General features: G+C 48.8%; 2 protein-coding genes across 5 annotated transcripts; one reads left to right on the top strand and one right to left on the bottom strand.

The window, feature by feature from the left end:
• Window positions 1-14065: 14065 nt before the first annotated feature.
• Window positions 14066-56334, bottom strand: LOC122920817 (solute carrier family 66 member 2-like). 3 transcript variants are annotated; one of them, XM_044270567.1, is made up of 6 exons: window positions 56279-56334; window positions 56126-56191; window positions 27242-27375; window positions 23547-23763; window positions 14497-14718; window positions 14066-14457 (listed from the first exon to the last, which is right to left on the bottom strand). In XM_044270567.1, exons 1-5 carry the CDS (start codon window positions 56317-56319, stop codon window positions 14544-14546), a joined length of 633 nt encoding a protein of 210 aa, XP_044126502.1. In that variant the 5' UTR covers window positions 56320-56334; the 3' UTR covers window positions 14066-14457; window positions 14497-14543. The 3 variants fall into 3 exon arrangements, with proteins under 3 accessions (XP_044126502.1, XP_044126500.1, XP_044126501.1); XM_044270565.1 differs by lacking the exon at window positions 56279-56334 and adding an exon at window positions 28335-28553 and having other exon boundaries at window positions 56126-56270; XM_044270566.1 differs by lacking the exons at window positions 56126-56191; window positions 56279-56334 and adding exons at window positions 28335-28553; window positions 38960-39186.
• A 3995-nt stretch (window positions 56335-60329) lies between these two features.
• On the top strand, window positions 60330-62963 carry LOC122920816 (heat shock factor-binding protein 1-like). Of its 2 annotated transcripts, none has more exons than XM_044270564.1 (4): window positions 60330-60485; window positions 61274-61340; window positions 62449-62543; window positions 62777-62963. In XM_044270564.1, exons 1-4 carry the CDS (start codon window positions 60441-60443, stop codon window positions 62789-62791), a joined length of 222 nt encoding a protein of 73 aa, XP_044126499.1. In that variant the 5' UTR covers window positions 60330-60440; the 3' UTR covers window positions 62792-62963. The 2 variants fall into 2 exon arrangements, with proteins under 2 accessions (XP_044126499.1, XP_044126498.1); XM_044270563.1 differs by having other exon boundaries at window positions 62774-62963.
• Window positions 62964-72089: the final 9126 nt, after the last annotated feature.

The raw sequence follows: 72089 nt of genomic DNA, 5'->3' as shown, positions 1-72089 counted from the left end.
TGCTCTTGTGCAAACTGTAAACGTGCAGCAATGTTTTTTTGGATAGCAGTGGCTTCCTCTGTGGTATCCTCCCATGAAATCCATTCTTGTTTAGTGTTTTACGTATCGTAGATTCGCTAACAGGGATGTCAGCATATGCCAGAGACTTCTGTAAGTCTTTAGCTGACACTCTAGGGTTCTTCTTCACCTCATTGAGCAGTCTGCGCTGTGCTCTTGCAGTCATCTTTACAGGACGGCCGCTCCTAGGGAGAGTAGCAGCAGTGCCGAACTTTCTCCATTTATAGACAGTTTGTCTTACCGTGGACTGATGAACAGCAAGGCTTTTGGAGATACTTTTATAACCCTTTCCAGCTTTATGCAAGTCAACAATTCTTAATCGTAGGTCTTCTGAGAGCTCTTTTGTGCGAGGCATCATTCACATCAGGCAATGCTCCTTGTGAACAGCAAACCCAGAACTGGTGTGTGTTTTATAGGGCGGCTGCAACCAACACCTCCAATCTCATCTCATTGATGGGACTCCAGTTGGCCGACACCTCACTCCAATTAGCTCTTGGAGAGGTCATTAGTCTAGGGGTTCACATACTTTTTCCACCTGCCCTGTGAATGTTTACATGGTGCGTTCAATAAAAACATGGTAACATTTAACTCTTTGTGTGTTATTAGTTAAGCAGACTGTGATTGTCTATTGTTGTGACTTAGATGAAGATCAGATCACATTTTATCACCAATTTGTGCAGAAATCCATATAATTCCAAAGGGTTCACATACTTTTTCTTGCAACTGAGTTGGACTGAGGCTGCAGCCCTGTCTGACTCCTCGGCTCTGCCGGAAATAAGCCGCTCTCCTCCCATTTACCTTCCCGCTGCATCTGTTCTCAGTGTAGGAGCTTCTAATAACATCATATGTTTTTCCTCCTATTTCGCTTTCAAAAAGTTTCAGGAATAGGCCCGGGTGCCACACTGAGTCAAAGGCCTTCTTAAAGTCCACAAAGCAGGCATAGATCTTTCTGTGCTTTGTATTGCGGACGTGGCTCTCGATGAGGCTCTGCAGAGTGTAGATCTGGCCCGTGGTGCGGTGGTTTGGCATGAGGCCCGCTTGGCTTCTGCTGAGGATGTTGTGCTGGTGAGGAGGCTGAGGGTCCTCTTATTCAGGATACTGCTGAGGAGTTTCCCAGGTTGCTGCTGACGCATATCCCATATAGTTGGCCGGGTCGTACCTGTCTCCGCTCTTGTGTATGGGGGTGATGATGCCCTGGTTCCAGCTCTGGGGGAAGTAGCCGGCACTCAGCACAACATTGTAGTTTTACTAATGCGGCCTGGATACCTGGCGGGCTGTGTTTGATCATTTCTGGATTTTTTTCTCTTTATCACGGAGACCCTCTCTGTTATCTCCTGCAGCGTGATCGGTGTGTCCAGAGGGTTTTGGAAATCTTAGATTTTTTCCTCCATATCCTTCAGCTTTTTCGTGATTTCTTTTTGTTCTGGGCTTTGGTCCTCCCTCGAGATGGTTTTGTAAAGATCCTTGAAGTACTGGAGCCAGATGTTGTCGTTCTGGATGTGGAGGTTGGTCTCCTCTCTTTGCTGGTCTGATCTGCTCACGGAGCTCCTCTTTATACCAGACTAGTATTCCTCCGGAGCTCCGGCCCAGCTTGACGCTTTTGTTTTTCAGAGCAGGGACAGAGATCTCCCTGTATCCGGTGGGCATCAGAGATTCATTCTCTGCCCTGGTCCATGTTTCCAGGAGGATCTGTATGTCAATAGTTTTCAGTCTTTGGGTAAAGTCTGGATCGTGCGTCTTACATCCGAAGGCTGAAGCGCTCAGGCCCTGAATGTTCCAGCTGCCGATAATAAGAGATGTCATTGTGATGAGCCGCCCTGGTGGCACATCTATCTGTCTATCTATCTATCTACAGTGCCTTGGAAAAGTATTTGTCCCCTTACAGATTTATTTTCTTTTTGCACATTTGTCACACTTCAGATTATCAAAGATAGATAACCAGAGTAAGTGCAAAAAGGTTTTAAATGATGACCTGGGTCCAACCCAACCTGGCCCTGTGAAAAAATAATTGCCTCCCATGAATTAACAACTGTGGTTAATCACAGTTTTTGGAAATCTGAGTTCAATTTCACCAGCCGCACCCAGGCCCGATTACTGCCAAGACGTCATGCCCCGGTCTGAAGAACTTCAAGAGGAGGAAGAAAGTCAGTGCCATCGATCAGTCTGGGGAGGTTAGACGGCCATGTCTGAGGCTTTGGGAATCCAGCGAACCCCGGTGAGAAATGTTATCCACAAATGGAGAAAACATGGATCAGTAGTGACCCAGGAGTGGCCGGCCGACCAGAATTACTCCAAGAGCGCATCGACGACTCATCCAGGAGGTCATGGAAGATCCCAGAACAACGTCTGCAGCGGAGCCGGCCTCACTCGCCCCAGTAAGGTCAGTGCTCATGATACAACAAGAAGAAAGAGACTGGGCAGAAATGGCGTCCATGGGAGCGTTCCAAGGGGAAAACCACTGCTGACCAAAAAGAACACAAAGGCCCGGCTCACATTTGCCAAAAAACATCTTGATAATCCCCAAGCCTTCTGGGAAAATATTCTGTGGACTGACGGGACAAATGGGGAACTTTTTGGAAGGTGTGCGTCCCATTACATCTGGTGTAAAACTAACACAGCATTTCAGAAAAAGAACATCATACCGACAGTCAAACATGGTGGGGGCAGTGTGATGGCTGCTTTGCTGCTTCAGGACCTGCTGGAATTAACGGAACCATGAATTCTGCTCTGAAGGAGAAAGTCCAGACATCAGTTTGTGACCTTAATGTAAAAAAAAAAAATCAGACATCATGTAGTACATGACAGTCTCTTTCTGAGAAAGCTAGAACCAGCCCTGTATCTCACATGGATCCAGAGATCTCTCCATTCAAGGGGAGTGTCCTTTCTGCTGCAGCTAAGGAGGCACGTCCATGCTCTCTCCCTATCACAGCTCAGGACGAATCTGAGCATGTGCAGCCTTCTCAATGAGCCGGACAAAGAAATTAGAGGGAGGGGGGGGGGGGGGGGGAAACCAGCAGGTGGCGCTATACCGTTTATTTATTGAATAGCTCAGTGGCTAAGTGACATTTTTAATTACATGCAATTACAAAAGTATTCAGATCAGGAGGTGGTTTGAAAATATTGAATATTTTTCATGGGACAACCCCTTTAAGCTGGAGCGTACTTGGGTTCTGCAGCAGGACAATGATCTGAAGCACGCCAGCAAGTCCACCTCTGAATGGCTGCGCAAAAACAAAATGAAGGTTTGGGAGTGGCCTAGTCAATCAGATTTTTTAAAGACTTTGCTTTCGAAACGTTGCTATTTTTTTCGGTGTTAATAAACACAAAATTGGATTCGAGACTGGGAGTGCTGCGGTTTTTCATCAATTTTTTGGGGCTACCAAGGGGGCCCTCAGGTCGGGGCCTGGCACTGCGAGCACCACCGCCATTTTACACAGAAATCGACTAACAAGCGGTGCTGTCCTGTTTTCACTTTGACGGGATGCTCTTTAACAGACCATTCATGGTCGCGGAAACCCTCCAATGTGGCTGCATTAAAACAATTCTGCGAAGAGTGCGCCAAGAGAAAAGAGGCTGGATGTTATACACTGTGGTAATGGTAGACTGCACGGCTAGAGGATGGATGTTATACACCTGTGGTAATAGCAGACTGTATAGCTAGAGGCTGGACTTTTTTATTAAAATATAAATAAATAACTTACATAATGGAAAACTTATCCAAACATAGCAATAAACCAAACAAGTGACATAACACAGAGTCTAGCAAAAATACTATTCCCTTACCCGACCAGTCTCCCACCCCAAAACCCCCTATTTTACATATTTACATATTAAAATGCTTTCATGCTCATCTAAAATCCATTTATACAAAACATATATACAAACATATATACAAATGTAATAATTATATGCCAGCCGTATATAAAAAACAAATATACAAAACACAAACAGAAACCTTAACTTAAATACTAACTATTAAACCCTTCACCAACCCCCACTGCAAACAGACAAACTGATCACCCTCAAAGTTCAAAGGGAAAAGAAAACCCCGAGCTCTGTCAGTCCGTAAGTTCATCCCCAGTTGGACTGGGGTCGACCAGTTTGTATCACACACAATTTTTTTTTATTTTTTTTTTTATTTTTTTATATATTGACCTTTTATTTAATTTTTTTTTATTATTTTTTTTTTTAAATATATATATATATATATATATACACATCCCCCCCTTATATACACATATATACATATATCCCCCTCCTCCCCCCACATCCCCCTCCCAACCTAACTAAGCCCCACTACACCTCTACTAATATAATACAACATAACATAATATAATATGATATAATACAGTACAAATTTACTACTTTCCAAAATCTACAATACCGAACACTTCCCACAACTTGTCGGCTATGGTTCAGTAGCCCGTAAGCCTTTTCATCCTATTCTTATACAAAACAAAACAAAAACTCTAACTGTGTCTTCTAGATCAGCCCACCACCAGGACAAGGAGTATTACTCAGTCAGGGAACCCCAAAACAAAAGCCCCTCCACAGGCGAGAGGCCTTGGGGTCCCCCCACTTTTCATACTCCAGAGAGCGCACCTTCACCAGGTCACCCATAATGTTCCTATGTACCGTTTCCACTGGGAGGATTTTACGACTCGTCGAAACTAGACACCGTGCACACCAGATGTGATGCCTAACCACTGCACTAACTAAAAAAAAAGTGCGACGGTCCCTGCCACCAAGGTCTTTGAATGCGCCATAGGCCCATTCCGCATAAGACAAGGTGGCCAGCCTGGGCCAACCGATGGAAGACCCCACCTTTTTGTACACCTCTATATTAAAGGGACAGTGAAGCAGGAAGTGGTCCATGCTTTCTAGCACGCCCCCACACTCCTCCCGGGGACAACCCCTTTCCTCGGAGTTCCTGCACTTCATATTATCCCTTACATATAGCTTTCCATGAAAGCAGCGCCAAGTCACATCCCAAACCTTCTTAGGGATCCTTTCTAAATTAAGCAAAAGTAGCCCACCCTCCAGATCCTGACTTGGGCAATCCTTCAAGGCCAGCGGCGCCTGGAAGAAAGAAGACAGGACCCCCCTGTCAAGGGAACCCCTCGACATGGTCTCTATCTCAGTCCTTCTCAGGCCCCACCGCCTTATGATCTTCAGAACCGGAGCAACGTAAGACGGGAGATGTCCATGTGACGCACGCAGGTCTTTCACACGCCCTCCTGTCTCCCATTCCTGGAAGAAGGGCCGGAACCATTCTCTACAGGAAATTACCCACAAAGGAGCCCTCTCTTTCCAGAGGTTTGCAATGTTTATTTTCAAGAAGGTATTTGTTAAAAATACCACTGGGTTGACCATATCCAACCCGCCTAGTCTCCTTGTGCGGTAAGTCACCTCTCTCATGATTAGGTTCAGCCTATTTCCCCATAACATCTGGAAAAAGAGGCTGTAGACCGTTGCCCAGAGAGAGCCTGGCAAGACACAAACACTGCTCAGATATAAAAGCACAGGAATCAGGTAAGCTTTGCACAAGTGAACCCTTTCCCTGAGGGATAAAGACCACCCCTTCCAGCGGTCCACCCTTTGGGCGACATCTTTCAGTCTACCCTCCCAATTTTGTTGATGATAATCCTCATCTTGGCCAAAGTTGATGCCTAAGATCTTTACTGATTTCTGGGGTTCTGGAAGAGTGCCCTGGAGATCGAAGACAGGATCCCCTTCCCCCAGCCAGAGAGTCTCACATTTGTCCCGGTTAATCTGGGACCCGGAAACTTCCGAATAGCGATTCACCTCCGACATCACCCATCCCACCTCCTCTTCCGAAGAGGTAAAAATAGAGACATCATCAGCGTACGCTACCACCTTCAGAGATGGCCCCCCCACCGCCAGTTCCATCCTCACCCCCGCCAACGGTCCGCGATCTACCCTTCTGATGAAAGGATCGATTGCAAACACGTACAGCAGAGGGCTTAAAGGACATCCCTGGCGGACACCGGAAGCCACCTCAAAAGGACGACCCAGCCAACCATTAACCAACGGGAAACTCTCGGCCCCTTTGTACAAGGTTTTTAGCCAATCTACAAACCTCCCGGGTAGACCATACCACAAGAGGACAGACCACAGGTATTCGTGATTCACTCAGTCAAAAGCCTTAGCCTGATCCAGGGATAACAAAAGCCCCTTCCAAAGACCCGCCCTGCCCCGTTCCACGGCCTCCCGGACACTGAGAACGGCGCTAAAAGCGCTCCGCCCGGGAACTGAACAATGCTGGGACCCCGAAAGGAGCTTCGGCGCAAATTTCGCCAGTCTGCAGAAGAGTATTTTTGCCAAAATCTTTCTGTCCACATTGAGAAGCGATATGGGTCTCCAATTCTCAATGCGGGATGGATCCCTACCCTTTGTCAGAAGAATCAGGACGGACTTTCCCATTGACCTTGGCAGACTGCCCGAGGAAAGACACTCGTTATACACCTCAGTCAAGAGAGGAACTAATTGTTCCCTAAAAGTCTTATACCACTCGGATGTTAAGCCATCCGGACCTGGCGATTTTTTGGGCCTGAGCCCATCAATGGCCAGTCTCACTTCCTCTTCCCTGATAGGTTCTGTCAAAATATCAAGAGAGGGGTCCATTCCCGCCCCGGGAATCGCCCCAGCCAAGAAAGCTGAAAGACTGTCCCGATTCAGTTCTTTCCTACCAAAGAGGTGAGAGTAGAAGGACCTGACGACCTCCAGGATCCCTGATTTGGACCTATTCAGGGAGCCTGTACTGTCAACCAGGCCCATCACTAGTTTACTTCTTACTGCCATCTTACAGTTCCCGTAAGGGTCGGGCGAGCGGTATTTCCCGAAATCCCTCTCGGCAACCAAAGAGGCGTACCTATCATACTGACACCTCTTGAGCAAGGATTTTACACGAGAGATATCCTCGCGGCTATCTCCCGTCGACACAAGTCTTTCAAGTTTCTTCCTCAGTTCCTGGTACAGACGGTATCTGTCCCAGCTCCTGAGGTTAGAGAGCTTTCGGAAAAACCTCGCCGTCCTTTTTTTAAACATCTCCCACCACTCCGACTTACTGTTGCACATGTCCACCAAAGGTTCCTGGCTCTGAAGGAAATCCTCAAAGGATTGTCTTACCATCGCTTCTTCCAGGAGAGACGAATTCAACTTCCATATTCCTTTTCCCATGCGGGGAGTCTCTGTAACATTCAGAGAGAAACTAATTAAACAGTGATCGGAGAATTCCACTTCCTCAGCTTGTAAAGCCGAAAAAACAGCCTCCTCCTTCAAATAAAACCTATCTATTCTAGACCTACGATTTCCCTTATTAAAGGTGAAATCCACGTGATCCGGTTTGTGCCGTAAATGAGCATCCACCAGACGAGCTTCCTCAACTATTCTACTCAAGACGACGCCATCAGTATCCAGCCCACCTCTGGGGACCCCCCTATCACAGACTCTAGTCACATTGTTAAAGTCTCCTCCAAAGATCACTTGTCGGCTGGTAAAAAGAAAAGGCTTAATCCTCATAAGAAGACATTTACGGTCCCACCTACTTTGTGGTCCATAGATGTTGATTAATCTTAATTCTTGTCTTCCCATGAGGACATCTAGAATCAGGCACCTTCCCATTTCCAACTCGATAATCCTCCTGCATTCTACTCTTTCGGCGGTTTTAAAAAGGACCGCCACCCCGCTACGTGGCTCGGCCGCAAGAGACCAGAATGACGGACCGAGCCGCCATTCCTGCTTGGCTTTCGCCAGCAACTCAACACTTGTTAACCAGGTCTCTTGCAAAAATAAAATATCAGCATCAATACGGCTGAAAAAATCAAAGGCCATAAAACGGGCCACGTCTGACTTAATGCTAGCAACATTAATACTTGCCAGCGTCAACAGGGTGAGTTCCGCCATCATACATGATCGAGTTGGATAGCTTTCTTTTTCCCCCCTCCACCACCACTCTCCTCATCATTATCTCCTGATCCTTCATTTTCCTTTTGCCTTTTCAGACACACTGATACATCCATACCGTTCTGTTTGCCCACGGAATCAGGCTTAGCCCCCCCTCCAGAAGAAGGAGGGCAGGGCCCGGCAACCTGCGAGGAGGCCTTTGCGCCCTCCGGTACCACATCCTCCTCCTCCCCAACTGGAGTTGGGGGATCCTCGTCAAGGACCTGATACCGGTTGGAGAGATCCACAGGAGGGGCCCCGACTAATTCTTCCTCTGGCATCTGGTCAAGGGTGAGTGGGACAGATGAATCCCACTCCAGAGAGGGCTTGCGACCCTCTCCTTTCTTTTTCCTCCTGCTCCGTTTGTTCCTCCTATCCCCCAACCACCTCCTGTAATCCTCGTCCATGCTTTCGCCGTACGAGGATGCGGATGTAGCAGAGGGGTTGGCTTCCTCAGGCTGAACCCCAGGTCCTCCCTCCTCATCGCTGTACCCTGGGTCGCTACAACCTGGATCCCCAACTAAAAGGCCTGCCGGAGAATCAACTAAGGGACCAGCTGCCGCCTGCTCCCTATCCCTACGGCGTTTTTCTTGCCGTTTAATCCTGGAAGGCCTTAAGTTCTTAACTGTACCCTGTCTGCTTCTTCCAGTGCTGGTATCACCGGCACTCGTCCCTTCACCAACCGGCCCAGTCCCGGCAGCAGGCCCTTCTTCAACAACAGACCCAGCTTCATGGCTAGCATCCGCTTGAGTCCGGGCCCGGCCCTGAGCCTTGTTGGAAAAGGCAAGCGGACAACGACTGAAGGGATGACCCAGGTCCCCACACAGGTTACACCGAATCCGCCTACAGGATGCGGCAAGATGGCCAATGTCACCACACTTTGCACACTTGCGAACATCGCATTGTGCGCTAAAGTGAGTGGGACTACCACACCTATAGCAGACCTTCGGCTGTCCCTGATAGAAAACCATAATTCTATCTCGACCCAAGAAAGCAGAGGAGGGGATATGAGCAACTGAGTTGCCCTGTGCCCTCAGCTTTACGCTGAAGGTCCAGGCACCTGACCAGATGCCGTGATCATCCAAAACTTTGGCGGGGAATTGTCCAACCTCGCCATAACGACTGAGCCATGTCATAATGTCCACGCTAGAAAGTGATTCGTTACAGGTTAATACCGTCACTTTCTTGACCATCGTCTGGCGGGTTATAGCCTGGACAGAAAATCCCCGCCAGGCCGGGGTGTTCTTTGCCAGTTCATATTTAGACCAGAAGAGCTCAAGCCCCTCTGGTCTAACAAAACTAACATCGAAACTCTTGGTGCCGTAGGGATGGATTAGGGCAAAGATGTCATTTGCCACAAAGCCCATCCCCAGGAGAAGTTCCACAACGTCTTTCCTAGAAGGCGTTGCTTCTTCACTCCTCCAAGAGAGACGGGCCACATTCCTACGGCTCCCCCCGGATGTAGGGAGAGACCAAACGGTCTCTCCCGCTCTTTCCTCTCGGAAGGTTCTCAGACCATGTCTCTCTGTCCAAAAAGACAGTTTAACCGGTTCACCCTCCACCTGCATGGAAGTCTCTTTCCCCTTCCTCAGAGCCTCCAAGAGGCGCCGTTGCAAGTTACCATTACCTGATTCCTTGGGCAAAGAGTCACCTGCAGCCACACTAGCATATGATCTCCTATTTGGACTTGCACAATCCCCTGCTTCCCTTGCAACCTGCCTCCTCCCGTCAGCCTCTTCCTCCTCGACTTCCGTATCTGCTGCATAAGCAGCTACCAATTCCTCATTCATACTCTCACCAGTTATATCTTCATTTGCCTCACCATTCATTTCCCTATTTACATCCTTATTTGTAACAACGTCCTCATTCATGCTCTCATTCATACTCTCATTCATACTCTCATTTGCGTCTCTTCCTAAGTTACCACTCGCAACATCATTTACCATACTTACAATCCCATCGCTCTTCACTCCCCTCAGACTGGTCGGGTTCCCTAGAGGAGTACTGGCGTCATTGGGGGCAGGGTCTGAAGGGCCCCCCATTTCAGGAACTGCGGAGGACTTCCTATCCCCCACACCCCTCACCCTCTCTGCAGCCCGCACAGTCCCTGAAGATTCTGCAACCTCCACAGACTTTAATGGTTTATTTGCTGGTTTCTTTATAAACCTTCCAGATTTTGCTCTGGCCCTTTCAACTGTCTTTTTCTGAGCCTTGTCCGCAGCCATTCCATCTTTCACCTTGTCCGCAACACTGTCAGGGGTTTTAACCCTGTCTGCCCCTGTGTTCTCCTTTCCACTGCAGGAAAGGGGGACACCTGCTGCCACCATCTCAGATTCATTCTCCCGTGCTGTTTGGCCCGATTCCACTACAGGAACCGCGCTGGGCTCAGCAATGGGTTCAGAAGGCACAAAACGTAACACTTCTTCCTTTATGATCTTCTTTTTCTTTTCTCTTACCACCTCATCTTCTGGGACCTCCTCGTCACCGAAATACAATTTGCCCACTGGGGATTCCAGCTGTCTGATCTCCACCATTAGTCTCCCCCCAGACCTGCCTTCATCCCCAGAGGATGACATAACTGGTTCAGAGGGGTCCCCTTGGCCACCCGGTAATGAGTCCACCTCTGACTCCACCAACTCCTTCACCTTCCTCTGGCTTCCAGACCGCAGCCCTGACGGACTGGAGCCAGACATGCTTTCAAAGCGACAGTCATTCTTGAATTTCTCCATAAACGGCCCTCCATTTTTCACTATGGAGGCCCTCTTTTCCTCCAAAGTCGCGATCTCCTCCTCCAGCTTCTCCAGCCTGGAGGAGAGGACCGCTCTCTTACTTTTTGGTAACATGGCCTGAGCTTTCACATTCCTCTGTTCCAATTTAAATTGTTTTAATTTCTTCTTTACTTCCTCAAGCTGATTTAGGAAATACGCCACCCTTGATGAGTACAATGAGGGGGTTTCAGTGGGGCTCATGACCCCCCAATTAAACAGTCTCCTGGCCTCTGCGGCTTGTACACCAGAGGAGATACCAGGAGAACCAGAAACACCAGCAACCACACCAGGAGCTACGTCACTGCTAGTTACACCCGAAGCACCCCCTCTGGGCTGAGGCACAGAATCACTACTCCCAGCCTCACATACCTCACCCTTTGGGGTTCCAGGCTCCATTCCTGCAGCTTTCCTTGGTCCAGAGACTTCACAGGCTGCTTGTTCAGCAACCTGACCCGCCGGCTCTGCTCTCTGTTCACCCGCTGCCTGCTCAGCAGCCGGCCTTTCTTTCCCATCCAGCTTTCCTGGGTGCAGAGTTATCTGCTCTGAAGAGGAGCTCAGAGAGGATCCCAGGCTTGTTTTCCTCCCAGGACATCTCCTGACCACACCCGGTGCATTGCTGGAGTCACACAGGGATTCCTGCAGTGGATCTCTGCTGCTCCTGGTTGCTGCTCCTCTCCTGCCCGCAGTCTGAGCGGGGCTGTCATCTGCTCCCTGCGGCTTTGCAGCCGCACGCTGCGGGGTTCTCTGAGGCTTACCACCGGCCGCCGGTGTCACCTTGCCGCTGTTTCTCGATGCTGGAGAATCAGGAGGTAAGTCTCCAGTTTCAGGAGGTCTTCCTGCCGCACGCGGGGTTCCACTATGGCTGCCGGCACGTGTAGATAAACGGCGGCAGTCAGGGGCTCGAGGATCCATGCCTGGAGAACACGCCACCCCCTGGGGAAAGGGCAGCGTATCCCCCAGCACACAATGTCAGGCTCCTGCTCCTCTCACAGTGCAGCACAGAGGAAGAAACACAGCTCCTCCCACAGGATGTGATACACTGTGGTAATGGTAGACTGCATGGCTAGAGGCTGGATGTTATACACTGTGCTAATGGTAGACTGCATAGCTAGAGGCTGGATGTTATACACCTGTGGTAATGGTAGACTGCATGGCTAGAGGCTGGATGTTATACACCTGTGGTAATGGTAGACTGCATGGCTAGAGGCTGGATGTTATACACTGTGGTAATGGTAGACTGCATGGCTAGAGGCTGGATGTTATACACCTGTGGTAATGGTAGACTGCATGGCTAGAGGCTGGATATTATACACCTGTGCTAATGGCAGACTGTATGGCTAGAGGCTGGATGTTATACAATGTGGTAATGGTAGACTGCACGGCTAGAGGCTGGATGTGATACACTGTGGTAATGGTAGACTGCATGGCTAGAGGCTGGATGTTATACACTGTGGTAATGGTAGACTGCACGGCTAGAGGATGGATGTTATACACCTGTGGTAATGGTAGACTGCATGGCCGGGCGGAATGTTATACACTGTGGTAATGGCACTGAAGGACACACCTGAAGTCAATGATGAAGTGGGGCGGATAGTGAACTCCATGTTGTACAGTCATGTGAAAAAATTAGGACACCCTTTGAAAGCATGTGGTTTTTTGTAACATTTTTAATAAAAGGTTATTTCATCTCCGTTTCAACAATACAGAGAGATTAAAGTAATCCGACTAAACAAAGAAAACTGAAGAAAAGTCTTTTCAAGATCTTCTGTAAATGTCATTCTACAAAAATGCCTATTCTAACTGAGGAAAAAGATAGGACACCCTTGCCCCTAATAGCGAGTGTTACCTCCTTTGGCTGAAATAACTGCAGTGAGACGGTTCTTGTAGCCATCTACCAGTCTTCGACATCGGTCTGAGGAAATTTTACCCCACTCCTCAATGCAGAACTTTTTCAGCTGTGAGATGTTTGAGGGGTTTCTTGCACGTACAGCCCTTTTCAAGTCACCCCACAGCATCTCAATGGGATTCAAATCTGGACTTTGACTTGGCCATTCCAGGACTCTCCATTTCTTCTTTTTCAGCCAATCTTTGGTTGATTTACTAGTATGTTTTGGGTCATTGTCATGTTGCATGGTCCAGTTCCGCTTCAGCTTTAATTTTCTAACTGATGGTCTCACATGTTCTTCAAGCACCTTCTGATACACAGTAGAATTCATCGTGGATTCTATGATGGTGAGCTGACCAGGTCCTGCTGCAGCAAAGCAGCCCCAAACCATGACACTTCCACCTCCATGCTTCACAGTTGGTATGAGGTTCTTTTCTTGGAATGCTGTGTTTGGTTTACGCCAAACATGTCCTCTGCTGTTGTGTCCAAATAATTCAATTTTGGACTCATCTGTCCAAAGAACATTATTCCAGAAGTCCTGGTCTTTGTCAACTTTATCTCTGGCAAATGTCAGTCTGGCCTCGATGTTTCTCTTGGAAAGCAAAGGTTTCCTCCTTGCACACCTCCCATGCAAGTTAAACTTGTACAGTCTCTTTCTGATTGTAGAGGCATGTACTTCTACATCAACAGTAGCCAGAGCCTGCTGTAGTTCTCGAGATGACACTTTAGGGTTTTTGGAGACCTCTTTTAGCATCTTGCGGTCTGCTCTTGGGGTGAACTTGCTGGGGCGACCAGTCCTGGGCATGTTGGCAGTTGTTTTGAAAGCCCTCCACTTGTAGACTATCTTCCGGACAGTGGAATGGCTGATTTCAAAATCTTTTGAGATCTTTTTAAATCCCTTCCCAGACTCATAGGCTGCTACAATCTTTTTTCTGAAGTCCTCTGACAGCTCTTTTGCTCTCACCATGGTGCTCACTCTCACTTCAACAGTCAGGAGCACACCAAACTAAATGTCTGAGGTTTAAATACGGCAAGCCTCATTCAACATGCAGAGTAACGATCTACTAATTATGTGCACCTGGTGTGATATACCTGTGTGAGATCTGAGCCAATTTAAGAGGGAATACATGTGAGGGTGTCCTATCTTTTTCCTCAGTTAGAATAGGCATTTTTGTAGAATGACATTTACAGAAGATCTTGAAAAGACTTTTCTTCAGTTTTCTTTGTTTAGTTGGATTACTTTAATCTCTCTGTATTGTTGAAACGGAGATGAAATAACCTTTTATTAAAAATGTTACAAAAAACCACATGCTTTCAAAGGGTGTCCTAATTTTTTCACATGACTGTATATGTACCTTATATATTATGTAACAGACGCGACGCCCTCCTATAGAGATACAATGTGTAGATCTTTATTCAGCAGCTGCACATTATATAAATACTGCAGAGCGGCGTGCGGCGTTGAGCTTCTACATTCATAGATCGGCAGGTGATGATCCCCTGAAGTGACTGCAGTGACGGAGTCCAGTCCGCCCCTGTGGGGTAGGCAGTGGCTCTGCAGAGGAGCGCCCCCTGCTGAATACAGCCCTGTCAAATCTGAGACCCTGCCAGAGGGAGTTCAGGGATCACCAGGGTTAGTGTGTGACGGGGCCGGGGTCCGTCAGGTAGTTATTAGGGGCCCAGTTATCCTTTTCCTCTGGGGCCCCTGTTCCTACCTGTTATAACCTCCAGATCCCGAGGAGTCCCATCATTGTAGATAAGTCGTCTGGGCGCTCGGTATATCTGTAACACTCACACATTATTTCTCTTTGGGCTCCGTCCCTGTGGCCCCAAGCCAGGTACCCTGCCGCCTGGTGATTGGCAGCTCCTCAGCCAAACTTGATGTGAGTCTGTGGATTGTAGAACCAGACCTGGAGGAGGATGAGCGCGTCCAGGCAGATCTGCAGGGCTCCGCACAGCCAGAACTGAGCGGGCGTGGCCTTGATGATGAAGTACAAGGTCTTGAAGCAGTCGCCCGCAGTCCACAGCACGACCATCGGGACACTGATGAGACAAGACACAGGAGGCATGAGGCACGCGGCTCGCCCTGAGCGCTAATAAGGGAGGCACGGACCATTTCACCCTCTAAGTGCCCGACACCTAATACACCAATTTATTGCCTGTCAGAGCCAAGGCTGTCCATGTGCGGGCCCCAGGGCCACAGCTCATACAGAATGTAACGGTCACAGCTCAGCGGCAGCTACGGAGGACGAGGAAAGGAAAATCTGGGAAATCCTCAACCCCTCGAAGGCAGCAATACTGGGGACGTCACCACGGATTCATCTCCCCATCCATGGCCACCAGCACTGCAGAAGTCCGTTACCTGCAAAGGAGGTGAAGAACTGTTCATCCTGAGCCTCCTGTTTCATGAATGAAAAGCAAGAACTGCACTGATGACTACACTCTCACACATAGGAGGGATTAGTACCTGTGCTCATCCTGGGCTTCCGACTTCATGAACAGAGTGATCCCTCACTGTGCATGACGGGTGCACCCCAGATCTGTCACTGTGCATGATGGGTGCACCCCAGATCTGTCACTGTGCATGATGGGTGCACCCCAGATCTCTCACTGTGCATGACGGGTGCTCCCCAGATCTCTCACTGTGCATGACGGGTGCACCCCAGATCTTTCACTGTGCATGACGGGTGCACCCCAGATCTCTCACTGTGCATGACGGGTGCACCCCAGATCTGTCACTGTGCATGAAGGGTGCACCCCAGATCTATCACTGTGCATGATGGGTGCACCCCAGATCTGTCACTGTGCATGATGGGTGCACCCCAGATCTCTCACTGTGCATGACGGGTGCACCCCAGATCTCTCACTGTGCATGAAGGGTGCACCCCAGATCTATCACTGTGCATGATGGGTGCACCCCAGATCTGTCACTGTGCATGATGGGTGCACCCCAGATCTCTCACTGTGCATGACGGGTGCACCCCAGATCTCTCACTGTGCATGACGGGTGCACCCCGGATCTCTCACTGTGCATGACGGGTGCACCCCAGATCTCTCACTGTGCATGACGGGTGCACCCCAGATCTCTCACTGTGCATGATGGGTGCACCCCAGATCTGTCACTGTGCATGATGGGTGCACCCCAGATCTCTCACTGTGCATGACGGGTGCACCCCGGATCTCTCACTGTGCAAGACGGGTGCACCCCAGATCTCTCACTGTGCATGATGGGTGCACCCCAGATCTCTCACTGTGCATGACGGGTGCACCCCGGATCTCTCACTGTGCATGACGGGTGCACCCCAGATCTCTCACTGTGCATGACGGGTGCACCCCAGATCTCTCACTGTGCATGACGGGTGCACCCCGGATCTCTCACTGTGCATGACGGGTGCACCCCAGATCTCTCACTGTGCAAGACGGGTGCACCCCAGATCTCTCACTGTGCAAGACGGGTGCACCCCAGATCTCTCACTGTGCATGACGGGTGCACCCCGGATCTCTCACTGTGCATGACGGGTGCACCCTGGATCTCTCACTGTGCATGACGGGTGCACCCCGGATCTCTCACTGTGGTTGACGGGTGCACCCCAGATCTGTCACTGTGCATGACGGGTGCACCCCAGATCTGTCACTGTGCATGACGGGTGCACCCCGGATCTCTCACTGTGCATGACGGGTGCACCCCGGATCTCTCACTGTGCATGACGGGTGCACCCCAGATCTCTCACTGTGCATGACGGGTGCACCCCAGATCTCTCACTGTGCATGATGGGTGCACCCCAGATCTGTCACTGTGCATGATGGGTGCACCCCAGATCTCTCACTGTGCATGACGGGTGCACCCCAGATCTGTCACTGTGCATGACGGGTGCACCCCGGATCTCTCACTGTGCATGACGGGTGCACCCCGGATCTCTCACTGTGCATGACGGGTGCACCCCAGATCTCTCACTGTGCATGACGGGTGCACCCCAGATCTCTCACTGTGCATGACGGGTGCACCCCGGATCTCTCACTGTGCATGACGGGTGCACCCCAGATCTCTCACTGTGCAAGACGGGTGCACCCCAGATCTCTCACTGTGCATGACGGGTGCACCCTGGATCTCTCACTGTGCATGACGGGTGCACCCTGGATCTCTCACTGTGCATGACGGGTGCACCCCAGATCTCTCACTGTGGTTGACGGGTGCACCCCAGATCTGTCACTGTGCATGACGGGTGCACCCCAGATCTGTCACTGTGCATGAAGGGTGCACCCCAGATCTCTCACTGTGCATGACGGGTGCACCCCAGATCTCTCACTGTGCATGACGGGTGCACCCCAGATCTCTCACTGTGCATGATGGGTGCACCCCAGATCTCTCACTGTGCATGACGGGTGCACCCCGGATCTCTCACTGTGCATGACGGGTGCACCCCAGATCTCTCACTGTGCATGACGGGTGCACCCCAGATCTCTCACTGTGCATGATGGGTGCACCCCAGATCTCTCACTGTGCATGAAGGGTGCACCCCAGATCTCTCACTGTGCATGACGGGTGCACCCCAGATCTCTCACTGTGCATGACGGGTGCACCCCAGATCTCTCACTGTGCATGATGGGTGCACCCTAGATCTCTCACTGTGCATGACGGGTGCACCCCAGATCTCTCACTGTGCATGACGGGTGCACCCTGGATCTCTCACTGTGCATGACGGGTGCACCCTGGATCTCTCACTGTGCATGACGGGTGCACCCCAGATCTCTCACTGTGGTTGACGGGTGCACCCCAGATCTGTCACTGTGCATGACGGGTGCACCCCAGATCTCTCACTGTGCATGAAGGGTGCACCCCAGATCTCTCACTGTGCATGACGGGTGCACCCCAGATCTCTCACTGTGCATGACGGGTGCACCCCAGATCTCTCACTGTGCAAGACGGGTGCACCCCAGATCTGTCACTGTGCATGACGGGTGCACCCCAGATCTTTCACTGTGCATGACGGGTGCACCCCAGATCTCTCACTGTGCATGACGGGTGCACCCCAGATCTGTCACTGTGCATGAAGGGTGCACCCCAGATCTATCACTGTGCATGATGGGTGCACCCCAGATCTGTCACTGTGCATGATGGGTGCACCCCAGATCTCTCACTGTGCATGACGGGTGCACCCCAGATCTCTCACTGTGCATGAAGGGTGCACCCCAGATCTATCACTGTGCATGATGGGTGCACCCCAGATCTGTCACTGTGCATGATGGGTGCACCCCAGATCTCTCACTGTGCATGACGGGTGCACCCCAGATCTCTCACTGTGCATGACGGGTGCACCCCGGATCTCTCACTGTGCATGACGGGTGCACCCCAGATCTCTCACTGTGCATGACGGGTGCACCCCAGATCTCTCACTGTGCATGATGGGTGCACCCCAGATCTGTCACTGTGCATGATGGGTGCACCCCAGATCTCTCACTGTGCATGACGGGTGCACCCCGGATCTCTCACTGTGCAAGACGGGTGCACCCCAGATCTCTCACTGTGCATGATGGGTGCACCCCAGATCTCTCACTGTGCATGACGGGTGCACCCCGGATCTCTCACTGTGCATGACGGGTGCACCCCAGATCTCTCACTGTGCATGACGGGTGCACCCCAGATCTCTCACTGTGCATGACGGGTGCACCCCGGATCTCTCACTGTGCATGACGGGTGCACCCCAGATCTCTCACTGTGCAAGACGGGTGCACCCCAGATCTCTCACTGTGCAAGACGGGTGCACCCCAGATCTCTCACTGTGCATGACGGGTGTACCCCGGATCTCTCACTGTGCATGACGGGTGCACCCTGGATCTCTCACTGTGCATGACGGGTGCACCCCGGATCTCTCACTGTGGTTGACGGGTGCACCCCAGATCTGTCACTGTGCATGACGGGTGCACCCCAGATCTGTCACTGTGCATGACGGGTGCACCCCGGATCTCTCACTGTGCATGACGGGTGCACCCCGGATCTCTCACTGTGCATGACGGGTGCACCCCAGATCTCTCACTGTGCATGACGGGTGCACCCCAGATCTCTCACTGTGCATGACGGGTGCACCCCGGATCTCTCACTGTGCATGACGGGTGCACCCCAGATCTCTCACTGTGCAAGACGGGTGCACCCCAGATCTCTCACTGTGCATGACGGGTGCACCCTGGATCTCTCACTGTGCATGACGGGTGCACCCTGGATCTCTCACTGTGCATGACGGGTGCACCCCAGATCTCTCACTGTGGTTGACGGGTGCACCCCAGATCTGTCACTGTGCATGACGGGTGCACCCCAGATCTGTCACTGTGCATGAAGGGTGCACCCCAGATCTCTCACTGTGCATGACGGGTGCACCCCAGATCTCTCACTGTGCATGACGGGTGCACCCCGGATCTCTCACTGTGCATGATGGGTGCACCCCAGATCTCTCACTGTGCATGACGGGTGCACCCCGGATCTCTCACTGTGCATGACGGGTGCACCCCAGATCTCTCACTGTGCATGACGGGTGCACCCCAGATCTCTCACTGTGCATGATGGGTGCACCCCAGATCTCTCACTGTGCATGAAGGGTGCACCCCAGATCTCTCACTGTGCATGACGGGTGCACCCCAGATCTCTCACTGTGCATGACGGGTGCACCCCAGATCTCTCACTGTGCATGATGGGTGCACCCCAGATCTCTCACTGTGCATGACGGGTGCACCCCAGATCTCTCACTGTGCATGACGGGTGCACCCTGGATCTCTCACTGTGCATGACGGGTGCACCCTGGATCTCTCACTGTGCATGACGGGTGCACCCCAGATCTCTCACTGTGGTTGACGGGTGCACCCCAGATCTGTCACTGTGCATGACGGGTGCACCCCAGATCTCTCACTGTGCATGAAGGGTGCACCCCAGATCTCTCACTGTGCATGACGGGTGCACCCCAGATCTCTCACTGTGCATGACGGGTGCACCCCAGATCTCTCACTGTGCAAGACGGGTGCACCCCAGATCTGTCACTGTGCATGACGGGTGCACCCTGGATCTGTCACTGTGCATGACGGGTGCACCCTGGATCTCTCACTGTGCATGACGGGTGCACCCCAGATCTCTCACTGTGCAAGACGGGTGCACCCCAGATCTGTCACTGTGCATGAAGGGTGCATCCCAGATCTCTCACTGTGCATGACGGGTGCACCCCAGATCTGTCACTGTGCATGAAGGGTGCATCCCAGATCTCTCACTGTGGATGACGGGTGCACCCCAGATCTCTCACTGTGCATGAAGGGTGCACCCCAGATCTCTCACTGTGCATGAAGGGTGCACCCCAGATCTCTCACTGTGCATGACGGGTGCACCCTGGATCTCTCACTGTGCATGAAGGGTGCATCCCGGATCTCTCACTGTGCATGACGGGTGCACCCCGGATCTCTCACTGTGCATGACGGGTGCACCCCAGATCTCTCACTGTGCATGAAGGGTGCATCCCGGATCTCTCACTGTGCATGACGGGTGCACCCCAGATCTCTCACTGTGCATGAAGGGTGCATCCCGGATCTCTCACTGTGCATGACGGGTGCACCCCGGATCTCTCACTGTGCATGAAGGGTGCACCCCGGATCTCTCACTGTGCATGACGGGTGCACCCCAGATCTCTCACTGTGGATGACGGGTGCACCCCGGATCTCTCACTGTGCATGACGGGTGCACCCCAGATCTCTCACTGTGCATGAAGGGTGCACCCCAGATCTCTCACTGTGCATGACGGGTGCACCCTGGATCTCTCACTGTGCATGAAGGGTGCACCCTGGATCTCTCACTGTGCATGACGGGTGGACCCCAGATCTCTCACTGTGCATGACGGGTGCACCCCAGATCTGTCACTGTGCATGAAGGGTGCACCCCAGATCTCTCACTGTGGATGACGGGTGCACCCCAGATCTCTCACTGTGCATGACGGGTGCTCCCCAATACATAAAGCATCCATCCTCATCACTGCAGGCGCCTCCCTATTAATGGCCCTCTCCCTCCATGTCCCAGAACTAATCCAACCTGTCTCCTGTCACTTGTAGTGCTGCTTCATTTATTATCCCAGCTCGTCATATATCACATGTATACTGGGAAGGGTCCATTATATATGACTTATCACAATACCTTATACGTAATCTGTCCTCCTGCTGTGGCCCCAGACAACGGCTATGATCACAGGGGCCCAAGTTATATGAACATGGGGGCCTCTACTGGCCGACTGCAGTAATGACAGGAAGCATCCTTTCACTTCACATTTCTAAAGAGTCATCAGACGATAATACATCTCAGTGATGTCACCGCTGATCTCTAGTGATGGGTAGGCGGCATTCTCAGTGATGTCACCGCTGATCTCTAGTGAATTGATAGGCGGCATTCTCAGTGATGTCACCGCTGATCTCTAGTGGATGGATAGGCGGCATTCTCAGTGATGTCACCGCTGATCTCTAGTGATGGATAGGCGGCATTCTCAGTGATGTCACCGCTGATCTCTAGTGAATGGATAGGGGGCATTCTCAGTGATGTCACCGCTGATCTCTAGTGGATGGATAGGCGGCATTCTCAGTGATGTCACCGCTGATCTCTAGTGATGGATAGGCGGCATTCTCAGTGATGTCACCGCTGATCTCTAGTGAATGGATAGGCAGCATTCTCAGTGATGTCACCGCTGATCTCTAGTGAATAGATAGGCGGCATTCTCAGTGATGTCACCGCTGATCTCTAGTGAATGGATAGGCTGCGTTCTCAGTGATGTCACCGCTGATCTCTAGTGAATGGATAGGTGGCATTCTCAGCGATGTCACTGCTGATCTCTAATGATGATAGGCGGCATTCTCAGTGATGTCACCGCTGATCTCTAATGATGATAGGCGGCATTCTCAGTGATGTCACCGCTGATCTCTAGTGAATGGATAGGCTGCATTCTCAGTGATGTCACCGCTGATCTCTAGTGAATGGATAGGCTGCATTCTCAGTGATGGCACCGCTGATCTCTAGTGAATGGATAGGCTGCATTCTCAGTGATGTCACCGCTGATCTCTAGTGAATGGATAGGCGGCATTCTCAGCGATGTCACCGCTGATCTCTAATGATGATAGGCGGCATTCTCAGTGATGTGACGGTTTCAGAAATGTATTTGAGGTTAAAGGAGGTTTCCAAGTCTCACCTTTGACAGAGTTTAATTACCCGTGTGGTACATGGTGCCTCCTCCAGGATAAACGCTGCCATCCGCCTGCAGCCAGCGCGGTATAAACGCTGCCATCCGCCTGCAGCCAGCGCTGGATAAACGCTGCCATCCACCTGCAGCCAGCGCGGGATAAACGCTGCCATCCGCCTGCAGCCAGCGCGGGATAAACGCTGCCATCCGCCTGCAGCCAGCGCGGGATAAACGCTGCCATCCGCCTGCAGCCAGCGCGGGATAAACGCTGCCATCCGCCTGCAGCCAGCGCTGGATAAACGCTGCCATCCGCCTGCAGCCAGCGCGGGATAAACGCTGCCATCCGCCTGCAGCCAGCGCGGGATAAACGCTGCCATCCGCCTGCAGCCAGCGCGGGATAAACGCTGCCATCCGCCTGCAGCCAGCGCGGGATAAACGCTGCCATCCGCCTGCAGCCAGCTCGGGATAAACGCTGCCATCCACCTGCAGCCAGCGCGGGATAAACGCTGCCATCCGCCTGCAGCCAGCGCGGGATAAACGCTGCCATCCGCCTGCAGCCAGCGCGGGATAAACGCTGCCATCCGCCTGCAGCCAGCGCGGGATAAACGCTGCCATACGCCTGCAGCCAACGCGGGGTAAACGCTGCCATCCGCCTGCAGCCAGCGCTGGATAAACGCTGCCATCCGCCTGCAGCCAGCGCGGGATAAACGCTGCCATACGCCTGCAGCCAACGCGGGGTAAACGCTGCCATCCGCCTGCAGCCAGCGCTGGATAAACGCTGCCATCCGCCTGCAGCCAGCGCGGGATAAACGCTGCCATACGCCTGCAGCCAACGCGGGGTAAACGCTGCCATCCGCCTGCAGCCAGCTCGGGATAAACGCTGCCATCCGCCTGCAGCCAGCTCGGGATAAACGCTGCCATCCGCCTGCAGCCAGCGCGGGATAAACGCTGCCATCCGCCTGCAGCCAGAGCTGGATAAACGCTGCCATCCGCCTGCAGCCAGCGCTGGATAAACGCTGCCATCCGCCTGCGCCTCCTGCACAATAGACGGCGGCTGCTGTATGACTTCATGCACTCGCCTGCCTAATAGCCCCCAATGGGGGGTCCCTGAGAAGAGCCATTTACTGAGGACACATTGTCATTTTATCAGTGATGTCATCAGCAGGGGGCGGGGCTGTGACTACCTCTCAGACAGGATATACAGGCAGGTTGTCAGCAGTAATAGATGAATAGATGTTCCTGTAGTATAAGCAGGGGTGCACCTAGCCTTTCTGCGCCCCGACTCCCCAATGCCAATTTCTTAACCTAACCCCCTCCCTTCAGCTCATGGCCCTTCGGTTGCCCCCCTCTTGCCCTTACCTGGTGCTGCCTGAGGCGATCGCCTCACCCGGCCTCATTGGTGGTGCACCCCTGAGTATAAGGTGTCATTATATCAGTGATGTCATCAGCAGGGGCGGGGCTGTGACTACCTCTCAGACAGGATACACAGGCAGGTTGTCAGCAGTAATAGACAAGGGCTTTGGTTCTTCGGATGGAGAACCCATTTTCTGACTATTGGTGTACCATGGATCGTCATGCAGTGGCTCCCCCTAGTGGCCACATTTCCATAGAAAACACAGGAGGGAGACTGTGCTGCCGTGTCCATGGTGGAGGGCCATTCTCAGACAGGCGGCTTCTTACCTCATGCCTCGCGTGGACTTGTTCCTGAGGTTCTGCAGCAGCTGAGGGAGTCCTAACGTTGCCTCAGTGAGGAGGGCCACTAACCCCAGGGCCTCCACAAAGATGGGGACATCCAGGAGGCTGTACGTGAGGAGGGCACCAAGGACGGTCAGCGACAGGCAGAACTGCAGATAATCCTCAAAGCGGCTCCACTCCCAGAAGTCCGCCAGCTTGAAGTCTGCAAAGAAAAGTGTGAGAGTCAGATATGGACGGCCCCCGAGCTGCCGCCGCCGCCCCCCCCCCCCCCGCCAACCATTACACTGAGGAGCCCCGCAGATCTGCCCTGAGTCTCCCACACTCTGATCTTTACCAAGTGGTTGTGAAGGGATCACTAATCTGATTCAAGGGCCCCGTCAGAAAACTGCCCCTCCCCCGCCGAGCAGTGAGACACCAAACAGGAGCCTCAGCCATGTGGCCCCAGAGAATAACATCCAGGGCCACGCTCTCTGTCTGATATATGTATACATGAAATGACCTGGACATCAGACTGTGTTGTAACTGCCCTTCAGTCGCAGCCCCCTGTGAGGAGAAGAATGGCACGTATACATAGGAGCAGTATTATAGCAGTTATATACCTGTACATAGGAGCAGTATTATAGCAGTTATATTCTTGTACATCGGAGCAGTATTATAGCAGTTATATTCTTGTACATAGGAGCAGTATTATAGTAGTTATATTCTTGTACATAGGAGGCAGTATTATAGTAGTTATATTCTTGTACATAGGAGGCAGTATTATAGCAGTTATATTCTTGTACATAGGAGCAGTATTATAGTAGTTATATTCTTGTACATAGGAGCAGTATTATAGTAGTTATATTCTTGTACATAGGAGCAGTATTATAGCAGTTATATTCTTGTACATAGGAGGCAGTATTATAGTAGTTATATTCTTGTACATAGGGGCAGTATTATAGTAGTTATATTCTTGTACATAGGAGCAGTATTATAGTAGTTATATTCTTGTACATGGGAGGCAGTATTATAGTAGTTATATTCTTGTACATAGGAGCAGTATTATAGTAGTTATATTCTTGTACATAGGAGGCAGTATTATAGTAGTTATATTCTTGTACATAGGAGGCAGTATTATAGCAGTTATATTCTTGTACATAGGAGCAGTATTATAGTAGTTATATTCTTGTACATAGGAGCAGTATTATAGTAGTTATATTCTTGTACATAGGAGCAGTATTATAGCAGTTATATTCTTGTACATAGGAGGCAGTATTATAGTAGTTATATTCTTGTACATAGGGGCAGTATTATAGTAGTTATATTCTTGTACATAGGAGCAGTATTATAGTAGTTATATTCTTGTACATAGGAGGCAGTATTATAGTAGTTATATTCTTGTACATAGGGGCAGTATTATAGTAGTTATATTCTTGTACATAGGAGCAGTATTATAGTAGTTATATTCTTGTACATAGGAGGCAGTATTATAGTAGTTATATTCTTGTACATAGGAGCAGTATTATAGTAGATATATTCTTGTACATAGGAGGCAGTATTATAGTAGTTATATTCTTGTACATAGGAGCAGTATTATAGTAGTTATATTCTTGTACATAGGAGCAGTATTATAGTAGTTATATTCCTGTACATAGGAGGCAGTATTATAGTAGTTATATTCTTGTACATGGGAGGCAGTAATATAGCAGTTATATTCTTGTACATAGGAGCAGTATTATAGTAGTTATATTCTTGTACATAGGAGCAGTATTATAGTAGTTATATTCTTGTACATAGAAGGCAGTATTATAGTAGTTATATTCTTGTACATAGGAGGCAGTATTATAGCAGTTATATTCTTGTACATAGGAGCAGTATTATAGTAGTTATATTCTTGTACATAGGAGCAGTATTATAGTAGTTATATTCTTGTACATAGGAGCAGTATTATAGTAGTTATATTCTTGTACATAGGAGGCAGTATTATAGTAGTTATATCCTTGTACATAGGAGCAGTATTATAGTAGTTGTATTCTTGTACATAGGAGCAGTATTATAGTAGTTATATTCTTGTACATAGGAGGCAGTATTATAGTAGTTATATTCTTGTACATAGGAGGCAGTATTATAGTAGTTATATTCTTGTATATAGGAGGCAGTATTATAGTAGTTATATTCTTGAACATAGGAGGCAGTATTATAGTAGTTATATTCTTGTACATAGGAGCAGTATTATAGTAGTTATATTCCTGTACATAGGAGCAGTATTATAGCAGTTATATTCCTGTACATAGGAGCAGTATTATAGTAGGTATATTACTGTACATAGGAGGCAGTATTATAGTAGTTATATTCTTGTACATAGGAGCAGTATTATAGTAGTTATATTCTTGTACATAGGAGCAGTATTATAGTAGTTATATTCTTGTACATAGGAGCAGTATTATAGTAGTTATATTCTTGTACATAGGAGCAGTATTATAGTAGTTATATTCTTGTATATAGGAGGCAGTATTATAGTAGTTATATTCCTGTACATAGGAGGTAGTATTATAGTAGTTATATTCTTGTACATAGGAGCAGTATTATAGTAGTTATATTCTTGTACATAGGAGGCAGTATTATAGTAGTTATATTCTTGTACATAGGAGCAGTACTATAGTAGTTATATTCTTGTATATAGGAGGCAGTATTATAGTAGTTATATTCCTGTACATAGGAGGCAGTATTATAGCAGTTATATTCTTGTACATAGGAGCAGTATTATAGTAGTTATATTCTTGTACATAGGAGGCAGTATTATAGCAGTTATATTACAGTTCTGATCTTCTTGCTCTGACAAGTTGCAGATGCCGCCATTTTTGTCCCTTGCTGTGTAGTTGGAGCAGTATTTATAGGATACCTGGAGCGGTGTAGTAATGTACATGAAATATGAAAGCTATGAGAAAGCTGACAGCTCTTTGCTGCTCTCCAGTGAATACGATTACACCAGAAGATTTATGGAGGAGGTAAATACTTCCAGTATCTATTTCTCATCAGAGTAACCTGAGCAGAAGATGAATTATTGTGGCATGACGTGCGTGTACGGCGAGCAGTAACTCCTGTAACCGGTTATTTCATCAAATTAGGAAATCACTTAGCATGACTTTAAATGTCATCAGACCATCCTGGTTTATGAACAGAATTCCAGACACACAGTGAGGACTGACATTTAGGCAGAGTGGTAGGGGGAATTGGAGATGTGAGGAGAGCCTAACTGAATATTGCTCTTGGGCGCCGCTGATCACCTTCCTACACATATTCATTACATACACGCTGATTATTCGGAGGATTCTGCGCAGTAATCCGGCCTTATTATAAGGATCCCGCCAGCTCTGCCGGACACATGTGGGGACGTCAGCGATGGGAGAGTCCCCTCATATCAGAATGTTATAATTTAACTGCTATAGACGGACGGAGATCAGACCCTAGACTGCCTCGTGACTACAGTCCTCCAGTGCCGGGCGTCCTCTTCTATAATGAGCATTTACTACTCTCCCAGTACAACTCCTGATATACTAGACCAGGCGGTCCGCAAAGTCCAGACCAGTGAACTACAACTCTTAGCATGCACGCTTGCTTAGCTGTTCTCGGAAATCTTGCTGGGAGTTGTAGTTTGGCAACAGCTGCAGTGTCATCCGCAGCCTAGGACATACACTTACCGGTGAAGGCGCGATACTTGGTTGACACGCGGTTCACGGTCTGCACAGCGCAGCAGAGATGCAGCATCCATAACATGGTGACGATCATCAAGAGGCTCTGCAGGAGGAGAGGGAACTCGAAGAACTTCCCAAACCTGTGAGAGACAAGAGCACGTGATCACAAGGGACCGCCATCGTATCGCCACAGCCCGAGCAATACGACCCACTGCCCTTATACGTGTGATGGATACCAGTCAGAACGTCAGGGGTCTCCACCGCCATCTCCACCACTCTGACTGGTGCGGACCATCATATGGAAATGAGGGGAGCCCAATTCCAGCCCCCGAGCTCCTTCAAGGGCAGGTTTGTAAGTGATCTGGATCATGGTGACTTCTTACTGTATGGGGGGGGGGGGGGGGGGGGCTAATGCCGCCTGCTGATCTTTGGGGCATGTTTAGATGAAGAAGATAATTAGTAGCAAAGGAGTTTTCATCTGGATACATTATTGATACAAGGAGTGACATGTTATTGCAACATTAATGATACATTGTAGCGGCTCTGCCGCCTGCGCAGTCATCGCTGTGACCTTGGCCTCGTTACACTAGGTTGAGACGTTATCTGCAGCTCGTTCGAGCCCCGGAGATCAGACGCGCTCATTAATAGTCGCCCATTAATTCTGCGCACATTTCATGGGCTAACGTGAAAGCTGAATGAAAGCGGACAATTACTGGGATGAGATTTAATTGCAGCCCTGAAACAAGGAGAACTCATCTGAGCTGATTATTAATGGAAATCCCCCCGAGTCGTCCGGTCTCAGAACGACAAGGCAGACAGGACTGTGGGGCTCAGTCTGCGGTAATTAGAGGAGCAGTGACACCGGCGCAGAGTCAAATCAATCCCGACCCCCCGGGGTCAGCACTGTCATGGGGACAGTTCTATTGTGGCTGAATACAGGAGTAATCCGCCCCCCCCCCCCCCCCGGACTCCTTATACACAAGGAGTCTGGGATGGATTGCAAGTGTCATGTGACCTTTTTAGTTCATCCAATTGGTTCAAGGGCCACAAAGAGCTGAACGACCTGCAGAGCAGAAATCAGCAGCAGCTCTGCTCTCACCTAAAAAATATCCGGAGGATATTGGCAACCAGCAGAACAAAGCAGACCCAGGTGGAGAACCCCTCCGCATTAGACGTCCTCTTAATCTCCTGATACTGGGGGATGTATGGGAGCACACCGCCAACCACCATGACAGCGGACGACACCCAGGACAGGACCGGCCACGTTTCCACAGAATCCTCCGAAAAATCCATCTGTGCCGCCAATCACAATGTAAACCTGGAAATACAACATGCAGGATGATAACAAAGATTCCATAGGGAATGTCCATAGCAGTACAGATAAGTAACGTACACAGTGACTGCACCGGCAGAATAGTGAGCGCAGCTCTGGAGTATAATACAGGATGTAACTCAGGATCAGTACAGGATAAGTAATGTATGTGCACAGTGACTGCACCGGCAGAATAGTGAGTGCAGCTCTGGAGTATAATACAGGATGTAACTCAGGATCAGTACAGGATAAGTAATGTATGTACACAGTGACTGCACCAGCAGAATAGTGAGTGCAGCTCTGGAGTACAATACAGGATGTAACTCAGGATCAGTACAGGATAAGTAATGTATGTACACAGTGACTGCATCGGCAGAATAGTGAGTGCAGCTCTGGAGTATAATACAGGATGTAACTCAGGATCAGTACAGGATAAGTAATGTATGTACACAGTGACTGCACCAGCAGAATAGTGAGTGCAGCTCTGGAGTATAATACAGGATGTAACTCAGGATCAGTACAGGATAAGTAATGTATGTACACAGTGACTGCATCGGCAGAATAGTGAGTGCAGCTCTGGAGTATAATACAGGATGTAACTCAGGATCAGTACAGGATAAGTAATGTATGTACACAGTGACTGCACCAGCAGAATAGTGAGTGCAGCTCTGGAGTATAATACAGGATGTAACTCAGGATCAGTACAGGATAAGTAATGTATGTACACAGTGACTGCATCGGCAGAATAGTGAGTGCAGCTCTGGAGTATAATACAGGATGTAACTCAGGATCAGTACAGGATAAGTAATGTATGTACACAGTGACTGCACCAGCAGAATAGTGAGTGCAGCTCTGGAGTATAATACAGGATGTAACGCAGGATCAGTACAGGATAAGTAATGTATGTACACAGTGACTGCACCAGCAGAATAGTGAGTGCAGCTCTGGAGTATAATACAGGATGTAACTTAGGATCAGTACAGGATTAGTAATGTATGTACACAGTGACTGCACCGGCAGAAGAGTGAGTGCAGCTCTGGGGTATAATACAGGATGTAACTCAGGATCAGTCCAGGATAAGTAATGTATGTACACAGTGACTGCACCGGCAGAATAGTGAGTGCAGCTCTGGAGTATAATACAGGATGTAACTTAGGATCAGTACAGGATTAGTAATGTATGTACACAGTGACTGCACCGGCAGAATAGTGAGTGCAGCTCTGGAGTATAATACAGGATGTAACTTAGGATCAGTACAGGATAAGTAATGTATGTACACAGTGACTGCACCGGCAGAATAGTGAGTGCAGCTCTGGAGTATAATACAGGATGTAACTCAGGATCAGTACAGGATAAGTAATGTATGTACACAGTGACTGCACCAGCAGAATAGTGAGTGCAGCTCTGGAGTATAATACAGGATGTAACTCAGGATCAGTACAGGATAAGTAATGTATGTACACAGTGACTGCACCAGCAGAATAGTGAGTGCAGCTCTGGAGTATATTACAGGATGTAACTCAGGATCAGTACAGGATAAGTAATGTATGTACACAGTGACTGCACCAGCAGAATAGTGAGTGCAGCTCTGGAGTATAATACAGGATGTAACTCAGGATCAGTACAGGATAAGTAATGTATGTACACAGTGACTGCACCAGCAGAATAGTGAGTGCAGCTCTGGAGTATAATACAGGATGTAACTCAGGATCAGTACAGGATAAGTAATGTATGTACACAGTGACTGCACCAGCAGAATAGTGAGTGCAGCTCCGGAGTATAATACAGGATGTAACTCAGGATCAGTACAGGATAAGTAATGTATGTACACAGTGACTCCACCAGCAGAATAGTGAGTGCAGCTCTGGAGTATAATACAGGATGTAACTCAGGATCAGTACAGGATAAGTAATGTATGTACACAGTGACTGCACCAGCAGAATAGTGAGCGCAGCTCTGGAGTATAATACAGGATGTAACTCAGGATCAGGACAGGATCAGTAATGTATGTACACAGTGACTGCACCAGCAGAATAGTGAGTGCAGCTCTGGAGTATAATACAGGATGTAACTCAGGATCAGTACAGGATAAGTAATGTATGTACACAGTGACTGCAGCAGCAGAATAGTGAGTGCAGCTCCGGAGTATAATACAGGATGTAACTCAGGATCAGTACAGGATAAGTAATGTATGTACACAGTGACTCCACCAGCAGAATAGTGAGTGCAGCTCTGGAGTATAATACAGGATGTAACTCAGGATCAGTACAGGATAAGTAATGTATGTACACAGTGACTGCACCAGCAGAATAGTGAGTGCAGCTCTGGAGTATAATACAGGATGTAACTCAGGATCAGGACAGGATCAGTAATGTATGTACACAGTGACTGCACCAGCAGAATAGTGAGTGCAGCTCTGGAGTATAATACAGGATGTAACTCAGGATCAGTACAGGATAAGTAATGTATGTACACAGTGACTGCACCAGCAGAATAGTGAGTGCAGCTCTGGAGTATAATACAGGAGGTAACTCAGGATCAGGACAGGATAAGTAATGTATGTACACAGTGACTGCACCAGCAGAATAGTGAGTGCAGCTCTGGAGTATAATACAGGATGTAACTCAGGATCAGTACAGGATAAGTAATGTATGTACACAGTGACTGCACCAGCAGAATAGTGAGTGCAGCTCTGGAGTATAATACAGGACGTAACTCAGGATCAGTACAGGATAAGTAATGTATGTACACAGTGACTGCACCAGCAGAATAGTGAGTGCAGCTCTGCAGTATAATACAGGATGTAACTCAGGATCAGTACAGGATAAGTAATGTATGTACACAGTGTCTGCACCAGCAGAATAGTGAGTGCAGCTCTGGAGTATAATACAGGATGTAACTCAGGATCAGTACAGGATAAGTAATGTATGTAAACAGTGACTGCACCAGCAGAATAGTGAGTGCAGCTCTGGAGTGTAATACAGGATGTAACTCAGGATCAGTACAGGATAAGTAATGTATGTGCACAGTGACTGCAGCAGCAGAATAGTGAGTGCAGCTCTGGAGTATATAACAGGATGTAACTCAGGATCAGTACAGGATAAGTAATGTATGTACACAGTGTCTGCACCAGCAGAATAGTGAGTGCAGCTCTGGAGTATAATACAGGATGTAACTCAGGATCAGTACAGGATAAGTAATGTATGTAAACAGTGACTGCACCAGCAGAATAGTGAGTGCAGCTCTGGAGTATAATACAGGATGTAACTCAGGATCAGTACAGGATAAGTAATGTATGTACACAGTGACTGCCCCAGCAGAATAGTGAGTGCAGCTCTGGAGTATAATGCAGGATGTAACTCAGGATCAGTACAGGATAAGTAATGTATGTACACAGTGACTGCACCAGCAGAATAGTGAGTGCAGCTCTGGAGTATAATACAGGATGTAACTCAGGATCAGTACAGGATAAGTAATGTACACAGTTACTGCACTAGCAGAATAGTGAGTGCAGCTCTGGAGTATAATGCAGGATGTAACTCAGGATCAGTACAGGATCAGTAATGTATGTAGCCATGTTGGTGGTGCCGTCGTTGTGTCTCCACTGACTTGGTAAATAATCCATCAAACGTCTGGACTCACAATCCCGGATTGGGTTTTTCCATTCACCTTTCAGGCAGTGCATCCAATCACATCAAACTGAAATCAGTCAAATGTGAACACGGCCAGTCTGCATGTGATATCTTCCAGAGCAGAATTACCAGCTATCACATGAACTCAGCTCCTCTCTGTACCTACTGCTAATGTAACGAATCCTGAGCTGTGAATATAAGGGCGGCCATGGGGAGGTGCCTCTCCTGCACTGGGCTTTATGAATGTCAATCATAGAGTAATGGTTGCTATACAATGCGCTCCATAGCAACCTGATATCATATCCATCCGATGCTCCTGCCAGTGCAGGACATATGGATATGCTGGCGGAGATCCAGTATAGACATGGAATGGAGGAAGGAGCGCGGCTCAGTGAGGCGCGAGGCTCCCAGTACGAGCAGTCAGACAGGATATACCTTCAGGACAGTAAATATTTAGCAGGAGCAGAAAGTCAATATTAGGCTCACTGCCCTGGAGTCATATAGAGTAAGGCGCCATCGCCGTGCAGGGGGGCTGCATACCGTCATATGACCAGGATATCAGCATAAAGCCACCCCCCGACATCACCGTAGTGTCCCATGTGCCTCATGCAGTGACCCTATATATATACCATGATGAGCTTCCCAGTCCCACACACAGTCTACACTAAATTGACTTGCTGATGTTCTCCTCCTCCGCGGGTGGGCTTGGCGGGGGGCTGACAGGGCGTAGTACCCCTCCATCAGACTGGGAAATGGCTCATCCGTTTATCTCACATCTGTGCCAGTAGCTGTGCCCTCTGATGATGTCACACCCACACCAATGATGTCACCCGTCCTGAAAGACCACACCCCCAATTCCTATATTATGAGACAATTGTCACCTGTTGAGAAAATCAGGAACCGGCTGAACTCGCCACAATTATCTCTCATATGGGAACTCCGCCTGCGGATGGAGGGTGCGCTCCCCGTGACATTGGGGAGCTGTTATAACAGGGTGTGTCTGCAATGGGCGGCCTCCCCGCAGGGCCCTCTATATATAGCGTCCCAGGTGTAGGAAATGTCGAGTGGTATGTTGCGGCCTAAAATGTCTCTTATTGTGTGTCACGGTGCTCCTACCTGGACACGGCTGGACCCCAGGCTTTGGCTCCGAAGCAATAAATAGGGGGAATAATGGAGGGATTTGAAAGAATAACTTGAGCCCAGACCTTGAGATGAAGTTAAATGACAGCTTTACTTGAATAAACGTTTCTCCAAACAGTTTCAGGCTTTGTCTTGGTTCCAGCAGGCTGTAGCATTGAACTGGCAGGCAAACTCAACTCTGCTATATCTCTGTTTCTCTCACTCTGTTGTACTGACAGGCTGGCTGTATAACTCAGCTTCTTCTGTAGGCTGCACTTATTCTCTGTAGTCTGACTCTAGGTTATGCCAGGTAACTTTCCTCGTGGCTCCTGAGGCTTTAAGCTGTGGCCTCCATGGGCAGCAGAGCTTAAGGTGCTTTGGCTGGCATGGGCATGTCCGGCAGAGACGTGCCCCTGCACACCCTTCCACCTGTCTAGGGAAGACCTAAACTAAAACTAACTGGTCCCCTGGTAGGACTAGTCCACTTCTCTCCAGAGGGGGGTTAAAATGGAATGGAAAGCTCCATTCTACCTAAGTACAGCTCTGTCGTGTTTGCTGCCACCTGCTGGTGAACCAGGCACATTACATGAACATAACAGCTGCAAACAGATTAGGAATGCACGGCGTGGACGACCTAGACAACAATACATAAGATGACGTTTTGTCAGACCATTAGAGATAGTAGCAGGGTGCAGTAGTGGTAACACCACTCTGGGGTGTTACATGTCCAGCTCTGGACATCAGTGTATGTATAGGATGAACCTACATGAATTCACAATGTTACAGTTACTGGAAACAGTCAGCAAGCTTGTGGACAGGCCTAACTGAGCTGCCGGAGTGCAGGAAGGCAGGAACATCAGATGACAATAAAGTACCTGGATAATAGTAGGGAATGCTGGGAGATTTCAGCTCTGGAGCTTCAGGATAGTGAGTGCAGCTGTAGCTGTCAGGACGCCTGATCGGAGGCCTGTGAGATTGTATGGGGAGCAGCAGATGACACGCAGACAGACAAGCTGTGACAGGAGGGAAGGGACGCGGCTTCCTGAGGGCGATCACACGAGCAGCCGAATCTCAGCCGACACCGGAGCTGACAGTGCCAGACTGGGGGCCACACTCACTATAGTACCCTGTATACATACTGCAGACTGGGGGCCACACTCACTATAGTACCCTGTATATATACTGCAGACTGGGGGCCACACTCACTATAGTACCCTGTATACATACTGCAGACTGGGGGCCACACTCACTATAGTACCCTGTATACATACTGCAGACTGGGGGCCACACTCACTATAGTACCCTGTATATATACTGCAGACTGGGGGCCACACTCACTATAGTACCCTGTATACATACTGCAGACTGGGGGCCACACTCACTATAGTACCCTGTATACATACTGCAGACTGGGGGCCACACTCACTATAGTACCCTGTATATATACTGCAGACTGGGGGCCACACTCACTATAGTACCCTGTATACATACTGCAGACTGGGGGCCACACTCACTATAGTACCCTGTATATATACTGCAGACTGGGGGCCACACTCACTATAGTACCCTGTATACATACTGCAGACTGGGGGCCACACTCACTATAGTACCCTGTATACATACTGCAGACTGGGGGCCACACTCACTATAGTACCCTGTATATATACTGCAGACTGGGGGCCACACTCACTATAGTACCCTGTATACATACTGCAGACTGGGGGCCACACTCACTATAGTACCCTGTATATATACTGCAGACTGGGGGCCACACTCACTGTAGTACCCTGTATACAGACTCCAGACTGGGGCCACACTCACTATAGTACCCTGTATATATACTGCAGACTGGGGGCCACACTCACTATAGTACCCTGTATGCAGACTCCAGACTGGGGGCCACACTCACTATAGTACCCTGTATACAGACACCAGACTGGGGGCCACACTCACTATAGTACCCTGTATATATACTGCAGACTGGGGGCCACACTCACTATAGTACCCTGTATACATACTGCAGACTGGGGGCCACACTCACTATAGTACCCTGTATATATACTGCAGACTGGGGGCCACACTCACTATAGTACCCTGTATACATACTGCAGACTGGGGGCCACACTCACTATAGTACCCTGTATATATACTGCAGACTGGGGGCCACACTCACTATAGTACCCTGTATGCAGACTCCAGACTGGGGGCCACACTCACTATAGTACCCTGTATACAGACTCCAGACTGGGGGCCACACTCACTATAGTACCCTGTATACAGACTCCAATCTGGGGGCCACACTCACTATAGTACCCTGTATGCAGACTCCAGACTGGGGGCCACACTCACTATAGTACCCTGTATACAGACACCAGACTGGGGGCCACACTCACTACAGTAACCTGTATATATACTGCAGACTGGGGGCCACACTCACTCTAGCACCCTGTATACAGATACTTGATGCATGCAGGACTGAGAAGAAACCTCTTCATAAAACATTCACAGGAAGCGCGGCAGTGAGATAACCGCGAGCACAGACCGTCCCTGAAGAGGAAGTATTGCGTACAGACAGCGCAGCGCCTGACGTGACGCCAGCACCCACCACACCATCCCAAGGCCGGAGTGACAGCGGGCAAACAGCCCTGCAGACGATCCTTCCTGTGTTCACTGTGTACTTCAATCTATTGCTCCCTGTTATCAGCCATTTCAGGGGAGAGGATGACTGTAGGACAGGAGAATACAGTCTATTGCCCCCTGTTATCAGCCTTTTTAGGGGAGAGGATGACTGTAGGACAGAAGAATACAGTCTATTGCCCCTGTTATCAGCCATTTCAGGGGAGAGGATGACTGTAGGACAGAAGAATACAGTCTATTGCTCCTGTTATCAGCCATTTCAGAGGAGAGGATGACTGTAGGACAGGAGAATACAGTCTATTGCCTCCTGTTATCAGCCATTTCAGGGGAGAGGATGACTGTAGACAGGAGAATACAATCTATTGCCCCCTGTTATCAGCCATTTCAGGGGGGAGGATGACTGTAGGACAGGAGAATACAGTCTATTGCCCTCTGTTATCAGCCATTTCAGGGGAGAGGATGACTGTAGGACAGGAGAATACAGTCTATTGCCCCTGTTATCAGCCATTTCAGGGGAGAGGATGACTGTAGGACAGGAGAATACAATCTATTGCCCCTGTTATCAGCCATTTCAGGGGAGAGGATGACTGTAGGACAGGAGAATACAGTCTATTGCTCCCTGTTATCAGCCATTTCAGGGGAGATGACTGTAGGACAGGAGAATACAGTCTATTGCTCCCTGTTATCAGCCATTTCAGGGGAGAGGATGACTGTAGGACAGGAGAATACAGTCTATTGCCCCCTGTTATCAGCCATTTCAGGGGAGAGGATGACTGTAGGACAGGAGAATACAGTCTATTGCCCCCTGTTATCAGCCATTTCAGGGGAGAGGATGACTGTAGGACAGGAGAATACAGTCTATTGCCCCCTGTTATCAGCCATTTCAGGGGAGAGGATGACTGTAGCACAGGAGAATACAGTCTATTGCCCCCTGTTATCAGCCATTTCAGGGGAGAGGATGACTGTAGGACAGGAGAATACAGTCTATTGCCCCCTGTTATCAGCCATTTCAGGGGAGAGGATGACTGTAGGACAGGAGAATACAGTCTATTGCCCCCTGTTATCAGCCTTTCAGGGGAGAGGATGACTGTAGGACAGGAGAATACAGTCTATTGCCCCCTGTTTTCAGCCATTTCAGGGGAGAGGATGACTGTAGGACAGGAGAATACAGTCTATTGCCCCCTGTTATCAGCCATTTCAGGGGAGAGGATGACTGTAGGACAGGAGAATACAGTCTATTGCTCCCTGTTATCAGCCATTTCAGGGGAGAGGATGACTGTAGGACAGGAGAATACAGTCTATTGCCCCCCTATTATCAGCCATTTCAGAGGGGGGATGACTGTAGGACAGGAGAATACAGTCTATTGCCCCCTGTTATCAGCCATTTCAGAGGAGGGGATGACTGTAGGACAGGAGAATACAGTCTATTGCCCCCAGTTATCAGCCATTTCAGAGGAGAGGATGACTGTAGGACAGGAGAATACAGTCTATTGCCCCCTGTTATCAGCCATTTCAGAGGAGAGGATGACTGTAGGACAGGAGAATACAGTCTATTGCCCCCTGTTATCAGCCATTTCAGAGGAGAGGATGACTGTAGGACAGGAGAATACAGTCTATTGCCCCCTGTTATCAGCCATTTCAGAGGAGGGGATGACTGTAGGACAGGAGAATACAGTCTATTGCCCCCTGTTATCAGCCATTTCAGGGGAGAGGATGACTGTAGGACAGGAGAATACAGTCTATTGCCCCCTGTTATCAGCCATTTCAGGGGAGAGGATGACTGTAGGACAGGAGAATACAGTCTATTGCCCCCTGTTTATCAGCCATTTCAGGGGAGAGGATGACTGTAGGACAGGAGAATACAGTCTATTGCCCCCTGTTATCAGCCATTTCAGGGGAGAGGATGACTGTAGGACAGGAGAATACAGTCTATTGCTCCCTGTTATCAGCCATTTCAGGGGAGAGGATGACTGTAGGACAGGAGAATACAGTCTATTGCCCCCCTATTATCAGCCATTTCAGAGGGGGGATGACTGTAGGACAGGAGAATACAGTCTATTGCCCCCTGTTATCAGCCATTTCAGAGGAGGGGATGACTGTAGGACAGGAGAATACAGTCTATTGCCCCCAGTTATCAGCCATTTCAGAGGAGAGGATGACTGTAGGACAGGAGAATACAGTCTATTGCCCCCTGTTATCAGCCATTTCAGAGGAGAGGATGACTGTAGGACAGGAGAATACAGTCTATTGCCCCCTGTTATCAGCCATTTCAGAGGAGAGGATGACTGTAGGACAGGAGAATACAGTCTATTGCCCCCTGTTATCAGCCATTTCAGAGGAGGGGATGACTGTAGGACAGGAGAATACAGTCTATTGCCTCCTGTTATCAGCCATTTCAGGGGAGAGGATGACTGTAGGACAGGAGAATACAGTCTATTGCCCCCAGTTATCAGCCATTTCAGAGGAGAGGATGACTGTAGGACAGGAGAATACGGTCTATTGCCCCCTGTTATCAGCCATTTCAGAGGAGAGGATGACTGTAGGACAGGAGAATACGGTCTATTGCCCCCTGTTATCAGCCATTTCAGAGGAGAGGATGACTGTAGGACAGGAGAATACAGTCTATTGCCTCCTGTTATCAGCAATTTCAGGGGAGAGGATGACTGTAGGACAGGAGAATACAGTCTATTGCCCCCCTGTTATCAGCCATTTCAGAGGGGGGGATGACTGTAGGACAGGAGAATACAGTCTATTGCCCGCGAGCCCACACTATCACCACTTTTTGTCACATATCTCCAGTGCTCTATATGTGAGTGCTATCAGCCGCTCCTCGTATTACGCTCCAGCGCTGTTATAAGCTCCGGACTGTAAAGGTTATTGCTGTCTCCTATTACTGTTGATGGGATCTCGGCTGCTGACATCATAGTCCTCTCAGCTGCGCAGGGTCCTATATTGTGCATCCTCTATAAGCACTCTGCTTGCTGTCAGTGGCATGTGGGGACAGGATATTTGGGGGTTACTCACCGCGGAGCTGCCTCCTTCAGGGCGCCGGGGTGTAGATGTCGGACAGGTCTGAGCTGGAGACGAGGAGGAGGAGGCTGCACTGAATATGTAAACAGCTGGAGAGAACTTCCTGCACTGGATGAATTAGCGCTCTGTACACCCTGACTGCAGCCGGAGGACACCGCCAGGACCCCTGCCTGCTCCCCGGGGCGCAGCGAGGACCCGGTGTGTCAGGCCAGGGGCAGTCAGCAGGAGTCACTGGCGGCGGTGCAGTCAGAACGCAGCACTAAGAGCTGTCACTCTCAGGGTGCGGCACACCGGGTGCATCTTCAGAATCCGTGGCAAAATCCACACGTGTTACGTCATGGATTCTGCTGCGTATTTACCATATTTACTCTGCTGCCATTTTGTTAAATCTCATCCACTTTGCTGGTACTTCAATACTGTAGGATTTTCGACCCATAAAACACATTACTGATGACATCATCATCATGCTGTTGGTTCCCCGGGGACAGTATGGTGACAGCACCCCCATGATATCATGGAGCGAGACTGGCACAGGAAGTGATAGCGACACTGAGCGGCTTCTGATTGGCTGCTGTCATGAGAGCTCCTGGCGGAGGAGTGGAGGGCACATGGCGCAGATGAGAAGCTGCTATATATGGCGGCAATGAGCCCGGCACTTGTTATGGCTGGCACAGGTTGTTGGTACTAAGGAGAGGCTATTCTGTGGGCACTGCTGTGCCTGGCCCTATTGTGGGCATCACCGTCACTGATGTCACATGCTCTGGGCACTCACTAGGGTGGCCACTTGCAGAACCCCAAAAAGCAGGACACCACACCCCGAAAAGGAGGACATCGTACCGGGGACAGTGGCGCACGGTAGTTCAATACTACATGATACAGATACTATTATTACCAGAATGTAAACATTAATCTATATTAGTGTCCGCTAAATAAAACAAGAAATCAGTAAGAAATGTTGTACTCCCCAAACCTAGCCCCTACCCGAGGCTGCAATTACAGTGGATATAAAAAGTCTACACGCCCCTGTTAAAATGTCAGGTTTCTGTGATGTAAAAAAATGAGACAAAGATAAAAATAAAAAATAAATAAATAATGTGGTTGCATAAGTGTGCGCACCCTTAAACTAATACTTTGCTGAAGCCCCTTTTGATGTTATTCCAGCGCTCAGTCTTTTTGGGAATGAGTCTATCAGCATGGCACATTTTGACTCTTCTTTGCAAAAACCCTCCAAATCTGTCAGATTACGAGGGCATCTCCTGGGCACAGCCCTCTTCAGATCACCCCACAGATTACGAGGGCATCTCCTGGGCACAGCCCTCTTCAGATCACCCCACAGATTGCGAGGGCATCTCCTGGGCACAGCCCTCTTCAGATCACCCCACAGATTGCGAGGGCATCTCCTGGGCACAGCCCTCTTCAGATCACCCCAAAGATTGTGAGGGCATCTCCTGGGCACAGCCCTCTTCACATCACCCCACAGATTGCGAGGGCATCTCCTGGGCACAGCCCTCTTCAGATCACCCCAAAGATTGTGAGGGCATCTCCTGGGCACAGCCCTCTTCAGATCACCCCAAAGATTGTGAGGGCATCTCCTGGGCACAGCCCTCTTCAGATCACCCCAAAGATTGCGAGGGCATCTCCTGGGCACAGCCCTCTTCAGATCACCCCAAAGATTGTGAGGGCATCTCCTGGGCACAGCCCTCTTCACATCACCCCACAGATTGCGAGGGCATCTCCTGGGCACAGCCCTCTTCACATCACCCCACAGATTGCGAGGGCATCTCCTGGGCACAGCCCTCTTCACATCACCCCACAGATTGCGAGGGCATCTCCTGGGCACAGCCCTCTTCACATCACCCCACAGATTGCGAGGGCCTCTCCTGGGCACAGCCCTCTTCAGATCACCACACAGATTGCGAGGGCATCTCCTGGGCACAGCCCTCTTCAGATCACCCCACAGATGGCGAGGGCATCTCCTGGGCACAGCCCTCTTCAGATCACCCCACAGATTGTGAGGGCATCTCCTGGGCACGGCCCTCTTCAGATCACCTCACAGATTGTGAGGGCATCTCCTGGGCACAGCGCTCTTCACATCACCCACAGATTGTCAATCGGATTCAGGTCAGGGCTCTGGCTGGGCCATTCCTTTGATTTTCTTCTGGTGCAGCCATTCCTTTGCTGATTTGGATGGATGCTTTGGGTCGTTGTCCTGCTGATAGATGTAGTTCCTCTTCATGTTCAGCTTTCTAGCCGACGGATGAAGGTTTTGGGCCAATATTGACTGGTATTTGGAACTGTTCAGAATTCCCTCCAGCTTAACTAAGGCCCCAGTTCCAGCTGAAGAAGAGCAGCCCCTTGGCATGATGCTGCCCCCACCAGGCTTCACTGTGGGGATGGGGTTCTTCTGGTGATGGGCAGGGTTGTTTTTGGGCCAAACATATCTTTTGGAATTATGGCCATAAAGTTCCTCCTTGGTTTCATCCGACCATAACACCTTTTCCCACCTGCTTTTGGGAGACTTCAGATGTGTTTTTGCAGAATGTCGCCCGGCTTGGATGTTTTTCTTGGTAAGAAGAGGCTTCCGTCTTGCCCCTCTGCCCCATAGCCCAGACATATGAAGAATACGGAGATAGTTGTCACATGGACCACACGGCCAGGACTGGCCAGATATTCCTGCAGCTCCTGTAATGTTGCTGTCGGCCTCTTGGTCGCCTCCCAGACCAGTTTTCTTCTCGTCTTTTCATCAGTTTTGGAGGGACGTCCAGTTCTTGGTGATGTCACTGTTGGGCCATATTTCCTCCACTTGATGATGACGGTCTCCACTGTGTTCCATGGTAGATCTAATGCCTTGGACATTCTTTTGTCCCCTTCTCCTGACTGATACCTTCTAACAATGAGATCCCTCTGATGCTCTGGAAGCTCTCTGTGGACCGTGGCTTCTGCTGTGGGATGCGACTAAGAACATTTCAGGAAAGACCAACTAGAGCGGCGGAGCTTTATCTGGGGTTAATCAGAGGCCCTGGTATAAGATATACATCTTCTTGTATATATTAATATGGAACATGCTGGTATAACCTGGGTATATACTGGTAATTATATGTGTACAGCTGGTATATGTTATACATCTTGTGGTATTTAATATTATATACCTGAAGATGTATAATAAACAACTTATACCAGGTGATATATAGGCCAGAATGGTATATGGTGGTAACTAGTAGTAATTAGACAGTACTTGGGCTGGGTCTGGGTGGGCACAGAGGGCTGGCTGGCTCAGGATAAGGGTCCATTCACACGTCCGCAATTTTTTTCCAGATCCGTTCTGGATTTTGCAGACTTATTCATTTTCAATGGGGCTGGAATAGATGCTATGTGCTGTCCGCATTTCCGGATCTGCACTTCCGGGTCCACAATTCCGTTCCCGAAAAAAATAGAACATGTCCTATTCTTGTCCGCAACTGCGGACAAGAAAAGGCATTTTCTATTATAGCACCGGCGATGTGCGGTCCGTGAAATGCGGAACGCACATTGCCGGTGTCCATGTTTTGCAGATCCGCAATTGCGGACCGCAAAACACCTAGGGACGTGTGAATGGACCCTAAATTGAAAAAGCCACTGAATCAACTTTGAAGTGGCTGGCAGTCGCAGACAGTGGCAAACGGGCAACTGGCAAGCAAGACAGACGAGTGCAAGCCTGCTGGCTGCGGCTGGGCTCATACTGGGCTGGATGGATCAGATTCTGATGGACGGCCGGCTGAGGGCTGCTGCTGGGCCTGGCTGTCTCTGGGCACCTCACTTGCCTAAAGAAGGTAAGGCACCTGGATGTCAAGCAGGACCCTATGGCTGGCATGTATATTATAGGGGCAGCTGTGGCTGGACTGGGTCATGCGGGCACCAGTGTTGGCATGTATATTATAGGGGCAGCTGTGGCTGGACTGGGTCATGCGGGCACCAGTGTTGGCATGTATATTATAGGGGCAGCTGTGGCTGGACTGGGTCATGCGGGCACCAGTGTTGGCATGTATATTATAGGGGCAGCTGTGGCTGGACTGGGTCATGCGGGCACCAGTGTTGGCATGTATATTACAAGGATTCTACAGTCAGATAAAGTGGGCACCTGTGAGTCTGTGACTGGCTTGTACATTACAGGGGCACCTGCGGCTGGAAGGTATATCACAGGGGCATCGATGGCTTGCTTTCAGGAGGTTTTGCACCTGTTTCCATACATTTAGGCTTGGCCCGGGCCATAGACAACACTTACCAGAGGAGCTTGCACTCCATGGCAGTCAGTGGACACCGCACTGTCTGTCGTGTGTGATTTCCATTGTTTCGTAATTGGTGGGAAAAAAGAAAGTCGTGGAAGTGAAACCGCATCATGACTGACATCCCCGGACACCCCTGTCAGCGGCAGGTCCTCCTGCATTTATATGACCACCAGAATGAGCCGCTCGTCAGCCGTGATGGGCGCTTTATCAGTGCAGACACTGCAGGTCACTGGGCACCACATTGTACAGCGCGGAATTAGCCCGATAAACCCAAGAATGAGTGAACCTGGGCCGCCATTACCAATGGATGACGCAGAAGAATGATGTCCCCCCCTTAGCATTGCCTCTTTCACAGTAGTTATTAACCCCTTTCAGCAATCCCCGGCCTTCACAGGTGACCAGTACGAGTACCTCAGTCCGCGCAGCGCTCCTCAGAGTCTGTCCCCAACTTGTTCCCGCGCCTGCGCAAACCAGAATTGACTGGGGGCATTATACTATGTGGGGGGAATATAAGTGGGCATTATACTATGTGCGGGGCATATAAGTGGGCATTATACTGTGTGGGGGGCATATATGTGGGCATTATAGTGTGTGGGGGCACATAAGGGGGCATTATACTGTGTGTGGGGGCATATATACGTGGGCATTGCACTGTGTGGGGGACATATATGTGGGCATTGCACTGTGTGGGGGACATATATGTGGGCATTGCACTGTGTGGGGGACATATACGTGGGCATTGCACTGTGTGGGGACATATAAGGGGGCATTGCACTGTGTGGGGACATATAAGGCGGCATTATATTGTGTGGGGGGAATAAACTACAGTACATGATAAAATGTATTTTATTGTAAATCTGACAGGAAACAATAGTTTTAAAAGGGTAAAGTATGAAGAAACCATTGGTGCCCGATAATTCACCCTGTTAAGCCACGCCCCATTTTTTCCCCTCCTAAACTTGGGAAGTAATTTCTGTTGGGAAGGGTGGTGACCCCGACCAGGGCTGAGGGGCTTTTGGTGGGTGCTGTGGAGCCCACACAACAGAAAGGTATTTCATGTCCTGTGTGGCCCCTCCATCCAGAGTAATCATATAGAGACCCCACCCATGTAATGAGTGGGGGGCGCAGGCAGACAGATGGGGGCATCACAGATCTGTGTCTGCAGCGGCCGCATCTTCTCTCGGTCCAGGATTAAAGGATTATTCTCTGTGAAATACAATTCATCCTCCTGTATAGTTTCCATCCGTCTGAATAAATCACAGTGAGAGTGCTCATTACCCGCAGCGACATATGGCGAGGGGCGACCGTGGAGGGTCACACCCCTCCCCCCGGGTATTAAACCGCTCCTCCGCCATGTATGACCAGAACCTGTTCCCGATCACACGGGTGGGCAGCACGGTGAGGGGCACTTGCAGCTCTGGGGTCCTGGGTTCGAATCCGACCAAGGACAACATCTGCGTGGAGTTTGTATGTTCTCCCGTGTTTGCGGGGGTTTCCTCCCACACTCTAAAGACATCCTGATAGGGTCCTTAGATTGTGAGCTCCTGGGGACAGCGACGCCAATGTCTGTAATATGCCAGCGCTATAGAAGTGCAGAACATAAATAGGTGAAGGCTCCGTGACAATGTATCAGCATGTGACAGACCCTCAGCTGTCTGAGACGGATTAGGCCTCACTGACATCAAGCAGAGATCTTGAAAATGGATACAAATTGAAGACTATAGGAGGAAGTTGCAGACTTTTCACACTATGAGGTCGACGTTTTATTTGCAGGACCCTAGTTTATGGAGATTTTGCAGTCATTTTGAACTATCCCATTGTTGCAGCACTTTATACATTCCCTTGGCAGCTATCTGGACTGCGGTAAGGCCATGTTCACACCCAGCGGGTTTGGGGTCAAAAATCGCATCCATTCATTTGAACGAGGCTGTTCCTGCAGCATGAGCATGGGTTTCTGCTAGCCCAGGGATCAGCAACCTCCGGCACTCCAGGTGTTGTTAAACTACATCTCCCATCATGCACACTTGCTTGGCTGTTCTCTGAGCTCCCACAGAAGTGAAAGGAGCATGCTGGGAGTTGTAGTTTCACAACAGCTGGAGTGCGGAAGGTCGCTGATCCCTGTGCTAGCCCATTTCAGATGAATGGGACAGTTGCAGTCAGTTCTTCAACCAGCCTGCCACATGTGAACGTGCTCCAGACCGTGGCTCCTGCCGCCGCCACGCGGTTATTATCCCTGTGGATTGTGCAGAACACACTGCTGCCATCTGGTGTCCACTATGTGTATAGCAGGGAGCGGAGCACGTCACAGGCACGTGCTCCCCTCAGGTTGTGCCACACGGACTCACAAGACACAGAGCCGCACTCCTCCCTGTGGTAGTGAGCCAGTGGGCACCCCAGAGGGCCACAATCCAGAGGGTAGCCGGCTGTGTAATGGACTGAAAACCTGTCCTGACCTAGTCCCACTCACACAGCGGAGGCTTTGCTACAATGTGTCAGTGGAGACAATCCCCCTGAAGACAACACTGTCCATATTACGCAATTCCATTACTGGTGGCCCCCAGAACAAGGGCCCTGCTTGCAGGTGCTCCGGATCACTGACATGAACAGAGCACCCCGTTGGCCATGTGTGCGGTCGCTCCATTCCTTTCTATAGATAGCTGAGCGCTGTACTCCATTCATTGCAGGGGTACGGTGCCCCTATTCTTGTGATCAGTGGGGGTCCCAGCGGTAGGACCCCTACCGATCTAATAGTTGTCCTCTATAACCTAGGCCTCTTTCACACTGGAGTGTGCGGCCCGTTACCGTATTGCGGCCCGCAAAATGCGGCCCGCAATACACGAGCACAGTCCGTGCGGCAGCCGCAATTGAATGGGTCCGCGATCCGGCCGTTTCCACAAAAAGATAGAACATGGCCTATCTTTTTGCGGAACGGAAGTACAGGACGAAACCCCACGGAAGCACTCCGTAGGGTTCCATTCCGTGGTTCTGTTCCGCACCATTTCGCATCTCCGGATTTGCGGACCCATTCAAGTGAATGGGTCCGCATCCGCGATGCGGAATGCCCACAGGACAGCACCCGTGTATTGCGGGTCTGCAATACGGCAGTGTGAAAGAGGCCTTAATCTAACCGGAATACCCCTTTAAGGCCAGTTTCCTGCAGGAAGCACACTCCGCGTGGGAGCGTCCTGTCCCGCCCTGGACTCTGCTGTCATAGCGAGACCTCACAGCATTATAATCATTTATAATGCTGTGTGTCCCTGCCCGACTTCGGCTGTAAGGTATTGCCCTGACAGATCATTATAAATCACTTCACGCTGTCAGGTCTTGTGACAAGAGCAGAGTCCAGGGTGGGAAGTGACGCTCCCACGCGGAATGTGTTTCCCGCAGACAACTGGCTCGTCTGAAACCGGCCGCTGGGTATGATGAATTATTACTGAGCCGCCCAGTCTACGGGCAATGTGTGGGTAATGGGCACTCTGGATGTCAGGCTGCTGAGGATCATACTGCCGGAGCCCTCCGTGGGCGTGATCGCACAATATGGCGGACGGGATGGACTCCAGCGCACCAGAGCTGCTGACACATCCCAGTGAAGAGGAACGATCTGTAAAAGAGCAACGAGCGGATGAAGGATGAGCGGTGCTGCACCATGAAGAGGTAATGAACGGATAATGACCCCAGGGCACTGCCGAATCGAGGGGTCGGGTACCTGGAACTCCCCACAGTTATCCTTAAAGTGCACCTCTTATAGTAAACGTCACCTTAGGGCACTCTCACACTAGCGGTTTTCTTTTCCGGTATTGAGTTTTATCCTAATGCATTCGGAATGGAGAGCGATCCGTCCAGGATGCATCAGGACGTCTTCAGTTCAGTCCTTCTTACGTTTTTTGGCCGGAGAAAATAACGCAGCATGCTGCAGTTTTCTCTCCGGCCAAAAATCCGGAACACTTGCCGGATCTGGCATTATTTTCCATTGAAATGCTGCAAGGGTTCCAGAAAAACGGATCCGTTTTTGCAGTCTACGCATGCGCAGACCTTTAAAAATGTGAAAAAGATAAATACCGGATCCATTTTTCCGGATGACAACCGGAAAGACGGATCCGGTATTGCAATGCATCCGTTTGTGTACGGATTGCCGGATCTGCCGCAAGTGTGAAAGTACCCTTACACGATAAATCTACCTGCAGTCCCAATGCCGCTAGCTTCCTAGTGACTGTCCCACTCCACTGCTGCCCCCTGCTGGTTCAGTATCTGTAATGAGCACGCTTCGCTGTGAGGCACTCCGGCAAAGCTTGTTTTTGCCCATATAATGGTAACTCACCAGCAATATTCCATCCCGGCTCAGCTACATCCATACATTTTGAACCCTTTCATTAAAGGCTGCTGTGTCATGTGATCACCAGCCTGACTACTAGTCCAGAGATTGCTCTCCTGTGTAGGTCGGTTGTCAGTCCCCCTGTGCGTCTGACTTCCTGTAAACTACAGCTAGATCTAAATCCCTCCTGGCAGCTCTCTGACACCATCCCTCCCCACCAAGCTCGACCCTCTTTGTTCCTTTATGATGTCCCTCCATTCATAAACAGCAGCTGAAGATGCCAGACCTGCCTTATCTAGGAGACCGGGAGTGCAGTGATGTAATAGGCGAGTCCATACAATGATTAGCTGCAGAGTTATAAACCTCTCCTGACTTATACTGCCTGTATGTACTATGTGTTTGTACTGTGTGCATAACCTCCAGTGTATCCCCAGACTCACACTGCCTGTATGTACTCTGTGTATGCTGTGTGCATAATCCCCAGTGTATCCTAGGAGACGCAGCTTCACACTGCTCTCCCTGCACTCACACTGCCTGTATGTACTATGTGTTTGTACTGTGTGCATAACCTCCAGTGTATCCCCAGACTCACACTGCCTATATGTACTCTGTGTATGCTGTGTGCATAATCCCCAGTGTATCCTAGGAGACGCAGCTTCACACTGCTCTCCCTGGACTCACACTGCCTGTATGTACTATGTGTGTGTACTGTGTGCATAACCTCCAGTGTATCCCCAGACTCACACTGCCTGTATGTACTATGTGTGTGTACTGTGTGCATAATCCCCAGTGTATCCTAGGAGACGCAGCTTCACACTGCTCTCCCTGGACTCACACTGCCTGTATGTACTCTGTGTGTGTACTGTGTGCATAACCTCCAGTGTATCCCCAGACTCACACTGCCTGTATGTACTATGTGTGTGTACTGTGTGCATAATCCCCAGTGTATCCTAGGAGACGCAGCTTCACACTACTCTCCCTGGCCTCACACTGCCTGTATGTACTCTGTGTGTGTGCTGTGTGCATAATCCCCAGTGTATCCTAGGAGACGCAGCTTCACATTGCTCTCCCTGGACTCACACTGCCTGTATGTACTATGTGTGTGTACTGTGTGCATAATCCCCAGTGTATCCTAGGAGACGCAGCTTCACACTGCTCTCCCTGGACTCACACTGCCTGTATGTACTCTGTGTGTGTACTGTGTGCATAACCTCCAGTGTATCCCCAGACTCACAATGCCTGTATGTACTATGTGTGTGCACTGTGTGCATAATCCCCAGTGTATCCTAGGAGACGCAGCTTCACACTACTCTCCCTGGACTCACAATGCCTGTATGTACTATGTGTGTGAACTGTGTGCATAATCCCCAGTGTATCCTAGGAGACGCAGCTTCACATTGCTCTCCCTGGACTCACACTGCCTGTATGTACTATGTGTGTGCACTGTGTGCATAATCCCCAGTGTATCCTAGGAGACGCAGCTTCACACTGCTCTCCCTGGACTCACACTGCCTGTATGTACTATGTGTGTGAACTGTGTGCATAATCCCCAGTGTATCCTAGGAGACGCAGCTTCACATTGCTCTCCCTGGACTCACACTGCCTGTATGTACTATGTGTGTGCACTGTGTGCATAATCCCCAGTGTATCCTAGGAGACGCAGCTTCACACTACTCTCCCTGGACTCACAATGCCTGTATGTACTATGTGTGTGAACTGTGTGCATAATCCCCAGTGTATCCTAGGAGACGCAGCTTCACATTGCTCTCCCTGGACTCACACTGCCTGTATGTACTATGTGTGTGTACTGTGTGAATAATCCCCAGTGTATCCTAGAAGACGCAGCTTCACATTGCTCTCCCTGGACTCACACTGCCTGTATGTACTATGTGTGTGCACTGTGTGCATAATCCCCAGTGTATCCTAGGAGACGCAGCTTCACACTGCTCTCCCTGGACTCACACTGCCTGTATGTACTCTCATTGTATACTAACATAATCCCCCTTGGGGGCAAAGGGAGATAAAACTTAACTTTTTACTTGTAATGAGATAAAATAAATGCACTGCATCAGATAGACATACAAACACAAAATTCAATTCAGTTAGCATACTATACAGCCCCCTAAATTGTAACAAGACCATGAGGCATTACAAGGCCCATTAAACATAGTAGAGAATTTTTTTTAATAATCTCACCAATCTTGAAACGCCTTGATGTGCTTCAATAGATTCAAATCGGACATGTAGCTGGCCAGCTAAGACCTGTCCTGGGTTGCTATTATAGCTTATATGTAGGGTTGTTTCGGGTACCGAATTTTCGATACCCAATGGATACTTTTGTCCCTGTATCAATGCAATACTGGGATTTGCCTTTTATCGGACTAGGCTGTGCTCCTGCACAGCCCAGTATCAGAGAACATGGATCGCGCTGCTCTCAGCGCGGCCATGTTCCCTCAGCAGCACGGGGAGAAGGAAGCAGTCTCTCCCTCCCCCCTGTGCCGCTGCCTCCAATGGGAACGAAGAGGAGGGGAGGGCGCACTGCGCCACCAATGATAACTAACGTTTCATACATTATAAATACAGGCGGCAGAAACACATTGCCAGCACCCAACCTCTGACAGGGCGCTGCGACCCGCGGCAATTTACCCCTCAGGTGCTGCAACTGAGGGGTTAACTGCTGCTGATCGCAGCGCCCTATCAGAGGTCGGGTGCGTTTCTTCCGCCGGCTGTATTTGTATTAAACTTTACAACAAAAAGCATAGAAAAAGGACAGCACCACTTACTGACATATATTAGTCCATCATTTGGCGGCGGCGGTGCTTGCGGTGTCAACAACCGGAAAAAGTTTGAAAAAAAAACGTAGCACTCAAGTCTTCAATACAATCGTGTATTTATTAACAGCAACGTTTCTACCCAAAAGTCTTTTTCAAGCTACAAGTTGATAGTACAACAATATATATATATACACCCCTCTGGATAGGGATTGGTTGGGAAATGGTCCCAAGAGAAGGTCAACCCCTCCCCTTTCCCAATACTACCATTCCATTAAACTCCAGTGACACAATTACAGAATATACTTTTCACATAAAACCAAATCTCTGCATAAACACTTACATCAGAGCTGAGCACAGATTTGGATTTATGTGAAAAGTATATTCTGTAATTGTGTCACTGGAGTTTAATCCCTATCCAGAGGGGTATATATATACAGTACAGACCAAAAGTTTGGACGCACCTTCTCATTCAAAGAGTTTTCTTTATTTTCATGACTATGACAATTGTAGATTCATACTGAAGGCATCAAAACTATGAATTAACACATGTGGAATTATATACATAACAAAAAAGTGTGAAACAGCTGAAAATATGTCATATTCTAGGTTCTTCAAAGTAGCCGCCTTTTGCTTTGATTACTGCTTTGCACACTCTTGGCATTCTCTTGATGAGCTTCCAGAGGTAGTCACCTGAAATGGTCTTCCAACAGTCTTGAAGGAGTTCCCAGAGATGCTTAGCACTTGTTGGCCCTTTTGCCTTCACTCTGCGTCCAGCTCACCCCAAACCATCTCGATTGGGTTCAGGTCCGGTGACTGTGGAGGCCAGGTCATCTGGCACAGCACCCCATCACTCTCCTTCATGGTCAAATAGCCCTTACACAGCCTGGAGGTGTGTTTGGGGTCATTGTCCTGTTGAAAAATAAATGATGGTCCAACTAAACGCAAACCGGATGGAATAGCATGCCGCTGCAAGATGCTGTGGTAGCCATGCTGGTTCAGTATGCCTTCAATTCTGAATAAATCCCCAACAGTGTCACCAGCAAAGCCCCCCCACACCATCACACCTCCTCCTCCATGCTTCACGGTGGGAACCAGGCATGTAGAGTCCATCCGTTCACCTTTTCTGCGTCGCACAAAGACACGGTGGTTGGAACCAAAGATCTCAAATTTGGACTCATCAGACCAAAGCACAGATTTCCACTGGTCTAATGTCCATTCCTTGTGTTCTTTAGCCCAAACAAGTCTCTTCTGCTTGTTGCCTTAGCAGTGGTTTCCTAGCAGATATTCTACCATGAAGGCCTGATTCACACAGTCTCCTCCTAACAGTTGTTCTAGAGATGTGTCTGCTGCTAGGACTCTGGGTGGCATTGACCTGGTCTCTAATCTGAGCTGCTGTTACCCTGCGATTTCTGAGGCTGGTGACTCGGATGAACTTATCCTCCGCAGCAGAGGTGACTCTTGGTCTTCCTTTCCTGGGGCGGTCCGCATGTCAGCCAGTTTCTTTGTAGCGCTTGATGGTTTTTGTGACTGCACTTTGGGACACTTTCAAAGTTTTTTCCAATTTTTCGGACTGACTGACCTTCATTTCTTAAAGTAATGATGGCCACTCGTTTTTCTTTACTTAGCTGCTTTTTTCTGGCCATAATACAAATTCTAACAGTCTATTCAGTAGGACTATCAGCTGTGCATCCACCTGACTTCTCCACAACCCAACTGATGGTCCCAACCCCATTTATAAGGCAAGAAATCCCACTTATTAACCCTGACAGGGCACACCTGTGAAGTGAAGACCATTTCAGGTGACTACCTCTTGAAGCTCATTAAGAGAATGCCAAGAGTGTGCAAAGCAGTAATCAAAGCAAAAGGTGGCTACTTTGAAGAACCTAGAATATGACCGATTTTCAGTTGTTTCACACTTTTTTGTTATGTATATAATTCCACATGTGTTAATTCATAGTTTTGATGCCTTCAGTGTGAATCTACAATTTTCATAGTCATGAAAATAAAGAAAACTCTTTGAATGAGAAGAAAGTGTCCAAACTTTTGGTCTGTACTGTATATATGTTGTTCACTTGTATTATCAACTTGTAGCTTGAAAAATACTTTTGGGTAGAATCGTTGCTCCTGTTCGGTGTTAATAAATACACGATTGGATTGAAGACTTGAGTGCTACGTTTTTTTTCAAACTTTTTGCGTGTATTAAACGTTAACTATCTTTGGTGGCGCAGTGCGCCCCCCTCCCCCAGTATTAAAAACATTGGTGGCGCAGTGCGCCCTCCCCCCACCCCCCAGTATTAAAATAATTGGTGTCAGTGGCCACAGAGTCCCCTCACCTCCTCTCATTGGCGGCAGTGGCAGCTTCTGATTGGAGCCCCAACAGTGTAATCCTGGGGCTCCAATCGGTTACCATGGCAGCCAGGACGCTACTGAAGCCGTCCATGGTAAGCTCCCTGCTGCTGTGTGCACAGAGCACAGGGCAGCAGGGGGAGTGTGAGGTCCTATTCACCCTAATAGAGCTCTATCAGGGTGACTAGGAAAAGGGATTAAAAGATCCCAGGTTCTAGTCCTTAAGGGGTAAATAGCTTTTAAATAAAAAGTAAAAAAAAAAAAAAAAAAATTGATATTTTGTATAAATCACCCCCTGTCCCAATTTTACATAACAAATATATTAACAATAAATTAATAAACATATTACATATCGCCACATCCGAAAAGTCCAAACTATTAAAATATTTAAAAAATCTCCTATGCAGTGAACGCCATAAAAAAAAGAAAAACCACGCAATTTGACTTTTTTTTTTAGTAACCTTGTCCCCCCAAAAATAGGATAGGACTGTTCGATTATCAGCCGGACGTTCCATAAAATGCACGCAGCTTTTTTTTGCGTGGTATCAAATGGTATTGAGTATCGCAATACTTTTTTATGGTATCGAAACCGAATCAAAATTTTGGTATCAAAACAACCCTACTTATATGTGTATACAGCTAAACCTGCCAATAACCTTAATACAGTTCCTATGTTTGTGTGTTAAAGACAAAAGCAGAGTTATTTACTGTGACTTCATGTTTGGATGTCATATAACTGTTATATATATTGTGCTCACAGAAAATATAGTATGCCTTTAAGATTCATTATATAATGTAAGGTAAGCTCAATGAGAGCAGAAACAACAGGAAGCATAGAGTTAAACTGTTGTTGCTGAGCAGGAGTTTTGACCAATCACTGCCAGCCTCACACACAACCTGTGTGGGAAATTCCCCTAGAATCATTACACCAGAGACAGGAGCTGAACAGACATTCACTCCACTAAGAGCTGTGTTTTATGGAAGCAGAGAGGCCAAAATAGGTATTTAAAACAGTTATATAATGTTCCTACTGTTAATATAGTGATTAGAACTGTATACTGAACCAGTTATATGTGTGTTTACTTACAGTTCCACCAATTGCAAACTACAAAGTTCACAATCCAAATTCAAATTCCATATTGTAATCCAAATTGCATACAACCATACCAGGTCATACTCAACCAATCTGCAAATAGTTACTGCTAACTGCATACTGCAAATTGAGACCAAATTCAGCAAGTAGAACTATTAGTTAGACCTCAGATATACCTCTCATAGAGATCATAAAGTGCTTAAATAACTTAAAGTGAGAGTACAGATACTGAAGAGAGAAATAGATCCACCATTGTATGTTAAATGACAAGAATGAACAGTTGAACCACCATCTTATGCATACCGCCATCTTGTGATATCTTTTCAACACGTGTTCTGTACATGGACTATCTGCTGCGGAGGCGGCAGTGTTATATATGAAGAAAAGTTGACGTTAATAAAGAAGTTATTTCAAGCATTTGTTGTGCTCTTTACACCGACTGTTTCCATAGAACGGCGCTAGAGGAATTACAGAGTAACAGACGGTCTGGTCAGACTAAAAGTCACAGATATCAGAATTCTTCTAATGACACAGCACAAAAGGCACTTCATAGTGCTGCACCTGCCACAGGACACATATTTCAATGACTATTGGAGAGTTTCTCGAAGCTCTTGCAGTGCCCAAGTTTGCTTCAGTGGATGTAAAGCAGGCATATAGACGGGTGGCTCGTAACCTCTTGTGTCGATAGGACAACACGAACAACTAACCCTAAAAGACCCTAATTAAAGGGAGGGAACTAGGAATTCCCTGCCTATCTATACAGAGCACTCGCTCTGAAAGGGGCGACCCCGTCCGGATACCTAACCCTATACCCGGGCAAAATCCCTAGTAGACCTTATAGAATGGTTCCCGACGTGCCACGTTTCGTTAGATAACTCGTCAGGGAAAACTGACAAACTAGGGTAGCCTTCAAAAATAGATTACAAATTAAATATAAATGGTATAAAGCTGGCAAAATAAGTGAGTCAAAAGTATGCATAAATAAAATGAGAGGGGAAGGAAAAATAACCCACAAACCTCCCGTGGGGTCAATGGACCAAAAGGGAAGGAAAAAATTAATATTATTCTCCTAAACAGTTATGCCCTACAGTGGGCAAGGGCTACCGTGTAGCGGTTACATACGTGCCCGCCAGTGAGTATAAGCTGTATGTCTATCCCTAGTGTATCCTAGGAGACGCAGCTTCACACTGCTCTCCCTGGACTCACACAACCTGTATGTACTCTCATTGTATGCAGTGTACAGGACCTCCACTGTATCCCGTGAAATGCAGCTTCACACTGCTCTCCCCTGACTTATAATGCCTGTATGTACTATGTGTGTGTACTGTGTGCATAACCTCCAGTGTACCCTATGAGATACAGCTTCACACTTCTCACCCCTGACTCACACTGCGTGTGTGTACTACATGTGCTGTCTGCATAACCTCCAGTGTATCCTATGAGATACAGCTTCTCACTGCTCCCCCCTGACTCACACTGCGTGTGTACTACATGTGCTGTGTGCATAATCACCAGTGTATTCCTATGAGATGAAGCTTCACACTGCTCCCCCCTGACTCACACTGCGTGTGTACTACATGTGCTGTCTGCATAACCTCCAGTGTATCCTATGAGATACAGCTTCACACTTCTCACCCCTGACTCACACTGCGTGTTTGTACTACATGTGCTGTGTGCATAATCACCAGTGTATTCCTATGAGATGAAGCTTCACACTGCTCCCCCCTGACTCACACTGCGTGTGTACTACATGTGCTGTCTGCATAACCTCCAGTGTATCCTATGAGATACAGCTTCACACTTCTCACCCCTGACTCACACTGCGTGTGTACTACATGTGCTGTGTGCATAATCACCAGTGTATTTCTATGAGATGCAGCTTCACACTGCTCCCCCATGCCTCTTTCTAGTAAGATCGAGCTGACAGGGAAGAACCTATCACAAGCAGGAAGGAGGGAAGACGGGCTGCAATTGCATCACATTGCATACATTGGGACAGCAGTTCTATGTCACTGATCTATCGCTTGCCACCCTTAGAGCAGAAGACTGCACAAAGAGAGTATCCATCTACCACAATGCAGGATTTGTTTCTTAGATCTGTTCCTGGGAAAGCTGGGTGGTGACCGGACACCCAGGGCTGTAAGATTGTACAGCTCGGGCAGATTTGTCATTCTGGAGTCTGGGAAAGCTGGCTGACAACTGACACAGCCCCTATTAAGCTTCTGCTGGTGTTGTCACCCAACATTCCCAGATTCCTGATTGACAAATCTAATTCTACAAGGTCAAGGCCTACACATGACGTGGGTGTCAGTTGTCGGGCCCCTGGATTCTGTCCTTGGCTATGGTTCCAATAATTATGACATCACTCACAGTCGCTGCAGACGTACGACCATCGCCCGGCCTCTCCTCATCTCGTCCCTCTTCTCCACCGTCACTCTGCAAGAAAACAGAAGTGGGCGAGTCAGTCATAAAATCGGGGATCCCTGAATGCCTCATATTCAGAAAAAAACACTCGTCCTGAACCTCCGAGCAGCTGGATTGGGCAGGAGGAGAGGAGGACTCATAGCTAAATATAGTGATGAAGACGGATCAGGACAGGTGACCACAGGACCAGGCTTTATTACAGGAAACATGAGGAAACTTTAACATGGGGAGGGCTGGAGGTGACAGGAGGATGTGAGACGGGGGGCAGCGGAGCCAAACAACCACCACACGGTCAGGGGGCAGCGGAGCCAAACAATCACCACACGGTCAGGGGGCAGCGGAGCCAAACAATCACCACACGGTCAGGGGGCAGCGGAGCCAAACAACCACCACACAGTCAGGGGGCAGCGGAGCCAAACAACCACCACACGGTCAGGGGGCAGCGGAGCCAAACAACCACCACACGGTCAGGGGGCAGCGGAGCCAAACAACCACCACGCGGTCAGGGGGCAGCGGAGCCAAACAACCACCACACGGTCAGGGGGCAGCGGAGCCAAACAACCACCACACGGTCAGGGGGCAGCGGAGCCAAACAACCACCACAAGGTCAGGGGGCAGCGGAGCCAAACAACCACCACAAGGTCAGGGGGCAGCGGAGCCAAACAACCACCACAAGGTCAGGGGGCAGCGAAGCCAAACAATCACCACAAGGTCAGGGGGCAGCGGAGCCAAACAACCACCACAAGGTCAGAGGGCAGCGGAGCCACCACCACACGGTCAGGGGGCAGCGGAGCCAAACAACCACCACACGGTCAGGGGGCAGCGGAGCCAAACAACCACCACACGGTCAGGGGGCAGCGGAGCCAAACAACCACCACAAGGTCAGGGGGCTTGGAGCCAAACAACCACCACACGGTCAGGGGGCAGCGGAGCCAAACAACCACCACAAGGTCAGGGGGCAGCGGAGCCAAACAACCACCACAAGGTCAGGGGGCAGCGGAGCCAAACAACCACCACACGTCAGGGGGCAGCGGAGCCACCACCACATGGTCAGGGGGCAGCGGAGCCAAACAACCACCACATGGTCAGGGGGCAGCGGAGCCAAACAACCACCACAAGGTCAGGGGGCAGCGGAGCCAAACAACCACCACAAGGTCAGGGGGCAGCGGAGCCAAACAACCACCACAAGGTCAGGGGGCAGCGGAGCCAAACAACCACCACACGTCAGGGGGCAGCGGAGCCACCACCACACGGTCAGGGGGCAGCGGAGCCAAACAACCACCACACGGTCAGGGGGCAGTGTCACACAACCACCACACGGTCAGGGGGCAGTGTCACACAACCACCACACGGTCAGGGGGCAGTGTCACACAACCACCACACGGTCAGGGGGCAGTGTCACACAACCACCACACGGTCAGGGGGCAGTGTCAAACAACCACCACACGGTCAGGGAGCAGTGTCACACAACCACCACACGGTCAGGGGGCAGTGTGATCCTCACAGGTCCCAGCCACTAATCTGCTGTTACCACTCAGGGGCGGACATCTCGCTGCTGCCCCCTGGTGGTGCACAACTCATATCATCCCTGCAAGATGGAAACATAGAAAATAGCAAAAGCCCCAAAAGTGATGAAAATCAAGAGGTGTGGAGAGGAGAACCTCTGCCCAGACGGATCGTCTGATGAGAAGAATGGCGCTGAGTGCTCCATTCTGTACTGCAAGTGAAATTGTCACATCCCAAGCCTAGGGCAGCAAACAGCGTCCACACAAACCATCAGAAGACGTCTGCACGACACCAGATGTCCGGCTACAGGTTTCCACTGACCTCACCCCACCTCTCTCAAAGGCTATCATGGGGCACAGCAAGACGGCAATGGGGGCTAGAATGGAGGTCTGTCCTCTTCACCAATGAGTCCACCTTTTGTCTCTGAGATTAGTCTGGAGACCACGTGGGCAACACCATGAAGAGGCCTTCAGAAGGAAACGTCACACCGCTCCAACCCCAGTATTATGCAGTGGGGTGACATAATGTACGGTGGCCGGACCCCTCTAGTCTCAGCATTACAACGCTTTGGTCATGGAACCAGTGGTCTGGCCATTTCTCCAAAGTATTCCAAGAGATGTTTTTCAGCAGGACAACACCAGGCCGCATGTTGTCCGTGCTACTGTGAGCAGCCTGCTTGTCCTAAACGTGTCACCATGGCCTGCAGCTAGGGCTGCCACCCGGACGGTATTTTAATGGCACTGCCGGTGCCAGAAATATTTATCTACAGGCAATGTTTATTGCCGGTATTTTACTACCATTGTGGAGCGCTCATTAGTGCAGCCTTTCATGGTGGGGGGGGGGGATCCACACTGAACACAGGAGAGAAGAGGGAAAGTAACTGGGCCTGGAAACTAGGGAAGAAACAGGTCACCTCCTAGAGAACCCTAATCCGGGCCCTACCTATGAATATGAATAGACCCTGAAGGTAGGAATATTCATAAGCAGGATACCTAGGCCCTGATTTCCCTATAAGGCCCTAGAATAAGTATAGGACCAGAGACAACCCATTCCACCCCAGATGGATGAATGGAAGTCTCTGTCTCAGGCCCAGATACAACAACAGGGAATATAACAAATACAAACAAACGCGACACTTAACTTCTGTAGAGATGGAAAAACAGGAACACCAGAGACGACCTCACACCAGCTCAGCCAAACCCAAATGAAGGTATCAACCGCATAGTCAGAAGGGTGGGGTGACACTATAAAGGGTGGAAGTGATGACCACGGAGCAACAGCTGAGAAAAGGGAAGTGGTCATTAACCCTATCAACACTGAATCAAGAGAAATCAAGGAGGCTGTTAGATTCCTCCACGCTCAGCCAATCTCCTTGATTTCCTGATATAAGTCACCTGAGGGACCGTGACACAGTGTTATTTTTTTTTTAAAAAGCAACGCCCCCTGCTGACTGGAGGACAGGACCTGTGAGAGGTCATCACGCTGGAGCGCAGGTCGTTTCCTCAGCTTCCAGTCAGCAGGAGGCGTTCGCAGTGCTTACGGTGTCGAGCGGAGTGCTTGGAGCCCTCGGGAAGCACTAGGAGCATCCATCGACGGAGGTACCCGGTCGGGGTGCCAGGAGATCCGTTACAGGGGCATTACTATTACTGGCGGCACTAATGGGGGCATTAATATTATTGGAAGCCCCAGTATGATAGCGATTTATCACCCTGTGTTAAGCCACGCCCTCACAACCACACCTCCTTTGGGGCGTGGCTTAGCTTGGCCCTTCCTGCAGCGTCCCCGGACTTGTCTCCCATGGAGCAGATCTTGGACGTCATTGGTCGGCAATTGTGCAGGGAGCAGCGGATCTTGATGATTTGCGTGCCCGTGTGCAGTCAGCGCGTCAGAAGATTCCTCAGACAAGCAGTGATAGCTGCCGAGCCGTGGCTTTCTACACGTGGCTCCATACTGAATACATCCAGATCCTCTGAATATTTTTTTTACATTTTTTTATCATTTGCATATCATTAACATGTCTACCGCTCCTGTGCCTTCAATGTTGAGGAGTGCATTAGAGTGTAAGCTCTTGTACCAATACTGGAGACTCCGCCACAGCCAGACTAATGAGTCCCACCACAGAAACGCTGTCCAATGCATACCCCCCCCCCCCTCATTCGCTTTTCTTGTATATTTATACACTTTCATCTTTTCTTAGCCCAACAATTATCTGAATATAGAAATTTCTAAATCCAAATTGCATCAGATAATGAAATAATTTACAGGGTGGGGGTCGCATACACAGAGAGGAACCAGACAAAGACTTTCTGGATCTTTGGTCCAAAACAGAGACACCTGGGAGGTCGAAAACTGTATCCTGTGAACAATGCACCGTGTAACATTATAACATTACAACATAATAAGACCCCAGTGAGTGATTCCCCGCACATGCGCAGTGCCCTCATTTCAAGGCTCCCCAATCTCTATTATTATTGGTCTATAACAACATTCTGAACATACAGCGAGCTCCATAGTAATGACGGTTGTCACCCGTTGCCACGGGCTTCTGTCTCCAAGGCAACCAAATAGTCGACCCTACGGCCGGAAGTAAGTTTGCATTTCAAGCCTCTTTCTGGGAACCGCCGCCTCTTCTCATTGGTGGAGGTGCCAGTGCAGATGGGCGTGGTTAGCAGCGGCGCTTCCGGTGAGGTTTCTGTGGGGCAGCGGCTGAGGAGGAGGAGGTGTTATTATTACCGGAGGTGACCAGAGATTCGAGATGTCAGAGACCGACGCGAAAACCGTGCAGGACCTCACGGAGGTGGTGAGTGCGGCCCCCAGGGGCCACAGAGGGCGGAGCCGAGAGGAATGTGATACCGGTGCTCTGTGTCCCCTCATAACCTGACTGAATACCCATACCTCTATGAATCCACGGGGCCCTCTGTCTCTTAGGGCCAATACTTTATTTAGGGATGTACATCTGCTGTGGGGCCCCTGTGCCCCTGGTAGTGTCCTCAGTTTGGGGCCCGCACTCTGTTGCTTCTACAGAGAGCACAGTTTGGGGCCACACATCTGTTGTAATATCCTGGGGTCCCTGTGCCTCTGCTAGTGACCTCAGTTTTGGGGCCACACATCTATTCTTGAGCTCCGGGGACCCTGTATCTGTTATAGTGAACACAGTTTGGGGCCACGCAACCGTTGTAATATCCTGGGGCCCCTGTGTCTCCTGTAGTGACCTCAGTTTTGGGGCCACACATCCGTTGTATTATCCTGGTGCCCCAGTATCTCCAGTAGTGTCCTCACTTTGGGGCCACACATTTTTTTCTTGAACTCCAGGGCCCCTGTATCTGTTATAGTGAGCACAGTTTTGGGGCCACACATTATTGTATTATCATGGGGCCCCAGTGCCTCCAGTAGTGTCCTTAGTTTGGGGCCACACATCTATTCTTTATCCCCAGGGCCCCTATCAGCCGGGATAAGAACTATCTGCTGGCGTTGAGGGTTAATCCGTAGGTGACGTCAGCCGCCTCCTCTGATTGTGTGGCGCGTCTCGCCGGTCAGTGACATCACAGCGATGTACCGCCCCTGATTTAGCCCTTTATGTCTCTCCAGGTCCAGAATCTGCTGCAGCAAATGCAGGACAAGTTCCAGACCATGTCCGACCAGATCATCGGGAGGAATATCCTGCAGTGCGCTGAGCCGGGTGGCATACAGCAAAGGGACAAGATCTCTGCTAGCAGTCAGTGAGTGGGACAATGTCTACATCCAGAGGCTGAAAACCAGCGCAGCTGAGGGTTTGTTGGGGTCAGGGCAGGTTTACAGCCTCTGCATGTTCACTGACAACAAGCAGAGATCTTTAAATTGTGAATTGAAATGTCTGTTAGAAAGTGGCAGAACCTTTTTATTCTACCAGAATCCAGATTTATTTACACAAAATTAAATGGCGCCAAATTTTATGATTGGTCCCCTTGTCCCTACTGCGCCATATACACATAGGCTGCACGCCAGATGGCGCCATTATTCCATATCTGCTCCATATATGTGTCCTCTGTTACCATGGGAACAGTACACATCCTTATACTGCCCCTCCCCCTCCTGGGTGACTCCTCCCACACATCCATCACCTCTGATAATCCAAGTGATGATCGTTAGGTCTGCTTCAGCTCCATCTTGTCATTCACAGTAAACGGGGGGGGGGGGGGGGGTTTACTTCCTGTCATCTAAATGTAAGGGGACAATACCTCCCATCTGTGGGAAGAATGCTTTAAATATCCTGAAGGTATCGCAAAACTATTACAACTCTCATCAGATCCCATTGCACATTGCATTCTGTTTGCACTTGGTATAACGCAGCTTTTGCTCCCAGTTTTCAGCCGCTATGTGCATTACATGTCCCTGTCTCCATGGTTACAGAGGTTAAAGGGCAGACGGAGGTAGATTAGGGCTCGTGTCCTGGACAGTCCTGTCCCCCAGTCATTAGGTTAACCCTTGGTTATCTGGTCCTAGTGGTGATGGGTACCACGATAGTCTCCTCCACTGCTGCTGTCATGGTTGCTCTTTTGCTCTGAGGTAACATTGTCATGTGACCTTTCTTATAGAAGTATAAAGGTCACATGGCAAGGGGTCCAAGTGTTACTGTGGTAACCCCCAGAGCAGCATGGAGGACAGAACCAGTAGGTCCGATGTACGGATCGACCCGTCTCTGCCAGTACCGGGCCCCGTCTCTTCATATCTCATCTTACTCTCTGTGAATTGTTGAACTCGTCTTCCTTAACCGACCCCAGCACTCGATGAGATGAGCACTCGTATCGATGACCTGGAGAAAAACATTGCTGATCTCATGACGCAGGCGGGCGTGGAGGAGGAGGACTCTGCTAACAAGGTAGGTACATCGCACGTGGGAAGGTGGGCGATCAAACCCAGTATCCGGGCTGCGCGCACTGGTTGCATAGGCCTACAGCTTCTAAACTGTGCCTCATGTCTTCTGCTTTAGTCACACCCAGAGCTGTGCACACATTTCTGCTGGTTTGGGTGGAGACAGCCAGCAGCATTGTGAGTGCAGCTCTGGATGTGACGTTCCGGTCACTGATGTCTTTCTTTCCCCTTTATTACCAGGCTGCCAAACACTGAGCGGAACGGCTCGGATTTTCCACCAGCAGCGCAGGACAAGCGGAGGATTGTCCTCGGTGTTTTGTCACTTCTTAGCCGTGTTGTATAGTTAGATGGTTAATTTTTTTTTATTTCAGCCATTTTTGTGACTTATTCTTTTCATATCTGCAGGAAAATAAATGAGAAAAGGTGATTGGTCTCCGTCTGTTAGTTTCCTTGTGCTGCTCCCCTCCAGCGACAGCTCAGGTACGGGATGTGATGGGGGAGTCCGTGCACCTTAGGGCTCATGCACACCGCTGTGTTTTGGGGTCCACAAATCGTGGCTCCACTAAACAGGATGCCGGCTGAGTGCGTGCGGCCATTTATTTTTACTCCTGCAGAAATGTCCTATCCTTGTCCGCAAAACGGACAAGAATAGGACATGTTCTATTGAGATGAATGGGTCCGCATCTGATCCTCAAAAAAAAGCGGATCGGATGTGGACCAAAACTACGGCCATGTGCATGAACCCTTGGGGTGTCTGTCATGTTGGGCTTTGTTCACATTGTGTGAGCGGCATCAGAGGTATGCGTAGGGAGGATTCCACAAAATAGACTGCAACGTATCCCACTGTATGAACCCCTATAGCACCTCACCACAGCAAGTCCCTCTGCCCACAACTGCAGCATATTGTCAAGACCTCCCTTCTACAACGAATCATATCTCATTTCTTTTTCATGCGGGGGCAGATATACTAAGACTAGTGCCACATATGTCAGCCAATGGCGAAAACTGCGCCAAATTAGGAGGCACGTTTTCTGTCGGTCAGAAATTCCGACCTGTCCCGGCCATAAGCTGCCCGGGATCTAAACCATTATTTGCACCAGTTTCAGATTTTTGTTAAATCTGATGGGTTGTGATAGCCCATGCCTCCCACAGGCCCCACCTGCTCTTCTTCCGGAAGAGGAAAAAGTCGTAAATTATAGCACAACTGTGGCGTGCACCATAACCTGCAACCTTTTCCTGCTCTTCAGCATCATAGGGTTAATAGGTGTACCCCAATAGGTTTTTTGAGACCATGATGGTTAAAGGGGTTTTCTGAGAATTTTTTTTTAACTGATGACCTATCCGCAGTATCTGATTGGTAGGGGTGCGACACCCGGGACCCCCGCCGATGAGCTGTTTGCGAGCAGTGATGCACTCAGTAGCGCCGCAGCCTTCTCTCTGCTCCCAAAGCACAGCGCCATACATTGTATAGTGGCCATGCTTGGTATCGCAGCTCAGCCCCATTAACTTCTATGGGGCTGAGCTGTAAATAGGCCGTGTGACTGATGAACGAGACGTCACTCGGCCTAGGAAAAGCTATGAGCGCCGGTGCCTTCTCAAACAGCTGATCGGTGGGGCACCAGAGTGTCGGGCCCCCACTGACCGGAAACTGTGGATAGGTCATCAGTTAAAGGGGTTTCCCATGATTTTTTTTTTTATTGTAATCTGCTGTCAGACAGTTCGTGGTCATTCGAGGGAATTATTGCGTCGTTGTTCCCGAGTAGAGGCTCGCAGGGGACACTGGGACGGATTGTATGGTGAGGCGGCCCGCTCTGTGCACACAGCATTCGGGCCTTACGCCTGAGGCGTTTGTCGGATGAATGGATCCCTATGGATACGTATAGGTTATGCACTGGGAGCTTTTCCTGATGGTATATGTAGGGCTCTGACATAGTGTGCACCGACACTAATATTGTCCTGTATGTAGATTGCTGATTGCTCTGTACATTTGGTTTCTACTGCATTAGTACCTCGCACTTGCTAGCGTGCTTCTCTGATAAGCCGGTGCCCCCTGAGAGCGGAGCATTGCACTACACCAGGTCGTTACCACAACCCCCTCAGTGTCCCAACATGTTACCTTCCTGACAGTGTACCTGACGCTAGGCCCATAGTGATGATGTATTTCACATGGTGTCCAGCAGGTGGCGCTGCTGGCTGAGAAGTAAGTCTTATCCTGACTGTGCTGTGCTGAGAAGTGGTACTGTGCAGCGTCCATATATACAGAATGAGGGCAGATACTGAGGATTACACCCAGTATACAGGACAGGAGAAGTGGTACTGTGCAGTGTATATATATACAGAATAAGAGCAGATACTGAGGATTACACCCGGTATACAGGACAGGAGAAGTGGTACTGTGCAGTGTGTGTATATACAGAATGAGGGCAGATACTGAGGATTACACCCAGTATACAGGACAGGAGAAGTGGTACTGTGCAGTGTCCGTATATACAGAATGAGGGCAGATACTGAGGATTACACCCAGTATACAGGACAGGAGAAGTGGTACTGTGCAGTGTGTATATATACAGAATAAGAGCAGATACTGAGGATTACACCCAGTATACAGGACAGGAGAAGTGGTACTGTGCAGTGTATATATATACAGAATAAGAGCAGATACTGAGGATTACACCCAGTATACAGGACAGGAGAAGTGGTACTGTGCAGTGTATATATACAGAATAAGAGCAGATACTGAGGATTACACCCAGTATACAGGACAGGAGAAGTGGTACTGTGCAGTGTATATATACAGAATAAGAGCAGATACTGAGGATTACACCCAGTATACAGGACAGGAGAAGTGGTACTGTGCAGTGTGTATATATATACAGAATAAGAGCAGATACTGAGGATTACACCCAGTATACAGGAGAAGTGGTACTGTGCAGTGTGTATATATACAGAATAAGAGCAGATACTGAGGATTACACCCGGTATACAGGACAGGAGAAGTGGTACTGTGCAGTGTATATATATATATATACAGAATGAGGGCAGATACTGAGGGTTACACCCAGTATACAGGGCAGGAGAAGTGGTACTGTGCAGTGTATATATACAGAATAAGAGCAGATACTGAGGATTACACCCAGTATACAGGACAGGAGAAGTGGTACTGTGCAGTGTATATATACAGAATGAGGGCAGATACTGAGGATTACACCCGGTATACAGGACAGGAGAAGTGGTACTGTGCAGTGTATATATATACAGAATAAGAGCAGATACTGAGGATTACACCCGGTATACAGGACAGGAGAAGTGGTACTGTGCAGTGTATATATATATACAGAATAAGAGCAGATACTGAGGATTACACCCGGTATACAGGACAGGAGAAGTGGTACTGTGCAGTGTATATACACACAGAATAAGAGCAGATACTGAGGATTACACCCAGTATACAGGACAGGAGAAGTGGTACTGTGCAGTGTATACAGTCATGTGAAAAAATTAGGACACCCTTTGAAAGCATGTGTTTTTTTGTAACATTTTTAATAAAAGGTTATTTCATCTCCGTTTCAACAATACAGAGAGATTAAAGTAATCCGACTAAACAAAGAAAACTGAAGAAAAGTATTTTCAAGATCTTCTGTAAATGTCATTCTACAAAAATGCCTATTCTAACTGAGGAAAAAGATAGGACACCCTCACATGTATTCCCTCTTAAATTGGCTCAGATCTCACACAGGTATATCACACCAGGTGCACATAATTAGTAGATCGTTACTCTGCATGTTGAATGAGGCTTGCCCTATTTAAACCTCAGACATTTAGTTTGGTGTGCTCCTGACTGTTGAAGTGAGAGTGAGCACCATGGTGAGAGCAAAAGAGCTGTCAGAGGACTTCAGAAAAAAGATTGTAGCAGCCTATGAGTCTGGGAAGGGATTTAAAAAGATCTCAAAAGATTTTGAAATCAGCCATTCCACTGTCCGGAAGATAGTCTACAAGTGGAGGGCTTTCAAAACAACTGCCAACATGCCCAGGACTGGTCGCCCCAGCAAGTTCACCCCAAGAGCAGACCGCAAGATGCTAAAAGAGGTCTCCAAAAACCCTAAAGTGTCATCTCGAGAACTACAGCAGGCTCTGGCTACTGTTGATGTAGAAGTACATGCCTCTACAATCAGAAAGAGACTGTACAAGTTTAACTTGCATGGGAGGTGTGCAAGGAGGAAACCTTTGCTTTCCAAGAGAAACATCGAGGCCAGACTGACATTTGCCAGGGATAAAGTTGACAAAGACCAGGACTTCTGGAATAATGTTCTTTGGACAGATGAGTCCAAAATTGAATTATTTGGACACAACAGCAGAGGACATGTTTGGCGTAAACCAAACACAGCATTCCAAGAAAAGAACCTCATACCAACTGTGAAGCATGGAGGTGGAAGTGTCATGGTTTGGGGCTGCTTTGCTGCAGCAGGACCTGGTCAGCTCACCATCATAAAATCCACGATGAATTCTACTGTGTATCAGAAGGTGCTTGAAGAACATGTGAGACCATCAGTTAGAAAATTAAAGCTGAAGCGGAACTGGACCATGCAACATGACAATGACCCAAAACATACTAGTAAATCAACCAAAGATTGTCTGAAAAAGAAGAAATGGAGAGTCCTGGAATGGCCAAGTCAAAGTCCAGATTTGAATCCCATTGAGATGCTGTGGGGTGACTTGAAAAGGGCTGTACGTGCAAGAAACCCCTCAAACATCTCACAGCTGAAAAAGTTCTGCATTGAGGAGTGGGGTAAAATTTCCTCAGACCGATGTCGAAGACTGGTAGATGGCTACAAGAACCGTCTCACTGCAGTTATTTCAGCCAAAGGAGGTAACACTCGCTATTAGGGGCAAGGGTGTCCTATCTTTTTCCTCAGTTAGAATAGGCATTTTTGTAGAATGACATTTACAGAAGATCTTGAAAAGACTTTTCTTCAGTTTTCTTTGTTTAGTCGGATTACTTTAATCTCTCTGTATTGTTGAAACGGAGATGAAATAACCTTTTATTAAAAATGTTACAAAAAACCACATGCTTTCAAAGGGTGTCCTAATTTTTTCACATGACTGTATATATATACAGAATAAGAGCAGATACTGAGGATTACACCCAGTATACAGGACAGGAGAAGTGGTACTGTGCAGTGTCCGTATATACAGAATGAGGGCAGATACTGAGGATTACACCCAGTATACAGGACAGGAGAAGTGGTACTGTGCAGTGTGTGTGTGTGTGTGTATATATATATATATATATATATATATATATATATATATATATATATATATATATATATATATATACAGAATGAGGGCAGATACTGAGGGTTACACCCAGTATACAGGACAGGAGAAGTGGTACTGTGCAGTGTATATATATACAGAATGAGGGCAGATACTGAGGATCACACCCGGTATACAGGACAGGAGAAGTGGTACTGTGCAGTGTCCGTATATACAGAATGAGGGCAGATACTGAGGATTACACCCAGTATACAGGACAGGAGAAGTGGTACTGTGCAGTGTGTGTGTATATATATATATATATATATATATATATATATATATATATATATATATATATATATATATATATATATATATATATATATATATATATATATATATATACAGAATGAGGGCAGATACTGAGGGTTACACCCAGTATACAGGACAGGAGAAGTGGTACTGTGCAGTGTATATATATATACAGAATGAGGGCAGATACTGAGGATCACACCCGGTATACAGGACAGGAGAAGTGGTACTGTGCAGTGTCCGTATATACAGAATGAGGGCAGATACTGAGGATTACACCCAGTATACAGGACAGGAGAAGTGGTACTGTGCAGTGTCCGTATATACAGAATGAGGGCAGATACTGAGGATTACACCCGGTATACAGGACAGGAGAAATGGTACTGTGCAGTGTGTATATATACAGAATAAGAGCAGATACTGAGGATTACACCCAGTATACAGGACAGGAGAAGTGGTACTGTGCAGTGTCCGTATATACAGAATGAGGGCAGATACTGAGGATTACACCCAGTATACAGGACAGGAGAAGTGGTACTGTGCAGTGTGTATATATACAGAATAAGAGCAGATACTGAGGATTACACCCAGTATACAGGACAGGAGAAGTGGTACTGTGCAGTGTCCGTATATACAGAATGAGGGCAGATACTGAGGATTACACCCAGTATACAGGACAGGAGAAGTGGTACTGTGCAGTGTGTATATATACAGAATAAGAGCAGATACTGAGGATTACACCCAGTATACAGGACAGGAGAAGTGGTACTGTGCAGTGTCCGTATATACAGAATGAGGGCAGATACTGAGGATTACACCCAGTATACAGGACAGGAGAAGTGGTACTGTGCAGTGTCAGTATATACAGAATAAGGGCAGATAGTGAAAATTATTACCTGGAATTTTGCTTTCCATGAGTCCGAAGGCAGCACATGAAGGGTTAACAGAGTCCTATTCTCGCCCCAGGACCGCCCACCTAGATAAAAACAAGATAATTAATTAATTAATGGTCCTGTAGGTCCCTATAAAGCACTCCCTCTGGCAAACCTCCAATGTGTATAAAAAATAGATTCAGGCAAAATGCAAAACAAAAGGCTTTATTAGGGAGGGTATGTATGTGCTGCCTTCGGACTCATGGAAAGCAAAATTCCAGGTAATAATTTTCACTTTCCCCTGTCGTCCTCGGCAGCACATGAAGGGATATGCATAGATACTGAAGGGAGGGAACTACTGAACTGCTGCACTTAACACCGCGGTGCCAAAGGCTGAGCTCTTATTTTCTATGTCCAGCCGGTAGTGCTTCATGAAGGTAGATGGTGTAGACCACGATGCTGCTCTACAGATCTCTTCTAGGGAGACATGCGCTTGTTCAGCCCAAGATGTTGCTGTGGCCCTAGTTGAGTGGGCTCTAATCGGAGAAGGAGGAGAGACGCCCTCAATGGTATATGCCTCCAAGATGATAGACTTGATCCATCTTGCCAGGGAACTCTTAGATGCCTTGTGACCTTTATTAGGACCGGAGTATAGCAAAAACAGATTTTCATCTAGTCTAAAATCCTCTGTCCTTCGAAGGTAGATTTCAACCGCCCTCTTGACATCCAAGGTGTGCCAGCGAGTTTGTTCTTCATTTGGGGGGTCTGGGAAAAAGACTGGTAGAAACGCTTCTCGGTTGACGTTAGCAGAAGAAGGAACTTTTGGCACAAAGGAAGGTAGAGTGCGCAGCAGAACTCCATTCGGCAGGATTCTTAAATACGGCGTCTTAACCGATAGTGCTTGTAATTCCCCGAGTCTCTTAGCCGAAGTGATGGCAATAAGAAAGAGAACTTTGCCGGAGAGCCTATTAAGTTCTGCGTCTACTAAAGGCTCAAAGGGGGGTTCAGTCAATTTTCTGAGGACTAATGACAGATCCCAAACAGGCATAGGGTGTCTCACCACCGGTCTAAGCTTCTTAATGGCCTTGAAAAAACGATTAATTAAGGGATGATGTCCGAATCTGCTCTCTGTCATGGCATTAATGGCTGTCAAAGTGTTCGGAGTAAGACCCTTCTGGAATCCATCTTGCAGGAACTGGAGGATAACAGGGACTGTAATATCTGAACATTCATTCTCTGAGATCCAGGATAAGAATTTCCTCCATATCCTTTCATACTTGATATTTGTAGAAGTTTTCCGGGAGGAGAGTAGCGTATTAATGACAGGGACAGGACAGCCCTTTTCCTTCTAGTCTGGACCTCTCAGTCTCCAAGCTGTGAGATGAAGTTTGTTCAGATGTTGATGAAACAGGCCGTTCTGAACTAGTAAGTCGGGATAAGATGGAAGCTTCCAGTAGACTCCTCTGGATAACTGGAGTAGAAGTGGGAACCATGGCCTGCGAGGCCAAAAAGGAGCAATCAATATCGCTTGAGGTTTCTCTAGTAGGATCTTCTGCAGGACTCTTAAGATGAGGGGCACCGGAGGAAAGATGTAAACATACTGGTCCTTCCAAGTTATAGAAAAGGCATCTACCGCTGCCGGATTCTGGAATCTATTCAGAGAACAGAACTTGGGAAGCTTGCTGTTTCCCTTGGAGGCCATCAGATCTATAGACGGAGTACCCCATCTGGCTGTAATCTGCAGGAAGTATTTCTGATTCAGCTCCCACTCGGTTTGTCTGATCTTCCTCCGACTCAGAAGATCCGCCTGAGTATTCAACGAGCCTTTGATGTGTACTGCCCTTAGATTCTGTAAGTGCCTCTCTGCCCATGCAAAGATCTTCCTGCATAATGCAAGGAGTAGAAGGCTCCGGGTGCCTCCCTGCTTGTTTATGTAAAAAACTGCAGGGAGATTGTCCGTCTGAATTAGGACTGATTGGTTCTCCAACCTTGTACCGAAAGTGCTGTAATGCCAGCTTGATTGCCTTCAACTCTCTGAAGTTCGAGGACAGCTGTCGTTCTGTGCAGGACCAAGAACCTTGAACCCAACTGTTTCCGAGGTGGGCTCCCCAGCCCAGGGAGGAGGCATCCGTCGTAACCGTCACCGTAGGTGTTAGCTGGAAGGATCTGCCCCTGGATAAATTCCTTTCTCTTAACCACCATTTCAGCTCCGTGATTGTGGAAGGTCTTAACCTGACACGAGCCGAAAGATTGTGGTTTTACTTCCAGACCTGAAGCAAGTCCTGCTGTAATTCCCGTATATGGGCCTGAGCCCATGGAACTGCATCTATTACCGATGTCATGTGACCCAGGGTTTTCATCACCCTGTGGACTGTAGGTCTGTGGCCCGCAATTAAGATCTTTATTGCTGACGTGACAGAGCTTATCCTGGCGGTCGGGAGATACAGGGTCATGGTGCAAGTGTCTATCCTGAAGCCTAGAAACGTTTTGGATGTTGCTGGCTGGATGTCGGATTTGTCCCAATTGATCAAGAAGCCCAGAGACTGAAGCAACTTGATGACTTTCAGGAGATGAGAATTCAGCAAGCCCCTGGTGGGTGCCACTATAAGCCAGTCGTCCAGGTACGGAAACACCTGCAAGGCTTGTAGGCGTAAACTTGCGACAGCAATTACGGCTAATTTCGTAAAAATTCTGGGTGCTGATGAGAGGCCGAAGGGCAGGGCTTTGAACTGGAGGTGTTTTACCCTTCCTCCAATGGCGATTGCGATCCTCAGAAAGCGTCTGGATGCGTTTTCTATTGGGACATGCAGGTAAGCATCTCTCAAGTCGATGGATGCTAAGAAGTGACCTACTTGAAGCAGAGACGTGATAGACCTTATATTTTCCATCTTGAAATGAACTTTTGTTATAAATTGATTCACGTAGCGGAGGTCTATGATTAGGCGCCACTTTCCCTCTGGCTTGGGGACTGGAAACACTCTGGAATACACTCCTGTTCCTTCTTGATGTTTTGGTACAGGTTCCAGAGCACCCTTTTGAATAAATTCTCTCACAAGGTCTATGACCCGAGGGTCTTCTCCTTGACTTAAGAGAAAACGGTCTCTTGGATG

Source organism: Bufo gargarizans, chromosome 10, assembly GCF_014858855.1.
Source record: "Bufo gargarizans isolate SCDJY-AF-19 chromosome 10, ASM1485885v1, whole genome shotgun sequence".
NCBI lineage: Eukaryota > Metazoa > Chordata > Amphibia > Anura > Bufonidae > Bufo > Bufo gargarizans.
The sequence above is the reverse complement of the archived record's forward strand: the minus strand, read 5'-3'. Positions and strand labels throughout refer to the sequence as shown.

What these genes read in the sequence shown, in the direction of transcription:
- LOC122920816 (XM_044270563.1), top strand. Translation starts at nt 60,441, where the DNA reads ATGTCAGAGACCGACGCGAAAACCGTGCAGGACCTCACGGAGGTG. An exon ending in TGCAGGACCTCACGGAGGTG is followed by an intron (nt 60,486 to 61,273) that starts GTGAGTGCGGCC and finishes ATGTCTCTCCAG; the next exon opens with GTCCAGAATCTGCTGCAGCA. An exon ending in CGACCAGATCATCGGGAGGA is followed by an intron (nt 61,341 to 62,448) that starts ATATCCTGCAGT and finishes CGACCCCAGCAC; the next exon opens with TCGATGAGATGAGCACTCGT.
- LOC122920817 (XM_044270565.1), bottom strand. Translation starts at nt 28,528, where the DNA reads ATGGATTTTTCGGAGGATTCTGTGGAAACGTGGCCGGTCCTGTCCTGG. An exon ending in ATCCTCCGGATATTTTTTAG is followed by an intron (nt 27,376 to 28,334) that starts GTGAGAGCAGAG and finishes TGTCTCTCACAG; the next exon opens with GTTTGGGAAGTTCTTCGAGT. An exon ending in AAGTCCACGCGAGGCATGAG is followed by an intron (nt 14,719 to 23,546) that starts GTAAGAAGCCGC and finishes TTGTCTCATCAG; the next exon opens with TGTCCCGATGGTCGTGCTGT.